The following is a 65,980-nucleotide window of genomic DNA, read 5'->3' as shown; positions in this document are numbered from 1 at the left end:
GCAGCTTCTAGAGTACGCCAAATCTACATGAATAACTTCATTACTTTATTATCACCTTTTCTTATTTTTCCTGTGACAATTCTTTCACTCCCAAGAACAGATGAATAGAAACACATTACACACAATATTAAACTTCATGATGAAACATATGTACCAACATCTTTTCTTATAAATCTGAGATATTTCCATATTTTGATGTAGATCTGAGTTTACAGTTTTTCTCAGTCGCTTTGGTGCATTTCTCAAATCATCCTTAATATTTGCAAAGAAGTATGTGCATTCTCAAAACAATTCAGCACCACACACTGGATTACCTGCAAAAGCCTGTAACTTACTCAAAATCTTTAGTTCATCGCTCAAAAGTAAGTATTTATATCAATGAACATATCAGTGCCATCAGAATGAGTCCTTGTGTCATTGTTCACAAAAAAGATAGTCAAAATGCTTAGTTATGTTGTCAATAAAACACTGCACTCTTTTAGTATTACCTGATGTAAACTACGGCAACAGTTTATGACAGTTACTGTATTGAAATGTACAAAGCTGCGCTTCTTCTGTATGCTATATATCCATTTCAAAAGTAGTAATTTACACATTACTGTACTGTATGTGAGTTATTGATTGAAAGAGACTGGATAGGATTCACCATATTCACCAATAGATTATCCATTAAGAATAAATGGGGCGGGACTTGGTTATGTGCATCAGTCGTTGATTGGATGTTGAAATGTGGGCGTGAGCTTGCAGGGGCGGGGCTTAAGAGCACTAACGGATTAGTGAAGTCCTGCATACATACAGTTTTGATTACATTTAGTTTAAACATTATGAAGTCAAACCATTTTTTATAAATAATAAACATATGCACAGATTAATCGTTCACACTAATGGCTCGTTTCCACTGAGCGGTACGGTACGGTACAGTTCGGTACTGTACGCAATTATTTGCGTTTCCACTGTCAAAAGTTGTGAATGGTACCAAAAAGCCGAACCGTACGTACCGTACCACTTTTTGGGTACCCATCCGTTGGGGTACCTAGCACAGTGGTACGGTACTAAAGGGTGGAGCTAGACTCACTGCAGAACGCTGATTGGTTGACAGAGTATCGTCACTTGCGCGAGCTACAAGGGGACTGGCAACATAAGAAGCGCTATTTTTTAATATACAGTTGGAATATAATACTACGGTTATTCTTTCACGAAATGTAGTTTTAAGAGTTTTTGAGGCGAGAATGTAGTTGTTTAAAGCTCAAATCTGCGGTTTATTTATAATGATTTATGATAATTTGATCCATTCTTGGCGATCACCGGGCGCTCGGCGCTCATGTTCCACACCTGGAACAGCCTTTCCTCGGCTAGTCGTTCTGACGTTTGCCGCTGACTCTGTAGTGGTAATTCGTCTTGTGTATATCTAACGGGCGATCTTTGGTCTCGTGAATCGATAATTCGTTCCCTGGCCAATCGTTTTGGCTGAGGGCTAAGTGAAGTTTCATATATTTAGGCTATAACTTTTCCGTTGTAAAGTTAACGTTAGACTAGCGCTGAATTTGTATATTTGACTGAATTGTTTGCTTTATTTCTTATTGTATAGCTTCTTGTAACGTTACCTTTTACTTATACTTTTATAATGGCTATTATTGATAGAACTGAAATTTAACAAAAAGAGATAGGGTTGAGTTTTGTCATTTTTTATTACAAGATTATCACTGTAATGTTGTTTATTGCAACAATTGTACAAATGCACATATTGCCTGGAATATGTTTAATATTTTTTTAAATTTAAACGAAAAGATGCAGGGTTGTGTTTTATATTTCGTTTTGTTATAAATAGGCTAACGTTAAACATGTATAATCAGGTACATTGCCTGAACCACATTTGTGTGCCTATAATGTTTAAAATTTATTTAAATGAAAACGAAAAGAGGCAAAGTGGTGTTTTATAACATATTTCGTTTTATTGTTGCCTAAAATGTACATGCAGAGCGAGCTGAGTGACGATTTCACGAATGCGCTGTTCCATTTGGAGAATTACCGGACTCGCGTCCTCGGGAGTCCTTCTGCTGAGAAGTTTACATACTTGGTATTGAGAAATGGCTAATGTCGGCGCTTGTCTTCTTGTGACAAACATGCAGAGAAGCAAGGACAAGATCTGCTGTATGCCATCCATTGGTGTTTACTCTGTCGCTTTCTACTTCGCGCGAAAATGACGTTGATCGCTTCTTTCCGGCAAACACCACGCCAATCAAGTAGAGTACTGTTGGCGGTGGAAACGCTAGCTGGATCATGGTTTACTGACCCGACCCGAACCGCACTGTACCGTACCGTACCGTACTGCTCAGTGGAAACGAGCCATAAGATAACATGCATTTGAAAAGAGATGAATTTTCATTTCTGTCCACCTGAGTAATGAGATTTGTGTTTGTGGAGCTGCTCCACACATTCAGAGGCTCTTTGTTGCGATCTCACATTGGTGGTTTTAGTTTGGGTTATTTGTATGGGTGATGTGTATGTTTGACCTGTAAGTGTGTTTAGAACAACATTAAGAGCTCTTCTCTGTGAGTACTGCTTCTGTTTGTAGTGCTTTTGCTTGAAGAGTGTCATGAGGGCTTCATCTGTGATGTTTTCAGAAGGTAAGAGCTCTCCTCTGAACATAAATTATCTGCCTAATTCAGAAGATTCATTCACACTATTGCTTGAACACACATACTGATCAAATGTGTACCTTGAGTGCATTATAAGGTGGATAAAGTGCACTATTGCTCATATACTTGAAATCCAACAAGTAGATTGTTTTAAAAAGTTGAATTTAAACAACAAAAATTTAAACATACTTTAAAATACTCTTATTTTTAATCTGAGTTTAAGAAAATATTTATTTAATATACTTAAAGGTGCCATGTGTCAGAATTGAGTTAAAAATATACAAAAAATGAGTTACTAGGATCAAAAGAATGAGAAGAAATAAGGGCGATGATGTCATTAAAAAAATGAAAAGTTATAGTGTTGCAGAGATATCAACCTGAATTAGCATGCTAAATTACTAGCCCCGGCCCGACAGATGTCATAATACCAGTTTCGGCCATGGGAGGCGGTATGCGGGCAACACCAGCCAAACTGCAATACACGAATAAGTCGCCCGGCTTGTGGGCGTACTTGAACCTGGTGTCAATCGTGTCTTCGTGTGGAAAGCACAGCCCACTACTACAGTTCAGTTCAGGGAAGAGAGCGGAAGAATGGCTGAAGCCCTTGGCAAGAGACCCTTACCACAACCACCCGCTGCAGGGGAAAAAACGCGCTCGGAATCGCAAATAATATCGGATAAAAAAAGGAGCAGAACCAGAGTTAACATTGGCACTGCTTTCCATCGTTGGAGACAACTAATGGAAATGAAAGAAAGGAGGTTCGACTCCGAACTTGCAACATTTCTTTTGGATTGGTAAGTAAGATGCTGTTAGTATTTCGTTTAGTTTTTTGGGGGAAGTTATAACATAGAAATGTATCGAAGGCTGTTCGATATAAGTTCTAAAGTTAGCGATGGCTACATTGAAAGGTGTAATGAGAACTACGTGAGCTATATTATGTTCACTAAATTGCTTTCCTGAGGTAAATCTGACATATTTCTTCTCCAGCTATGTTATTGACCTCTGCACGCTGATTAAAAGAATGATTGGTCGGTATTATGTATGAAGAATACATTTTGGTGAGTTGTAGCATACTGTATCTTTCAACAGTGTTCGTGTGTTTTTACTATTAGCTAGTAGAGATGATTGGTTCACGTGCGCTAGGGATCTGTCGTGTAACATTAACATTTACAAGCGCCGAAACGGTATTTTTTGTTTGAATTGCGTAATAACATTCACAGAATCGGTGACGGTGAATTCGTGAGAGTTGGCAGCTCTGAACGGCGCGAGCTTGGTCAACAGCAGCGAATGCTGTCTGTCAAATTAATGTAATTAAAAGTAACAATAAAAATGTAATATGAACAAAACGAATATGAACATTCACTGGTGAAGGGGAGTAGCTTGAAGATTTCATTTAAAAATCTCTTGACATCAACCAACGTTCCTCTGGAGTCAAAACGTCCTCTATTAGGAGTTGGCTGAGCTTCGGCTATGGCTCTAGGGTCGTGGTGAAGGTAGGGGCGGAGCATTGAGACTATGCTGTTTCTCGTTTGTTACTCTAGAGTAGATCAATTCACTTTCTGGAGGTAGACTGCCCCTATCTGGTATGGAATGTGGAGTATGCATTGATTTTTTTGCGGATTTTACACAAGGCACCTTTAAAAAAAAATAATTTTGAAGTTTTAAAAGCTTGAAGTTTTCACTTCATAGTAGTTTTATAGACAGACAGACAGACAGACATACAGACAGGTAGATAGATAGATAGATAGATAGATAGATAGATAGATAGATAGATAGATAGATAGATAGATAGATAGATAGATAGATAGATCTAGATAGATAGATAGACAGACAGATAGATAGATAGATAGATAGATAGATAGATAGATAGATCTAGATAGATAGATAGACAGACAGATAGATAGATAGATAGATAGATAGATAGATAGATAGATAGATAGATAGATAGATCTAGATAGATAGACAGACAGATAGATAGATAGATAGATAGATAGATAGATAGAAAGGTAGATCTAGATAGATAGATAGATAGATAGATAGATAGATAGAAAGGTAGATCTAGATAGATAGACAGACAGATAGATAGATAGATAGATAGATAGATAGATCTAGATAGATAGATAGACAGACAGATAGATAGATAGATAGATAGATAGATAGATAGATCGATAGTAGATAGATAGATAGATAGATCGATAGTAGATAGATAGATAGATAGATCTAGATAGATAGATAGATAGAGAGATGGATAGATATATAGATAGATATATAGATAGATAGATAGATAGATAGATAGATAGATCTAGATAGATAGATAGATCTAGATAGATAGATAGATAGAGAGATGGATAGATAGATAGATAGATAGATAGATAGATAGATAGATAGATAGATAGATAGATAGAAGGACAGACAGATGTATTTGCAACTTTAAAATGTTAATAGAAATGACATTTAAAGTCAATACAATGTAAAATAAGAAAATAAATCTTCATTTTTTGTATTCAAATTTTTTTGGGGGAAATTTAGCAAAAACATCATGAATAGTATTTGTTGTGTTGCCTTTGATTTAAATGTAAAAAAAAAATCAATACTGTTTTATGTAATACAGTAAAATGATTGTAGTGCATTAATGAGACTCATAAGATAAGAAATTCTAGAGGAAAAAGCATTATGAAAATAAGAATGAAATAATTTCTTTGTTTTAGGAGTAAAATATGAGCTGGACATCTGTTGACACCTTTTGAGATTTGTTCCCAGATTTGTTTAAAGTAGATATTGTGAAATTTATACTGCTAATTTAAAGTGTTCATACCGTATATAACTATAGCATACAATAACAATATACTATAGATTTTACTCTTCAATAAAATAGACTTTCTTTATATCCATCTAGACACCACAAACACACACGCACGCACGCACACACACGCACGCACGCACGCACGCACACACACACACACACACACACGCACGCACGCACGCACGCACACACACACAGCCGTTTTAGGATGAATCGCTTTACATGGTGAAGTTTCAGTCAGAGACAGGCAGGGTCACTCTTCCTCTTTCTCTCTCTTTCCTTTTCTTTCTGTTTCTTTAATTTCATGATCCATCCACGGCTCTATTTCTCCTCCTCACACAAGCACACAGACCCGGCCTTTTGTAAAAATCACTCGACAGCTTGTTATTTTGCAATGACTTGTAAATGGTTGATGAATGCTCCACAAATATGGGAAACGTCAGAGATGGGAAAGGTTAATAGACAGTTGAAGTTTTCATGTTTTTTGATAATGAAATTCAATTCACTTCCAATGTATTTGTATAGTGCTTTACAAATCGCTTTACAGAGAACAGAATAGTGTCGCAGACCCCCAGTGAGCAAATAACCCCAATGACAAGGGAAAACTCCTGTTTCATGCTGAAGAAAACAACATCCATTATAACATCTACAAATGTGATGTGAGTAAATGGCACTCAGTGATTATTACAGTATTCAAGTAGCAATAAATATGTGTGTTATGTATGTACTGCTCAGTGGTATAGTTGAGGCCAAGCTGATCTTTTGCTGTGAAAAGACGCCCAGAACGGTAACTAACGTTCTCTCAGAGTTACAGTATGTAGAAACGTTCTTCCAGTAACATTAATAGAATGTTCGTTCAAAGTTATCTGCTCTTTAATAATGTTCTCAAAACGTTATTCATATGGATGTTCCACTAACGTTCAGAGAAAATTCTAAAGTAACATTCCCATAATGTTTGCAGAATGATAAAATGAAATGTTCCCCTAACATTCACATAACCAAGAAAAAAAGTTTTAAAAAAATAAAATGTTTTGAACCTTAATGGAACGTTCTAAAATAAAGTATTCATATGTTAAAGGTACAATATGTAGGTTTTCGCCGCCAGAGGTCGCATTTTCAAAACAATAACAAAGACGAAGCTTGATGACGACATGAAGGAGAGTGGAACGATGGGAGATGTTGTTTTCACTATCCCGAAATGTATGGAATTCACAAATCACGTTCATGGATACGGTAATAAATTAGATTTTACAGAGATTACCTGTAAATTTGATCACACTATTTAATGTCATTTTATGAATTAGCTGCAAAGAACGTGAAATTATACTGTTACTGATATGTGACTATTTGTCAAATGATTTAGTGGGTTAATTCTGCACAGTTCCCTTTCAGTCGCTCACGGTCAACGTAGTCGACGTGTCAACTGATTGGGATCACGCTTAGGGAGCCTGTCATCTTCAAGTATTGTAAAAATGAGCAAATGCACATTTGCGTGCGAGAATTGCATCACACGCTCCGCCCCGCAGCGCAGGAATAAACAAGTGGATGCACGCACCAGTTGTCTTTCGCTTCGGAGCCGATCGGTGTCTCTGAAGAGTGTTGTTCTATACAACGAGCGAGTGTGTCAGTGTTCTTCAGGAAGACTCTCCCGTGCTGGTGTTTCTACAGTGTGAGTGCAGCGGTGATCGCGAGCTTCTGAGGTCTCAACTGCTGTTTTAACAGCATCAAATTTCTGTGTTTATGTTTGTTGATGGTGATTCGAGGCCGAAGAAGTGAGTGCTTCACTGTTTCAGTTCACTGTTACTGTGTTGCCGCGGTCCTTCCCCTGAGTGCTCCGGCACTGGTGACAGGTCCCAATTCCTGAAAGAGCAACACGGGTGCGTTTGCGTCTTTCTCAAGATGCCATACCATCCGTGTGTTTCTGGATGCGGTAGGGCTCTGCCCCCTCTGACGGTCACATGTTTGGGCTTACAGCACGCGCAAACAGCTCTTGTGGATGACTCATGTTCTCACTGCGGGAATATGACCATCTCGGTGTTGAGATCGAGACTCGCCTTCGTTAGCGAATGTGGAGTCCCCACTCCCATGCCCCGCTCTAGTGCTTCTTCTGGACCAACTTCCCAGAAGAAGGCTAAAGTGCCGTCTGGGTTGGGTGATCTGAGTGAGGTGTAATCTGCCCGGCAAAGCCCCGTGGATCCCTCACTCCTCTTCTGAACGCGCTGGCCCCTCTGTAGTAGCCTTTGCCCAAGCCGGATGCAGAGATGACAGCTATTCTGAAAAGGGCCGGCAAGGCGGTCGGGCTCGAGTGGAGCCCTTCACCGTGTCCCGAACCGTCTTGGATGGATAATTGGTTTCTCAAGCAGCCCGGGCTGGTTCTCATACCCCGCCCCAGTACCATTCTTCCTTGAAGTGCATGAGGAGCTTATGAGGGCATGGACGGCACCTTTCTCTTCCAGAAACCGCCTAGGTAGCTCCTCCCTCGAAGGGTTATGAGGCTATCCCTCCAGTGGAGCGGTCTGTCATGATGCAATTGTGTCTGGCGACCGCTACCTCGTGGAAGGGGGATCCTCGTCTCCCCTCTAAGGCCTGTAAGTTCTCGTTCGGGCAAGGCTTACAAAGCCTGTGGAAGCTGCTTGCTCTCTGCATGCCATGGCATTGCTTCAGGTCCACCAGGCCCAGTCACTCATGAACATGCACAAGGGTAGCCCTGTGCGCTCATGGGTGAGCTCCGCACTGCAACCCATCTTGGTTCCGACCCATCTTGCAGGAAAGAAAGCATGGAAGAGATTGAACGTCTTCGGGGCCTATGTGTCGCCACTGTTGCTGGACCACCGCTGACTCCGAGCTCCGCTCATCTACTCGTCTGCTAGTAAACAACTAGTGCTTGCATCCACTTCAGTGTTTATTCCTGCGCAGCGGGTGAAGCGTGCGATGCAATTCTTGCGCGCCAATGTGCATTGGCTCATTTTTACAATACACAAAGACGACAGGCTACCTAAGCGTGATCCCAATCAGTCGACACGTCGACTACATCTCCATTCCCTCCTTCCGGGAACAAGGTTTACATACGTAACTTATACGTTTTACATGTTTAAAACAATCGTACTAAAAGTACATTTGAACTCAACCACAGTATTTGCAAGTAATGGCTTAATATTTTTGTGCAACACATGTATTTAATTTCACTGCCATAGACTTGGTCACCAGACTTGATAAAAAGCATTACTGAAGTATGCTACAAATAAAGTGGAATATAGGCTAATATGTGTACAATAAATAATATATATGTTTGGAACTGTCTATTAAAACACATGCGATAGCTGCGTCTCTGTCAAGTCCAAGTTTTTCGCGAAGCTCTCCATCTCGAAAACTCCACGCCAATATTGATCCTTGTTTTATTTCTATGTTTTTCCCAAAGCCTGCATGCCTCAGTTGATCGATGTTTACGTTTTTTTTAAACTTTTTTTGGGGGGGGGATTTCTGTACTCACAATCGTGATCCATGATGACTGATAGACACCACAACAGCATCTGCAATATTACAAGCGGAAACCAAAGATAGCGCGGATATTACGTCATTGATAGGCAACAATGACAAGGGACGAGCCATTATTTAAAACTGGAATTTCTCTGGATTTACAAATCCTTTGGAACTTTTGGAATAACAACTGCATGAAATATATCACACTCTGCAAGTGGTTTTTGAATATTTTATTACAAAAATCTTACATATTGTACCTATAATGGGACCTGCCACCTGTTCATGAACTGTCATGTACACACACACACACACAAGCACACACACGCACGCACATCATTCAAAAACAACAGCTCGTCTATCATGAATGCATATGATTTTGTGAAAGTGCAATGATTGGTTCATTGTTACTTTTGGTCAACATCGATCCAGTGTCTTTCCTTCAGAAAGAAAGAGTGTCTTCAGTGCGTACGCGTCAGCAAAGACAGGCTCAGTTGTGTGACAGATGGCTGCACATCTGTGTGTGTGTATGTTTCTGAATAGATGCTTTACATTAGAGCTCAAGGGTTTTGTCACTGTATTGAGCTTCACTGAAGGTAAGCTGATTTAACTGTAACGCAGCTCAAGCACGGAAGCTTTAATGGCAGGATGAAAGGAATCTGAGAGAACTGAAAGCTTTTGTTGAACATTCCCCCACCCACAGACTCCAAGAAAGAAAGTCAAACAAACACACTTACTTTCATCTTCATTTATGTGCTCGTCAAATGAGAGAAACAACTAGATTTGCTTGAATCTCTGCATGTTAAAAACTCAATGCTGGTTATGTGAATGTTGAGGGAAATTCAATGTTGTATCATTCTTCAAACATTATGGAATGTTACTTGAAACAATGTAACATTTAAAAATGTTAGGTGAATGTCCAACTAAAACATTTCATAAAATAAAACGCTCAATGAATAGGGTTGAGAATTCTTATTGATTCCAATAAGTTAAAAAAAATCTTATATATTATTCACATTTATTCAAAGTCTTTTTGCAAAGCATTTCATCGCAGCTGAATACCATGAACAAAAATCTACAGGCTAAAGAACACTTACAAGTAAACACTCAATAAGACTTAATACATAAATAACAAAAACAAAAAGATACAACTGAACAAAGATACGATTGAAATAAACAGTTTTTTAGGATTTTCAGGTGTTCATGTACAGAAACTGAAATCCAATGTAAATAACACTACACCTTATAAATAAAATATACATTACAAATACAAAAGTTATTCAGTCAAGAACAACTTGAACAGTGTAAAATCACACTAAAATGCAAAGAAAGGAAATGATAATATAATTTAAATTTTATAACAAGTATCCGATTCCTGATCTTATGGATCCGATTCTAGAATTGGAATTGATTTTCGATTCCCAATCCTATTCATGAATAATGTATAAATAATGTTTTTTTTAAAAAAACAGATAACTTTAAAGAAACATTTTATTAATGTTACAGGAAGAATGTAACTTTTTATTCTCTTTTATTCTCCATGCTTTTTGTCAAATTCGGTTTAAGTGAGAGGGTAAGCCTGACATTTCAGAGTCAGATATGAATCATACTTAAAACCAATCAGTCTGAGTCTGAGTTCAAGTCTAAATTGGTGAAAAATATGTGGAATCACGATGATTCAATCAGGTGCGATTGATTTATCACACAGAAGACTCAATCCAGCATGAATGAGGTTTCAGTGAGAGATGTGAAGTGGAGGCATGCTGATATAGTTAAAGGTTAGAGGCTTCTAATGTTATTTCTGTGTCTCTGGCATCCTTCAACCCTTCATTTAGATGAGATTTAGTCTGGCTCTAGATCTGAGACATCTAAAACAGCTTTGGATTTGTGTTCATTTTTGGATAAAGGGATATTTTTTTGATGATTAAAAGTTTAAAAGAGTGAATGAAAGTCACTATTATGTTTTCACACAAAATTGCAAATGTGTTTTTATTTTTGTTTTGTTTTTAAGATTAACCAAAATCTTATGGGTTAGGGTGACCTATACCTTTAAGACTTCATGTCTTATGTTCTTAATGGTTGATTATTATTCATATTCATCCAAACGTCGCTCTCATCAGTGTGGACGGCGTCAGATGTTCACTAACAGTATATATGACTACACAGTTGTTCAAACTTTTAAAGTAAAAGAAATGAAAGTGGTATCACATTATGAAAAAAATGTTTTTCTCCAAAACACGTTGGCCACAAATATTGGCACCCTTTTATTAAATACTTTTTGCAATCTCCTTTAGACAAGATGACAGCTCTGAGTTTTCTCCTATAATGCCTGATGAGTTTGGAGAACACCTAACAAGATCAGAGATCATCATTCCTTCATACAGAATCTCTCCAGATCCTTCAGATTCCCAGATCCATGTTGGTGCTTCTTCTCTTTAGTTCACTCCACTCATCAGGTCAGGGACTGGGACGGTCATGGCAGAAGCTTCATTTTGTGCTCCGTAACACATTTTTGTGTTGATTTTGACGTTTGTTTTGGATCGTTGTCCAGATGGAAGATCCAACCACGGCCCATTATAAGATTTCTAGCAGAAGCCGTCAGGTTTTGATTTTTTATCTGTTGATATTTGATAGAATCCACGATGCCATGTATCTGAAAAAGAAGTCCAGGACCTCCAGCAGAAAAATATGCCCACAACATTAAAGATCCAGCGGTATATTAAATTGTACACATGGGGTACTCTTTATCCTTGTGTGCACCAAACCCATCTAGCGTGTTTGCTGCCAAAAAGCTATTTTTTTAGTTTCATCTGACCACAGAACCCTGTGCCGTTTAAAGTTCCAGTCGTGTCTGACAACTGAATTGGTTTTTTTTTTTATTGTTTTTGGATGAGCGAGGAAGATTTTTCTTGAAACCCTCCCAAACAACATGAGGTGATGTAGGTTTTTTGTAGTTTTTTTGGGGGGGGCTTTCTGACCCCCAGGACTATTCCTGGCAGATTCAGAACATCTTTAGTTGATTGGAATTTCTTAATTATTGCCCTGATTGTCAAAATGGGGATTTTCTTACAGCCACATTCTATTTTGTGATGCTCAACAATCTTTTAATGCACATCAGAACTATATTCTTTGGTTTTACTCATTGCGATGAATGATTACGGGGATTTGGCATTTGTGTTTCCTCATATTTAAACTCTTGTGAAACAAGAAGTCATGGCTGGACAATGTCATGTTCCTCGTCACCCTGGTGTGCTAAAAAATGTAAATATTAATGGGAATTTACTTCAGACATATTTTACTCGTAAAAAAATTATAGGGGTGCCAATAATTAGACAACGTGTTTTGGAGAAAAACTTTATTTAATAACGTGATTTCTCCCCCACTTTCAATTCTTTTACTTCAATGAAAGGTTAGAATTTTGCTAATTTTTTGAATGAAAGATCAAAAGGATAAACGATGCAGATTAATTTTTTACAGCCAGTTTTGATCATATTTACCAGGGGTGCCATTCATTCTGACCATGACTGTATATCAGGGCTTTAGAAAAAAATGTATGACAGTGTTGGGGGAACCATTGACAAATACAAATTCACATTTGACCACAGTTAAGTATTTAACCCTTTGCCATCAGAGTGAATGTCTGTTGGTTCACACACTTGCACACTGAAGAGGAATAAGATCAAATCCAGTTCTGCAGCTTTAACCATTACAGTATTGATCTCATATACCCATACCCACTGACTCAAGAGTCTGCTCTCCTGAGAATATACTCTTTGGCTTTAATATCCCTCAGGGTAAGTGAAACACAAGGCAATCTATGAACCATTTTGAACCAAAGGGACCCTGATGTATACAGTGCCATCTGTGTTGTTTCTCTGAATATTGGCTGATCAGTCTCAAACGCAAGGGTCAACAAACGCGAAACCAAATTTAGGGTCCTTGTGGACATATTCAGTGGTATTCATGACAATACTGCTTTAAACATAAAAAAAGCCATACACTGGCATCAGCATTACACTTGCATATCACACTTTATTTACTTTGAACATTGTTCAGTGTGAAGCATTAAGAAGCAGATAACATGGCCACAACCCAGAGGAAAAAAGTGGTTGCTTTTCCTAAGCTCAGGAGATGTAGATGTGATCTCTCATTTTTGTATCAATAGCATTTCAGATGTCTTAGGAGAAATAAAAATAAACACAAACGAGGCGAGAAATTTTTGAGAGCAAGACTCAAAACTGAGAATGTGGTGGAAGAAACATAGACCATCCATTATAGACTCCATCATAGGATTATTTTATTGCTCAGAGGTTGCTCTTTTTTAAGTTCATGAGACTTAGTTGAGATTCTCAAATATCTCTCACTTTAGTATCAACAGTGTCTCAGATGTTTCTCATAAAATTTCTTAGACGAAATAAAAGCAGACACAACTGGGACTGGAACTCAAGCTGTCTGGTGCAGTTGTGTCTCGATGTCGAAGTGCGGCTCACAAGGCTATGAATCTCACAGAGGTTTCTTTAAACTCAGGATTCATGGAGATTCTCTTATACGTCTCATTTACGCATCAGCTGAGCTTGTCTTCAAATATCTTCAATTTTATTTTAGGAGAAACATGTTCAAATTTTTTTTTAAATTATATTCTTAATATTGTAAATACTGAAATTATCATATATCAAATACTTTCGTTTTTTCCAAAGTAAAATTAGTGTACCAGTACTTCATTGTTGTTCATTTTTTCAATTAGCATTGAAAATTTTGTCTTGTACAAACCATTTTGCTTGCATGTAAATATAGGTCATGATTTTCTATATTAAATCATTGTGCAACAAAACACTGCCTACACAAAACTACTTCAAATATGACAATGCATGTATTGTGTTTGATTGAAATGGTGTGGATAAATGAGATTGAAGTTACCCAGTGTGAAGAAAAAGTGACCTCTCTCACATCTCAAAGGTTTCTGCTAGACATAAATAAGGTTGCATTAACATCAAATGGAGAATTTATCTTGAGCCGCCTCTAACACTTTTCTGCTGAGACAAAACATTCAAACTCCTTTAAAGTTTTAGAAGAGATCACATCATCATCACACACTATGCCCAGATCTTTCTCCTTACCTAGAGAGACACTGGATCGCTCACATTTGTCTCTAAAGTTTAGAAGAGATTATAGTGTGTGTGTGTGTGTGTGTGTGTGTGTGTGTGTGTGTGTGTGTGTGTGTGTGTGTGTGTGTGTGTGTGTGTTTGTTTGTATGTGTGTGTGTGTGTGTGTGTCCTTAAGACGTTCGTGGGTTAATCAGAAACGCAGCAGTGCACTTCACAGTTCTGACTGTAGATAATGGCGCAGGCAAAATCAGGATACCAAAAAAGAAAAGAAAAGCACGAAAAATAGGAGAGAGCAAGTCGGGAAGATAGCTAGTAACCCAGTAAAAAAAAATTAAAAAAAATAATAATAATTGTGCTATTATTCTGAAGTTAGCCCACATTAAGCTGTTTTAATGATCATACAATATAAATTCTATCAATTATTTACCCCGATATTTATCCACTGGAAGTTTAACAATATTTCCAAGTATGTTTTTCCATGCAATCGAGCAATAGTAGACTAATGGAGCACTGAGCTTCAAAAAAGACGGAAAATCACCAAGCGACAATAAAACTAGTCTAGTGATGTAAATTCAGGCTTTCGAAGCCTTGGAACTACTTTCTGTGAGGAATCTATCGAAAATGTACGATGCAGAACTAGTCATATACATCTGCTTAAATTGTCCCGGTAGAGTTTATGAAATAGGCATTGTAATGATGTTCGATAGGTGAATGAATCATTTAAGTCAGTTAATTTAAATGAGAAACTCATTGATAAAACCTGAATGATTCATTCATGATTAGAACTGATTTGGTTCTTGAGTTCATATCACTGATCCTCTGGCTATTTTAGCTGATTTATTTCTGGAGCTGCTGTTGTGTTAAACTTATTATTCACTCCCTTTCTCCAAGGTTAGGGTTAGGTTCTCCAATTCTCCGATTCTCCAATGCTTTTGTACTGCATGCAGAATTTTATTATATGTATCTTATAAATGGATAATTTAATCAAATTTAGTTATCTTATTGAATATGCAATAAGTGTTATGCTTATAAATAATGATTGTTGTTACATGTGGCAAAAAGATTTGATCTGGCCCGGGTTACTAATTAGCCAGTGCGCCCAGAAACCCTAGCGGCGGCCTTGGTTCTGTACAATTTTTTTGTTTTTATCATTGCTTAATGTTCGAAAATGTATTGCATTTAAATATGTAGAAATAAAAGCCTCCCAGGTTCATAAAAAGAGAAGTAGAGTGAGTGCTAAGAATGTCCACCATGGGGCATTGATTGAAGTGGTTGAATTGACCCTTATACTGACCTCTATCACAGTATATGAGAGAGAGAGAGAGAGAGAGCCTGGAAGAAGAGACAAAGAAAATCTCCTAAACAGTGAAGGCGTAGACATCTTCAGTACTAAAGAAGGATGACTCAAAGAATAGTTACGACCAGTTTGGGTGATGAGGTGCACTGATGGAAAAAGCATCCTAAAATCATCAATAAAATAAGTGCATAAGTGTGCACACCTTTTCATAACTCAGTATGTTCAATTTAATTCAATTCACATTTACCGGTAGTTTTATAGCGCTTTTCAGAATACACATACAGTAGTTTCAAAGCAGCTTTACAGAAAATGCACAAAGACTGCAAAATGCTAAAGAATACACATTACAATTTAGATTGATCTGTAATCAGAGGTAACAGTTTAAGTTATGCATTTCAGAAATGTACATATACAAAATCACAGTTAGCTAAAAATTAAGTAATTTAAACAATGTAATAATTTAAGGCAGAAACAATGAGCTTATTGAAGTAATGAATACTTGAATACTTGAAAGTAATGAATAAATCTCTAGTTACCACAGGATGGATATCCCAAGATAAAACGGAGAAGCAAATAGAAAATAATTCGCGTAGCTGCCGTTCATAACATTAATAAAGGATAATCATGTCCATTTGATCTGATACAACTATTTAAGGGTAGGAGATGCATTATATGAATGCTAGGCTAAAAGGATGCATCTTTAATCTTGATTTAAACTTGGAGACTGAGTCTGAGCCCCGAACATTATCAGGAACATTATCAGGAAGGCTAATCAAGAGTTTAGGAGCCAAATGTGAAAACGCTCTCCCTCCTTTAGTGGACTTAGCGTGATGGATTGTATGGCGATAGAAGATCAGTTAAATACACAGGAGCTAAATCATTTAGGGCCTTATAGGTCAGTAGCAATACTTTGTAATTGTAGAGATTTAGAGAACTAATGTAGAGATGATCAAATTGGTGTTACGGTATATAATCATATTTTCTTGTCCTAGTAAGAACTTTAGCAGCTGGATTTTGGACTAACCGTAGCTTGTTTATTGAGGATGCAAGACAAGTAATGATTTACAGTAATCTAGTCTAGAGGTCTTTTCTACATCAGAAACAGATAGCATGTTCCGGAGCTTAGCGATGTTTCTTAGGTGGAAAAAGGCTGTTTTTTTCACTCATGAAATATGATTTTCAAAAGACAAGTTGTTGCCTAATATAACTGCCAGGTCTTTAACTATAGAAGATTAAAAGTTTGAGTACTGCGTTCAGAAGTTATAGGCAAAAATAGACATTTTTAATATCTCCTGACAACTAGGTAGCATGGTGCCGAAACAGTGCAAGGTACCCTCACGTCATGTCTCTCATAACACACACCAATTTTGGTCAGAATATGCTAGTGTTGTAGAGATATAGCCTTGCGTTCATTTTGGCGGGCATTTTTTAAATTTGTTTGCGAGTTATTTGAGAATGGTTTGACGAATCGACTTGAATTCCATATATTTTTGTCGGCATAGTCTGACGATTTTGCATTTTCCTGAAAATCTGAGTAACGGCCCAGGAGGATTTCGAAAAAATAGTTTTATCGGAAAATTCTAAACGGCAGAAATATTTTAATGACGGAAAATGACAATTGAATTGACTTGAGCCAAGGAATCAATCAGGAAAATAGTTTTGTTTCTAGCTCTTACCTTTCAAAAAAGTTATTAGCATAAAGGTGAGTGCGACTTTGAACAGTTGGTGGCGCTAGAGAGATTGAGTTAGAGACTCCAAATTTGCTCTGTTGACAGCTCAGACTGTCCTCTATCTGTGTGCCAAATTACATAATTTTCCTACAAGCGGTTTTATGGGCTGCCATAGACTTCCAGAGCAGAAGAAGAAGAAACAGAAGAATAACACGAACGACCAACGGATACATTCGGTGCTTGGCTCCTATTTACTCAAGATTTAGGTTATACCGCAAACTTTCAACCAACCCATGTTATATATATTTATTCTGTTAGGTAGCAAGACTACATAAACTGTATGCATTCATATGACCAAAAGTAAAAACACTCAAAGTGCAATATAAAAGCTTTCTATTTTATTTAATGCAGTTTGTCTTTGATGTCTTACTACAATAGTATAATCCACTAATTAATTCAGGAATGTTTTAGTGTGGAGACAGGTAATCCATTCATCATTTCATTCGTCGACAGAAATATAGATCGGCCCACAGCTCGCTATGTTTATAGATTAGTGTTGTTAAGTGCAACTCAAGATGAAGAGTGTTTTAATTGGCTGAGGCTGATTGAGGACTTGCCTAAATGACTGAGAGATGATTGGAATTAGACTGGGGATTCAGCAAATGTTGCAGTGCCGTCAGTGCTGAAGGTCAGCTTCTTTCATTCTCCCTATTAGTGCATCTCACGCCTCACCGTTGATTACAACAAAACAGTCAATTAACTTACTATTGCAGTCCCTTCAGCCTGGGGAACAGATTTCATTAAAACTTTACCACAGTACTAACAAAGCCATCATACAGCCATTTAAGTCTCTTTGGAGCAATTCATGAGTGACATTCTAGCATTTTTATTTTGAGAAAAAAAGTTACAATAGATGATGGTTAACCAGAAGGTTGCGTCAATTAAAAAAAAGTTACACGGTCCATAGTGGACAAAAATGTCTGCCATACAAATTTGGAGCTTGGAAAGCACGGACTTTATCACGATTCCTGTCTTATGTTTTCCTTGTCTTGTGTTGACTTTTGTTATTTCCTGTCCTGTGCCATGTTTTGTAGTCCTTTGTAGTTTTTCTTGTTTATTAGTCTCTCCAGGTGTTTCTAATTAGCCCCGCCCCCTTGTTATCTTGTTTGCCTGTGCATTTAAACCCCTGTGCTTCAGTTGTGTTTTGTCGGTCGTTGTTTTGATGTTGCTGGTAGCTGTTCCGTGTTCCCGTCCTGAGTCCATTGGATTACCTGTTTGTTTTATTAAAGTGCTTGCATTTGGATTCTCTCTCCGCTTCATTTCTACCACATCGTAACAGACTTAAGTTTGGTCTCACTTTAAAGAAGACCCACAGCAGACTATTGTTGAAGTAAAAATTTCTTAGTTTGGGCGCAGATTTCCTCCATTAGATGCAGCAAAGCTCCACTGGTACACACAGTTCTTGGGTTTGTGAATTACAGTTGAGTTTTTCTCTCAAATATTACAAGCACACACACACATTTTTTTAATTACACACATACAAACCACACTCAGACATTCATAATAACACAGTCACACAATTATAGCTGAATAATTTATCCAGTTGACTCTATAATATGCAGAAGCAGAAAACAGGAATAAAGCGAGTATTTGCTTTATAGGCCAAACCTTAGAAAACGGCTCCATCTTGTAAAAAATGTACAATTTTTAATTTTGAAGCCTTGCCAAAAGAATGAAAGTCTATTAACAAAGATTGCATAATTGTATAGTTAAACGGCCCTAGGATTAAATCTTGCAATGGGGACATTTTTGTCCAAAAGGTCCTGAGAGGAACTATTGTATGTACCTAGGTCCTAGTGCAAAACAGAGCACTACCCATCCTCTGTGATGAGTAGCCTATCAATGCGTCAGTGTTAAATGTATTATAAAGGTACCATGTAAAGCGACCTTGAGCTTTGGAAAGGCGCTATATAAATAAAACTTCTTCTTCTTCTTCTTCTTCTTCTTCTTCAATGAAACAAAGATAGTTGTGATTATAGAGTTGCTTGACAAATATTGTGCATAGAAGAAAAATGTATGCAGTTAATTAGCTTGTGTGAGATTAGCAGACCATAACTAAGAAGAGTTTAAACCATTCAAGTGTCATTTTAGTGTCACTGACAGTATAAACCTCCTTGAGGAATTGTTTATTTAGGACAATCTTTTAGAGACCAGTAAATTTAGTGACAGAAATGTTGACAAGGTCAGTTACGCCTTTCAATATACACTATGTAGGAAATTAAAAACTGTTCAACAAACCTCTTACATTTCAAAGATTAATATGACAAATGTCATATGAGCTTAGTTTTTTCCTAATTAGATCAGGCACTATGAGATGCCAAATGACGGTGTCACTCCAGACAGATCTTACTTTCTCTTTGTCTGCCTCTGAGATAGATTATGAATCTGAAATTTGAGATCTGATAACTTTCTCATTTTCAGAAGAAAAGTACACTAAAAAATTCTGGGTTGTTTTAACCCAACTTTGGGTCAAATATGGATAAACCCAAACGTTGGTTTAAAAATGTAACCCAACGGTTAGGTTAGTCCATATTTGACCCAAAGTTGGGTTGAAACAACCCAGCATTTTTTAGTGTGAGTCCAAGTGTGTTTGCTAGTGTCATTGCTAACAAAAATATGTTCTAAGAATGTTTGCTAGCATTCCCATTAAGTTATGGAAACATTATTTCTGAATGTTCTCCAGTCTTTCAAAAACCAGTCTTTCAAATGTTTCAAAAATGTGTTTTCTTGGTCATGTGAGACACAGATAACTTTGAAAGAACGTTCTATAAATGTTACTAGAACAATGTTTTTTTCATAACTTGAAGAGAACCTTGCCAGAACGTTAGCGCTCTTCTATGATACACGTGTTAATATCCCACCAATCCCAAGTGTTCTAGATGCAAGTCTACACAGACAGCAACATAGTGTCGGCCCAGATCTGGGCCACATGTGGATTCTACGAATACTAGATGTGGGCCGACACTATGTTGCTCTCTGGGAATTAAATTGATTTTCTGTTAGATTAAATGTTTGAGCACTTAGAAGCACAAGAAGATTTGAGTTATTCAGTGTAGGATGAGTGACATGCTGAAGTACCCCAAGTACTTCACATTACTTACCCCAAGTATGAGCACTAGATGTTTTTACCTTTGCAAAGACCAATAATTCAGAATCTGACCTTCATATTTTAGTGACATCTACTTGAACAAATTGTTTTTTTTTGCAATAAATACCATTGATCATTCCCATGCCCTAACATGAATGCCCTAACTATAAACTAGCCTACTTCATCCCATAAGAAGTTACTGTAAATCATTATGTATTCATCAGCGCACCTGAGAATCAAAGATAGCAACCAGTCAAAATTTACAGTTAGTTGAGCGAATTAAGAGACGATGACGCCCTTTTAAGATCACTATAAGGATACGTTATATATCCCCATTCACACGGATCAGGTAAACGACTAAACACTGTATTCTGCTGCCAGGCCTTTAGATGGTGATGAAACACTATAGACTGAACTTGTAATGTGCATGAAGTTATCTTCAGGGATTCACATTTTGTTTACATGGAGACCGTTTTCAAAAGTTTGCGTTCAGGCATCCAAAACATCGTTGTCTTGTAAATGAATGGGCAAAATGCAAAGGTTATTGTGTAAACAGCCCCTTAGTTCACACTTTTGAGTAATTGACATATATTGAAGTTTAATATTCAACATTATCATCTGCCTGCATTGACACCATTGTATGAAGATGGAACGATGACAGCTTCCACCAGAGCGGCTATTATATATATATATATATATATATATATATATATATATATATATAAAAAGACGATCTAAAGCTTGGCTTTATTTTACTAAATGAGACAGATTATGCTGTTTCCTGTTTGCATAAACAGGGTTTTTCCTGCATTAAATTGCGAGCGAGCGAGAAGACCCGGTCGCGCGCGCGCACTCTCTCACTTCGGAGCCAGGCGAAAATAAGTTACCCTATCTTCTCTGAAAAGCGTTCCACACATTCAGCTGGAAGTCTCAAGTACCACCTAAACGCAAAGCATCCCTTAGCTAATGCGGTAGATGCCGGGCCAAGCACTGTAGTCATGTTTGAGTGCAACCGAGGCAAGCCCGTCAGCACAGCTCTATCAGTTAGATGTAAAGATGTATCCAATAGAAAACAAGTACATCTGATTGAACTTGATTTATTTTAATCACCAATAATCATAGTAGAACAGCTTTCTCAAGCAGTTTGTGATGCATTTTGGAAACAGGAGATGAGCCCCAGGTCTAATGGGCCACCTGGCTTGAGAAACCCGTTCTCAAAGGCAGGCCTACTTTTAGTCATTATTTGGGTAGCACACATATTCTGAATGCCTTCCACAGAATTCAAATGAGCCATTTTAATCTAGATTAAATACCAAGATTACAGTGAGATTAATCTAGATTAAAAAAAATGTATCTATGCCCACCACTTATATATATATATATATATATATATATATATATATATATATATATATATATATATATATATATCTGAGCTTAAGCTGGATTTACGCTATTTTTCTAGAAATAATTTGTAATGAACATTGATGACTGCTGGCTTCAGATTTTTGACTGCAAGAACCCGTTTTAGCCGTAGTGTGTAAGTTATGGGGAAGCTTTTGAGAACCTGCAAAACAGAAGAGATGAACAGCACAGATGCACATACACGAAGGTGACAGCTAGTAATGTACCAGTGTAGTCTCACCGCTTTCAGATACACTAGCACATGATCATCTTCAGCATCAACCCGCTCCACTAGCGGAGCAAACGATTTGGGTGGAGAACCAAGCTGAGAATAAAATACCATCATTTACAGATAATTACATCTGAAGGAGCTTCAAGCATCTTACAAGTCATCTTAAACCCATACAAACCGGTGACGTATCTGCCGTGAAGCCCGACAGGAGCTTAATGTCCACGATAACCAGTTAGTACTTGCTTGTGCACCATTGTATCTGAATGAAGGGGAATAAAGATGTTTAGACATGGGAACAAGCAGCTTTCAGGGCATTAAAACTATAAACATGAGCATTTTAAGAAGTCAAAGATGTTCTTACTTCACTGTGAAGTTCAACATAAGATTAGCCCCAAGTGGTCTGCAGTCTCCAGTCACCTTCACTTCAACACTCAGCGTCCTGGAGACTTTAATATGTGTCGGGATGTTGTAGAAACACGCAATCTATGAGAAGTAAAACACAGAATTAGTATGTGCACAAAAGAAACAGAAATGGAGAGGGTGAAGATACAGACCTGCACAGACACACAAGGGGATCCTGACGCTTTAATACTATATTTGCCTGGAACATTCTTCAGCGGCTTCTCCTGATACAGGAGCCTGTTATCCCGATTCACACTGAAGCTATAAGAGTCTCCTGCTACTACTGAGGACTGTACGGTAACTGTGCTGGAGCCATCCAGACTGAACACTTTAGCAGCGTACACAGACAGGGCATGAAGAGCCACCACAGTGTCCTATAACAAGCAAATTATTAGAAACGCCACTCAGATAAGGTTGATTGTGCTCATGTTTGGTAGTCGGAGGCACCTGGGTGGAGGAAAAGCCTCCATAGGGATTCTGCTGGGTCACCAGCCAGTTGACAATGCGGTTAGCATAGCTCAGAGAAGCCGTTGTGAGGGGCTTAGCTGTGAGAACCGCTAGCAGCACGTAAGAGCTAATCTCAACCGCCACAGTATCTCCAGATGTAGTCTGAGACCAATGGAGTTTAATGCCTTAGGATGAGATGGAGGGGATAAAGTTGATGCCAAAGAACTGATGAAAATCTCAAACAAGAGGCTGGTAAATTTCACCTTCAGAAATGCTGCGATTTCTCAAGGTGGTTAGAAGCTGTGATCGAGTGGTGGTCTCGTCAGCCAGACTGAAGGTGTAGGCCAGCAGAGCCGTGGTGTAAGTGTTCCCCAGGTTCCCAACAACAGGCCTCAAGCAAGACAGAGCGTTGGTAATGACGGAATTTGAAAATCAAAGCAAGTGTCAGACTAAAGCCAGAACAGGAAGGTCATCTTTAAGAAGCTCACCAAACTACTGAAGTTTACCGTGGAGGGGGCGCCTAGCTCAAGCAGTGATGCGGTGATGTAGGCGGTCATGGTAATGTTATCATGAACTCCACCCTAAAACACCAGTATATGATTAAGTAGTGTCTCACCACCTGAATACATCATTATGGAGCATTTGAGGAAACATGTGACCACCTTCAGTTCATAACCTGGCCGTGGAGGAAGTTTCATGACAAGCTAAAAATACAAACGGCTTCATCCTTCTGGTGACAAGACTAAAGTCTAGAACCAGCATGAAACTCACCATGTATTCGATTCATCATAACCAAATGTGCTGTATGATCCATCACTGTGCCTGTAGTTTAGTTGTCCTTTGTATCCTGTTCAGGTCAAAATATACAATAAATTAGACAACCTGACATGCTCCAACGGGAAGAGAACTGAACGTCTTTTGGAACTAGACTAAGTAAAAAATAAAAAATAAAAAGTCCTCCACACCTCTTTGGAGGTAGCCTGTGGCAGTCTCTCGGATGGCTGCAGTGAGTTGCTTCGTGCCTTCCAGGTACTGTTCTGTTCTCCACAGCCATATGGCATCCGTAACAACCCATCTAGATTTTTCAGTGAACAACCCATTATGTCTCCTATGAGAGGAATAGAAACAAGGGGTTAAGCCATATGTTATTCTGCTGAATGTCACCGCTGGTTTCTCCAAAAATGAATTGCTTTACCTAGTACTGAAACTGAGCATTTGGCTTATCCCTGGATAATGTTTGTATGAAACGTCCGAGTCGAATCTTCAGAAAGGAGATTTCCTGCGGTCCAAACAGAACAGATCAGCTCAGAACGTGTTTTGCATGTTTCAAAACAAACCCTTTGGACACAGTAACCAACTCTGGGTGTTTGTCCTTTCAACTCCTTCAGGCTATAAAAGCAGTAAAACACCGCATCAGTAAAGCAGCATGAGCTCCATGATCAAACTCCAGAAGGCTGGCTAACACTTACCAGGACAAGTAGACTTCGAGTGACTACGTCAATGCGTCCTCTGGTTGGCACAGTCACGGCCTCAGTGCCACATCGATTCTGGGATGGTTCAGCTGAAGCATTGATGGCTCCTGCATTTATGGCTCCTGCAGTGACGGAGAAGTGGTGATGAATCGTTGTTTTAATTGCAATCGTGATTCCCTTATCTATTACGCATAAACCCACCAGCCGTTAATCCTAATAGCAATTTTCTACGACACTTGCAGATTCTTGAATTGCTAAGCCTTCACAAGCTTTCATGTTACCAGGCATCAAGTGATAATGACCCATCTGAGCTTTTCACTTAAATGGATACAATTTCTGCCCAATGTTCATCTTACCAATCTGCCACTTGTTCTGAGACTACATCTGCGATCAAACCTTCTCAGGAATAAACTTGACTATCGTTTACAATTTTTAACTAGATGCAACCTGTGTCAGCCTTTAAGTTAATGGAAAAAACATTTAACAATTCCAGATTGTTAGTTTCATATTAGCAAATCCACAATTTTAGCTTTTTAGTAGCTGCTTGTTTGATTTGTTTTCATAGTGTGGAGTAATATTTATATGACCCATAATTTAATGACTAAATATAAACCAGGAAACTAGATTAAATAAACCATGTTTATGAATTGATGTTCCCTTTCGAGGGAACTCCAACTGCGTCGAATGACACTTTGGGGGAACGCCCCTCAGCGTAGCGCCTCTGAAGTATGAATGAAACTGAGCCGATCTCTGATTGGTGCAACGTCATGACGTAATGGGTGACGGCAGATAGGCGGAAGCTATAAAAGGAGCCGGCACACATAAGATGTCAGCTTTCTGTTCTTCAGCAAGCGCTATCTGTGACTGTTTGTCTTATTTATTGTTGTCTGTTACTGAATGAGTGAAATGGCGAGTGTGAGCTTCAGGAAGTGTGTGCATCCTTGCCCTCGCTACATCACGGGCGGGGACACACACCAACTGTCCACACATTGTTTGGGAATGCAGCACGCGCAGGCAGCTCTCGAGGGGGCTGCTTGCGAGGATTGTGAAAAGTTGACAATCCGTGTGCTGCGTTCCCGGCTGGCTATCTTTGATGAAGATGGTCAGCCTCGCGAGCCCCGTGGTGCGGGACCCGCGTCCGCTGAGGCGGCGCGGCGACGCTCTTCATGGGGCTCGCAAAGAGATCTGTCCGGGGATCTCGAGGCTGCTGAGGCACCTTCTCGGGATTCATCGGGCAGTTCTGATGTCCTCGCGCAGAAGCCCGCCCCGCGGCTTCTTCTGCGCGAGTCGAGGATCCGATGTTTGAGCTGTTTGCCTCTGAGGAGGTTGACGTGCTCAGCATCGAGGGCGGGGATTTCGGGGACGACTCGCCGCCCCGTGTCCCCGCGTATGAGGAGCTGATTGAGGTTGTTTCCCGTGCGGTGGCTCATTTAAATATCAGCTGGCCACAAGAGAGGCAGGAAGCGCAGACTAAAAGTAAACTGGATGAGCGCTTCCTGCAGCACAGGGAACAACCTCATCACTGGGGCTTGCCGTTCTTTCCCGATCTGCACAACGAGTTGTGTAGATCGTGGAAAAAACCACACTCTTCTCGTGTCTCCAATCCCCCTATTATAAATTATAGTAACATCATGGGGGCACGAGAGAACGGTTATGGGATGATGCCGCGCGTTGAACAGCCTTTGGCGAATTATTTATCGCCTGAGTCGGCATCATCCCTTAAAGCCCAGGTGCTGCCCACTAAGCCGTGTAGAGACACATCAGCGCTAGTGGGCAGGGCTTATATGGCTGCGGGTCGGGCTGGTGCGAGTCTTCACACCATGGCTATGCTCCAGGCGTACCAGGCCGACCTTCTTAAGGACATTGATGAGGGCGAGGGTCCAACTCCGGAAGATATTGCGGAGTTGAGGAAGGTCGCTGATTTGTCTCTCCGAGTCACCAAGGAGACGGCCCGCGCTGTCGGTCGCTCCATGGCAGCTATGGTGGTCTCGGAGAGGCATTTATGGTTAAATCTTACGGGCATCAGGGAGAAAGACAGGGCTTTCCTCCTTGATGCCCCGATTTCGCCTTCTGGCCTGTTCGGCGACGCCGTTAATACCGTCGTCGACAGGTTTCAGGAGGCGAAAAGACAATCAGCGGCCTTCAAACAATATCTCCCTCGCCGCTCAGTGTCCAAGAAGTCTGCCCCCAGTGGGCAGCCGCAGCCACAGCCATCAGCCAGCTCCTCCGCCTATAGACAGGCTCAAAAACAGAGCGTCGCGTCTAGAGCCCCCCCTCAAGGAGCTTGGGGGCATAGACAGCGCTCTCAGGCGAAGCCTCAGCCTAAGCAGGGCGACCTGAGGGCCGTCCTGCAGGCTAAAAAGGCTTCGTCAAAGAGATCCTAGCTACTCTAGGATCTCTGCGGAAGGCCCCACACGTGGTGGAACGACCGAGGTCGTCTCCTTCACGGAGCCCGCAGGAAATCGATGTTGCTCTCCCGCCGTTAAACGCGCTTCGGGACACATCGGTATCCAGCGAACGCAGGCTGCACTGTCCGCCCCACAGGCTTGCGGTCAGGCAGCATTCGCGTCCGCCCATCGAGAATCGTTTTCGGTTCAGCCCTGCCGGGAATCCGCTTCAGGGGGCCGAGAACGAATCCCGATTAATACCCGAAGCCAGGCTCGAGAGCCTGGTTCCCTTGGTAAAATATTTGGATGCATGGAAAAATCTGGCGAATATTTCTCCTTGGGCCCTGCGCACCATTCAAAATGGGTACAGGCTGCAGTTCAGTTCCCGCCCACCCAGATTCAACGGGGTGGTCTGGACTGTAGTCGACCCAGTGCAGGGTCGGGTATTGGAACAGGAAGTAAACTCCCTGCTGGCAAAGGAGGCTATAGATCGTATTCCTCCACCGGACAGGGAGTCCGGGTTTTATAGCCGCTACTTCATAGTTCCCAAGAAGGATGGGGGGTTGCGTCCAATAATAGATCTCAGGCACCTGAACCGTTCTCTGAGGAGATTCAGGTTCAAGATGCTCACTATTCCCATTATCGTGAGTCAAATTCAGTCCAAGGATTGGTTTGTCACGATAGATCTAAAGGACGCATACTTCCACATATCCATCCTTCCATCTCACAGGAAGTTCCTGAGGTTCGCTTTCGGGGGCGAAGCGTACCAATATCGGGTTCTTCCGTTTGGCCTAGCTCTCTCCCCTCGCACATTTACCAAATGTATGGATGCAGCTCTGGCACCGCTGAGGCTTCAGGGCATCAGGGTGCTCAATTATATCGACGACTGGTTGATTTTAGCACAGTCACAGGAGCTGGCGGTTCGGCATCGAGATGTCGTCCTCGCTCACATCCAGAGCCTGGGGTTGAGACTCAACACGAAAAAGAGCGTGTTGACACCAGCCCAGAGAACTACGTTCCTGGGAGTGGTGTGGGACTCGGTCACGATGCGGGCACAATTGTCTCCCGCGCGGATCGAGTCCATCCTGACCACAGTGTCCAGGATAAGGCTAGGCCAAGCCATCATTGTGAAGCACTTCCAGAGAGTGTTGGGGCTCATGGCAGCAGCGTCCAGTGTCATTCCATTCGGCCTGCTGCACATGAGGGCCCTTCAGTGGTGGTTAAAAACCAAGGAGTTCTCCCCGAGGGGAAACCCGTTCCGCATGATCAGGGTTACGCGCAGATGCCTTCGTTCCCTATCTATGTGGAAGAAAGCTTGGTTTCTGGAGAGCCGGAGAACCGTTTCGACAGACGCCTCCCTCACGGGCTGGGGCGCGGTCATGGACGGCCGCTTTACGACAGGCCTATGGCAGGACCATCATGCCTCCTGGCACATAAACTGCCTGGAGATGTTGGCGGTGTTCCGAGCTCTGAGGAGCTTCCTGCCGGACCTCAAAGGTCATCATGTCCTTGTGAGGTCAGACAATATGTCGGTAGTGGCCTATATAAACCATCAGGGGGGTCTGAGGTCTCGCCCTCTATGCAGACTGGCGCATCAGATCCTCCTGTGGTCCCAGGGGAAGTTGTTGTCTCTAAAAGCAACATTCATCCCGGGGAGTCAAAATCAGGGAGCAGACATCCTGTCGAGACAGGGGCTGAGGCCCGGGGAGTGGAGACTCCACCCCGAGGTGGTGGAGTCAATATCTCAGAGGTTCGGCCCAGTGGAAGTGGACTTGTTCGCGTCTCCAGAGACGACCCACTGTCCACTGTGGTTTTCCCTCACCCATCCAGCCCCGCTGGGGTTGGATGCCATGGTGCAGACGTGGCCGAGGTTACGTCTGTACGCATTTCCCCCGATCGCTCTTCTCCCGAGAGTTCTAGAGAGAGTCAGTCGCGACGGGATCAGTCTACTGTTGGTAGCCCCGTTGTGGCCGGCCCGAGTATGGTTCTCCGACATAATTTTGCTCCTGGACGGCCCTCCATTGGAGATTCCCATCAGGAGGGACCTGCTGACACAGGCAGAGGGCTCAATATTTCACCCTCTGCCCGAGTTATGGAAACTGTGGGTCTGGCCCCTGAGGGGGCACAGTACCTAGAGGCCGGCCTATCAGCTGGAGTAGTGGAGACCATACTCAGCTCTAGAGCTCCATCCACGAGGAAATTGTACGGCCTAAAGTGGAACGTCTTCACCGTTTGGTGTAGGGAGCGTGAGGTGGACCCAGTTAACTGCCCAGTGGCTTCAGTGCTGGAGTTCCTCCAAGATCGCTTTTCCACTGGTCTTACCCCGTCCACACTCAAGGTGTACGTGGCTGCCATTGCGGCTTTCCACGCTCCTCTGAGTGATGGGCCTCTGGGGAGACACCAATTGGTCGTACGTTTCCTCCGTGGGGCTTGGAGGATGAGACCTGCGGCTCGTACCAGGGTTCCCACTTGGGACCTGGCAGGGGTTCTCGAAGGACTGGCCGAGGCCCCCTTCGAGCCGCTGGAGTCGGCTGAGGCCAAGAACCTTTCGTTGAAGGTGGTCTTTTTGTTGGCCATTACTTCTCTGAGGAGGGTAGGAGATCTCCAGGCGCTCTCCATATCTAACGAGTGCCTGGAGTTTGCTCCAGGCAACATTAAGGCCATTCTTCACCCTAGGCCCGGCTATTTGCCTAAGGTGCCGTCCAGTGCGGCACGGCCTACGGTTCTGCAGGCTTTTCATCCTCCACCTCACGTGACGGCGAATGAAGAGAGACTTCACATGCTCTGCCCTCTCAGAGCCCTGAGTATTTACATTCAGAGGTCCTCTTCATGGCGGAAGTCGGACCAGTTGCTGGTGTGTTTCGGGTCGCCCAGAAAGGGGCTTCCCGCCTCAAAGCAGACCATCAGCAACTGGATTGTCCAAACGATTTCCACGGCCTATCAGGTGCGCGGTATGCCTTCACCTTTGGCCGTGAGGGCTCATTCTACCAGAGGCATGGCGTCCTCTAGAGCCCTTCTCGCGGGGGCCCCCATCCAGGAGGTCTGCGATGCAGCAGGATGGGCTACCCCTCATACCTTTATTAGGTTTTATAGTTTGGACATTCCGTCTACACCCGGCTCTCTTGTGCTCGCGTCCTAAGTGTGCCTGTGAGCAGCTTCACACTAGGGCAGGCAGGGCGCGTTGTGGCGTAGTGGGTACTCGTTCCCCCAAAGTGTCATTCGAAGCAGTTGGAGTTCCCTCGAAAGGGAACGTCCTCGGGTTACGACTGTAACCCTTGTTCCCTGAGAGGGGAACGAGAACTGCGTCCCTTGGCCATGCCTTCCCCTGCCTGGGAGCGCTTGCTTCATCACAGAAGCTGACATCTTATGTGTGCCGGCTCCTTTTATAGCTTCCGCCTATCTGCCGTCACCCATTACGTCATGACGTTGCACCAATCAGAGATCGGCTCAGTTTCATTCATACTTCAGAGGCGCTACGCTGAGGGGCGTTCCCCCAAAGTGTCATTCGACGCAGTTCTCGTTCCCCTCTCAGGGAACAAGGGTTACAGTCGTAACCCGAGGACGTTCTCTTGATTTGTGCTCAAATTAAAGTGCTATAATAAATAATTTGCTAAAAGAAAAAAAGAGTGCATCCCTATGGCGAGTAACACCTCAAATGCTTCAATTGAGAAAGAAAGAGATGGTCCAAAACTGACCAAGCTGTGAAACCCCATTTAAAGGTGATTCTCCCTTTGGCACATAGACAGGCTGAATACAGATCATTCAATGGTTTCAGAGTGAAGGCCGAGGATTGAGTTGGAGTTACTCGAACCTGCCAATGAGAGAGAGCACATGGAGCAAAAACAGCACCTTCTCTATATGGATCCATTATATAAAGAAACCATGACAGATCATGATGCACTCGGACAGATAGCTGAAGACCGTGGCCTTCACCTCAAAAGACTCCTCCCGGACGATCGAGTACGGCAGCGAGAGCTCCAGGTAGAAGGGCTGGAAGACCGTCAGCAGAGCAGGAGCAGCGAGACCAAAACCTTTGGAAGACAGGCAGAACGCCTCCGTCTCCAATGTGGTGATTGTGTCAGGAACCTTGAGGGGAACTTGTGTGGATCCAGTGTCTCTGAAGGGATAGCAGAAAGTAGAAGCGAGAGGGACAGCAGTAAAAACTAGGCAAGTAGCTTTAGCAACAAAAGATGTTTTACTAACCCCACTTGAGCAAGCTGCCAGATCCAGGTTTCTGGAAAGTAAACCCTGACGGTCACATCATTGGTGGAGCTGCTGCCACTTCCACCTCGTGCTGATACAGCAGAGGATTCCATTGCAGGTAACGCAAAGGCCTGCATTCCAAAGAATGATGAAATAAGACAACATTAAGACTAGAAGTGTGACATATCAGAACGACACCGGATGCAATTGCAAATAACGCTTTATTACAGAAGAATTAGACAGACAGGTCAGATAAGACACACTGGGGTCGAGACGGCACAACAAAGATGGAACAGTGGCGCAGGGACCCAGGTGAGCCGGTGGTGCTAGTGCTGGTGATGATCCTCTGTGAAGGTGCTCGGTGATCCCGTGGTGAGTATCCGTGGCAGCGTGAGGAATTCCCGTGAAGACAATCCAGAGACACGTAACGATACAAATCCACCCAGGGAACGACAGCACGACGAACAGGAATCCACTCAGCGACGACGACACGAAGAACAGGAACACACCAGAGACGAACAATGATCTGACAACATGATACACCAGTTACTGAACATATAAAGCCACATACAAAGTGAAACCAGCTGGCGCTGCTGATCAGAAGTGATCAGTGACCACGCCCACACTAAACACACACACACACAGCACACAAGACGAGAGAGAGAAAGTAAATTCATCAAACGTGACAGTACCCCCTCCCCTAGGGACGCCTCCTGGCGTCCCCAGGACTCCTTACCTTTCGATTGTAATCATCGATCAGAGAGTGATCCAGGATGTCTCTAGCAGGTACCCAACTTCTCTCATCCGGACCGTAACCTTCCCAGTCCACCAGGTATTGAAATCCGCGTCCCCTCCTTCTCGAGTCCAGAATACGATTTACCAAATACGTTGGTTCCCCCTCTACGAGACGCGGCGGTGGGGGAACCGGGACTGGCGGATTAATACGTGCGTAAAACACGTTTTATTTTGGAAACATGGAAGGCGGGATGAATTGTCCTGTATGCCGGAGGAAGTTTGAGGCGGACTGTCACCGGACTAATGATCTTGGTGACAGGGAACGGACCAATGAATTTGGGGGCAAGTTTATTAGATACGGATCGGAGAGGAATATTCTTAGTAGAAAGCCACACTTTTTGACCTACGACGTATACACGAGGCTTTGACCTGTGGCGATCGGCCTTGGCCTTAGTGCGCTTCCCCGCCTGGAGGAGAGTCTCACGGGGTCTATTCCAGGTGTGGTGGCACCTCTGGAGATACGCATGAGCGGAGGGGACCGCGACTTCGGACTCCATACTAGAAAAAACTGGTGGCAGGTAACCTAAACTACATTCAAACGGCGAGAGGCCCGTGGATGACACTGGCAACGAATTGTGGGCGTACTCCACCATCGAGAGTTGTTGGCGCCAGGAGGAAGGATTCTTGGACACCAAACATCGCAACACTCTCTCCAAGTCTTGGTTGGCTCTCTCGGTTTGTCCTTGTCAGGATCCATACGCGTTCCCTCAGACGAGACGATGTGACCTAAGAAAGGAACAGACTGTGCATGAAAAACGCATTTCTCCGCCTTGACAAAAAGCCCATTCTCTAGCAACCTCCGAAGCACTCGAAGCACATGCTGAACATGCTCCTGGAGAGAAGATGAAAAAATCAATATGTCATCCAGGTAAACATATATGAACTGGTCAACCATATCTCTCAGCACGTCATTGACGAGTGCCTGGAAGACCGCTGGGGAGTTGGACAGCCCGAACGGCATGACCAAATATTCAAAGTGCCCCCTAGGGGTATTAAATACGGTCTTCCACTCATCGCCCCTCCTTATGCGGACCAAATTATAAGCATTACGTAAATCCAGTTTTGTGAAGATGGATGCTCCCTGCAACCTCTTGAAGGCTGAAGACATCAACGGCAATGGGTAAGTGTTCTTTACCGTGATGTTGTTCAACTCCCCGTAATCAATACAAGGTCGCAAAGATCCATCCTTCTTCCCCACAAAAAAGAACCCCGCCCCCGCTGGAGATGAGGAAGGGCGAATGAACTTGGATGCTAGAGAATCAGAAATTTATTTCTCCATAGCCTCCCTCTCTGGTATCGAAAGTGAATATAACTTGCCTTTAGGCGGAGACTCACCTGGCACTAAGTCTATGGCACAGTCGTAAGGACGATGCGGAGGTAGAGAAGCAGCACGAGACTTACTGAACACTTCTCTCAGATCCTGGTACTCCTTGGGCACGTTAGACAAATTCACTTCCTCCTCCTGGAACACAGAAACAGGTACAGACGAACACGGAGATACGTGACAAGACTCATGACACTTATTACTCCACGCATATACAGAATTCTGTCCCCAATCAACTCTAGGGTTGTGCAGTGTAAGCCAGGGATGTCCGAGTACTACTGGTGCAATCGGTGAATCCATGAGGAAAAATGTTATAGTTTCTGTGTGGTTGCCAGATGTAGTGAGTGTGATGGGTTCAGAAACGTGAGAAATGTTAGGAAGTTCTTGACCATTGAGGGCGTTGACGGAGATCTTGCGATTGAGGGGAAAAAAGGGGATAAGAAGTTGTTTAGCGAGTCTAATGTCCAGAAAATTACCTTCTACCCCAGAGTCTAGTAAAGCCTTGGTGTCGTGAAAGTGAGTGGCCCACCTGAGCCTTACCGGAAGGAGAGTAGATGATGAGTTCTTCTCGGCGGAGATCCCACCCGATAGTAGCCTCACAGTTACAATCGGGCTTGCTCTTTTACCGGGCATGAATTGATGAAGTGCCCCGGTCTACCACAGTATAAACAAAGTACCTTGGATCTCCGCCTTTCTCTCTCCTCCCGGGAAAGCCGAGCTCTGCCCACCTGCATGGGCTCGTGATCGGTGATGGGGCTGACCGTGTCCTCGCTGACGGTGCGTGCCCTCTCCGTGCTGAAGAAATGACGATTCTGGACAACCCGACTCCTGCTCAGCCGAGCATCGACCCGAAGAGCCAACTCAATGAGTCCGTTAAGTCTCGCGGGTAAGTCCAACATGTAAATCTCATTCTGGACACGGTCAGCCAGCCCATTCAGGAAACGGTCCCACTGCGCCTCCTTGTTCCATTGGCACTCTGCGGCCAGGGTGCGAAATTGGATGGAATATTCCGACACCGAGCGGTCTCCCTGGCGAAGATCGCGAATAGTCTGGCCGCCTCCATACCCGCCACAGCCCAATCGAAAACTCTCTTCATTTCCTCCGAGAGTGCCAGGAACGAGGCGCAGCATGGATCTCAGTTCTCCCACACCGCCGTTCCCCAAAGTGCAGCCTTTCCAGACAATAGTGTTAGTACAAATGCCACCTTAGATTGTTCTTGGGCGAACGTCTGCGGCTGTAACGAAAAAAAGTGCATAGAGCATCTGGTTAAAAATGCTCTGCAGTACTCGGGCTCACCTGCATATCCCTCAGGTGTGGGTAAGCGTGGCTCACGAAGAGTTCGTCCTTCCGGAGGTGTGGGTTGAACGGGCGGTGTGGGCGGCGCAGTGGGAGCTCTAAGAAGTTGTAGTTGTTGGGTGAGCTCGGACACCTGCGCCACAAGTGCTTGAACCGCTCGACCCATATTCGTGATGCCCTCTTCTTGTTGGTCCATCCTTGCGATGCTGTCGGCAGCGAAGTTGTCCCAGCCTAATGCGCTTGCTGCATCCATCGAGGTCAGATCATTCTGTGACATATCAGAACGACACCGGATGCAATTGCAAATAACGCTTTATTACAGAAGAATTAGACAGACAGGTCAGATAAGACACATTGGGGTCGAGACGGCACAACAAAGATGGAACAGTGGCGCAGGGACCCAGGTGAGCCGGTGGTGCTAGTGCTGGTGATGATCCTCTGTGAAGGTGCTCGGTGATCCCGTGGTGAGTATCCGTGGCAGCGTGAGGAAGTCCCGTGAAGACAATCCAGAGACACGTAACGATACAAATCCACCCAGGGAACGACAGCACGACAAACAGGAATCCACTCAGCGACGACGACACGAAGAACAGGAACACACCGGAGACGAACAATGATCTGACAACATGAGACACCAGTTACTGAACATATAAAGCCACATACAAAGTGAAACCAGCTGGCGCTGCTGATTAGAAGTGATCAGTGACCACGCCCACACTAAACACACACACACACAGCACACAAGACGAGTGAGAAAGTAAATTGATCAAACGTGACAAGAAGTGCCTGCTTTTTGAATGCATTCAAGTTCTAAGGGTACAAGAGATCCAAACAGCCCCTCTTATTGCATTAAAGGTGCAGTGCGTTTAGTGGCATCTAGTGGTGAGGATGCGAATTTCAACCAACAGAAGTTACGGTGGCCAACAGGAGATGTCGTCTTGACACTAGGGCTGGGGCGGTATGGATTTTTCTAACCGCGGTTGAAAAGTAAGATTTCCCGCGGTATGGCGGTAAACCGCTTTAAATAGCCATCCCCCAAACTCCACAACCCCCCCCCCCCGACATATACATATAAAATTTCGCCATAAAAAAAATTATGGCTTTAAATATAACAGCCACATCATAATAGTATGGATTTGTCCAATTGATCCATAAGGACACTCAAATCCTAAAGTTGAACTTGGAAGTCAAATAAAGTCCAAAAGGAAAACTGAACATGGGTACCATTTCAGGACTCAGACGTCGTGTCCCTGGCTTCAAGATCTGCACGCTCTGATCTACAGCACTGAGGCCACACAGGGATCCTGCTTGAGCAGAGACGGTCAGAACACTTTCCTTACCAGGAACCGCCTTAGCAGGAGAGAACTGTAGAGACACCTGGAACAAGGACCAACACACACTGTAAGACACACCATCGTTCTCCACTTAAAGCCAAAAGATGCTAGTGCACATCATACCTTGTTTTGGAAACACATTTCAGTTTCATACAACGCTGTACCAACAACTACACTGTCACTGGGCAGAACACAGTAGACCAGAATCTGCACTACCGGAGCCATATCATATCAACAGACAGTTGGAATGACACGGAGCCACTCGTGACGGCATTAGAAGCTCTCGCTGTGACAGTCTGAAGTCCATGGAGGACGATCACTCCTCTGGACAAGACCTGACAAAAGAGACCAGTGCATAAAATGTGCCAGACATGCAGATCAGTGCAATCAAAACAAATCTAATATTTATAGTCACCATATAGATGATGTCAGTGTTGTAGTTGCCAGTTTCTCCAACAAAAGAATACTTGATGGTCACTGGAAACACATCACCACATTTGAGCGGCTGCTCAAGCTTTACTATAGTCAGTTCACTGAACTTTTGGCCGTCAGGAGATGAAGGTTGGAGAAACTGAACAACCCTCCAATCTGTGCTGAAGTACGGGGATCTATAACCATAATAACTTGCTGGAGTTGCACTTGCCTAGAGAACAAGTACAATTGTAGTCTTGCGAGAGAAGTCATCATTTAAAAGAGGAAGAAAAAAATAATCATACCACCAGATTTAAAACAGCCTTGGGAAGTTTAGGAGTGTTGAGGGAGAACGTGGCCAGTCCGTTCTGGTTTGTGGTTAGATTCAGCAGCAGCTCATCAGTCCCACCGTTACCATTCAGGAGGTACACTACTTTGTTCGCAATTGGAGTCCCATTTAAAAAAGATGCCAAGACCTGTTGGGAAAGACAAGGTTAGGAAAGGGAACCAATGTGAAGGCTTCTGTAACGTCATGAACTTTTACTTGCCTTTCCAACAATCATCGATCCAAATCTAAAAGACTCTGGGAGCTCCACAAATGTGATATTCCCGACTTCAAATGTAATGGACACAGTTGTGGATTTTGATATAACTACGTCTGGGAAGAAGCAGAAACATGAAGACACCAAATACATTTTTTTCCATTCATCTGGTTTAAAAAATAAAGAGATAGTCAGTAAAAAGTCAAGCACAAGAAAATCCTCTGTATGTGTATGCATAATGCACTTAAACACGTATGAAGTCCATTACACTACAAGTTCTGGTCACTTATAATATTCAACCAAGGGTCATTCACAGCTCACCCGTTTGTCCTGGATTGTAGATGGGTTTGTCTGTTTGGATGAAGGTCAAAGGTAGGAAAGATCTGAACATGACTTTCCTCTCTTCCGTCATTTTGAAGACCCTCCCTTGAACTTCCACCTTAAGCGTCTGCACAGAGTCCAGATCTCCTAGAGGAGCCTGTGGAGAAATGTTATTCAAGAAAAAAAAGACAAATATTTTGCATGTGCTGCACAATGACAGACCTTGAAACTAAAGCAACGGTGAAACTCTGTCACAGAACTCTGCTGCACAAGTTGAGTTGCCTTATTTTTATCATTAAGCAGAGAAAGTGTCATTTTGAGACTCTCATTGGGCTTTAATAGACTCTCACACAGTTTGGCATCAGAACCGAACTCAATCACAGCAGGGAACGACACCAAGAAGGCTCTGTGGAAACATCAGTCAGACATTAGTGTAGGAAATCATATCAGAACATAATCATGCAAATGAAGAAGTCACAGAAGTAACGTTAGCTGCCATAATGTTGTTCTAGAAAGACTACAAACACAAGTCATTTTGCTGAGAAATGCCAACGCTATAGTTCGTACGAGTGATTAAAGGTGACTTTGTACGATTCGTCTAAACCCACATGATGGGTAGGTTTAGGGGCCGGTAAAGCGACGAATACAAATTTGGCAACTCGTAAAATATGTACGATTTACCAAAAATCATACAAATTAGTACGAGTGAGGTCGTATGAATTGGTACGAATTGCTGCGAGATCAGATTGGAAATGCATGAACTGAGCTCGGGTTAAAACAGATAGAATGACACTTTCACTTCAAAGCACATTTACTTACGGTCCTGATCTCTGTCCCTCGACAGCAAAGAGGAAAAGGGCTAAAATGAGCCATTTCCAAACACAAATCTCCCTCACAGCCATGAAGAGCGATCATCCAACACTAAACGTGAAACAAAGAACTTCTGTTCAGATCTAGCGCTGTTTACTTCTCAACAGCTTCTGTCAATCTGCGCTGATTGCAGTGATATTTAAACGCTATTAATTGTCGTGAGGAATTCATTAAGCTCGTTAATTTCAATGATTAACCTAACCTGGAATTCATTTTGTCTGTTTGTTACTCCATTATTTATTTTAAAACATAACACATTATCTTGCCTTTCTACTGCCTATAAAAAGTTACACGTGGGTCCATAGAGGACAACAATGTTCATGTAGCAGGGATATTTTGTTATACCATATTATAAACCATTTTGTTGTTTTAATTTGTTTTTATTATTTGTTTTGGGGCATTTTATTTTGAAAGACGATTATGTGCTCTTACTAAAGGTAATCGTCACAGAATGCACGTCGGCTGACGTCATACGTAGAAGGGAGATTCAAACAGCAGTGCAACTGGAGGTTTGTCCTCTGAGCTCAGGGTGGAACCTGGAGGATCTGAACGCCAGCTGAAGCTTGGGCTTTGATCCTATAGACCTTATGCGCCAGAGAAACTAGGGCGCCGCCATCTTTAGAATATTGTCTTTGAACTTCCGTTTTTGCGGTCGCTCTGTATATTTCTATAGCAGGTGTGCCCAACCCTGCTCCTGCCGATCAACTGTCCTGCACAGTTCATCTCCAACCCTAATCAAACACACCTGAAGCAACCAATTAAGGTCTTCAGGATCACTTGAAAATTAAAGGCAGGTGTGTTTAATTAGGGTTGGAGATAAACTGTGCAGGACAGTCGATCGGCAGGAGCAGGGTTGGGCACACCTGTTCTATGGCATCACTGTCCAGGAGTAATTAGCTGGTGAAGTTGATTTACTTATTGTATAGTTAACGAAAGTTATCATGAGCATTGTAATGTTTATCATGAGCATTGTAATGTTTATCATAAGCATTGTAAAGCATATGTCTTAACATATAGACCTTGGATATTTTTTAAACTAGCCGTTCATTCATAACTATGCAAGATCGCCGTGAAAATACAGACCTGAAGTCCAAAGACAACGAGCTCAGCGCTGAAAAGGGGCGTGGCTACATAAGGTCTATAGCAGGGATGGGCAACTTCGGTCCTGGAGGGCCACTGTCCTACAGAGTTTAGCTCCAACCCTGAAAAAAATCACCTGCCTTTAACTTTGAAGTGATCCTGAAGACCTTGATTAGCTTGTTCAGGTGTGTTTGATTAGGGTTGAAGCTAAACTCTGTAGGACAGTGGCCCTCCAGGACCGAAGTTGCCCATCCCTGGTCTATAGGATGGTAAAGGTATTTTATGACGTCCCAATGTGATCACACCTCAGTCCAGTAGATGGTGGTAATGCACAATGATTCCAAGCTGCCAAATAAAATCTACTGAAGAAGAAGAAGGTTCGCCCTCTTTCCTGCAATGTCACTTGAGGAGAGGTACGATTTAATGAGCTCCGTCCACTCGATGTTAAATTGAGTTATAAGTGTTCATGTCAGGTTTAAATAATCAATTGTGAAAGAGTATTTATGGAATGTAATATTTGACTATTAGTTCGAGTCATTAACTTGTTAAATCAAGTTTATTTGTGTGCTGTGAAAGGGGCATTCGGCAACCCTAGCTATTTCTTCGCTGATTTTCACTTTTGTTGTTGCATGTTTTCTCAACAAGCTACCCCTACAACTGTGAGGCGTATATTTCACAACAATGTCGTAAAAAATACTCACTTGCGGCACCCTTCTCCCCCTTTCTACCGCTGCTCATGTGCATTTGTTATTATCGGAGCCGGCCAACTTTATCGTGTGGAGCTATGCCTACCGAGGCGAATAATACATCATACACATTGAGGGCGGCGTGTTTACGTCGAATTGCCATAAAGCAGTTTGTGTTTCTCGCTCGTTCTCGCTTCTCACGAGACTTCCTATATCCAACTTACCGGGACGTTAATCTTCATGTTGCAAGGTTGGTTTTCCGCCTGGGAACGTTGGGGGGAGCGGGGAAAGTCACCATTCTCAGCAGAACAGGTTATTAAACCATCCAAATGATTTCTAAACGGTTTTTATTAAGCTGAAATAGTTGCCGATAGTGCAATAGTGCATTGCGTGAAATGGCGGAGCGGTGTGTGCGTCACGAGTGAGAGATGTGTTTGTGGCTAAGCGGTTAACGCCTCGATTAAATTATTTTAGATATATTTTTTTTTTCTAAGGACAATTGAATTTTATTTCTGAGTTAAAACTTGTTCATTACTTGTTCATTGATTTGTTTGGTTAATATTTTTGCGTTTTGAGAGTGTATTCTGACACCCAGAAGGGAATGGCTGCTAGACAAAGCGATTTGGGATGTGACAATACATTTACGGCTGGTAGAGGGCGGAGCAGTCTTTTGGATACGCCTGACAAAACTAGGCTGTTTGAGGATCCTGTGTACTGTAGCACAGGCCGGGGTAGAACAGTCGGTGGTTCTGCCTATGAAAGAATCGATATGCGGGGTAGTCCAATCACTGCAGCCAGTAACTATGAGTTCGCTCCGCAGGAGTCAGAAATGTCTGGTCAGATGAGTAACCTCATAAAACAAATTGGCAGTGAGATTGGGCAATCAATTAGAGATAGTATGATGAAGCCTGAATTTCCTAATTATCTATCTGCTAAGAGGTTCCAAGAAGGTTCCAGTGGCCATGTGACTGACCAGTTGAATAGTACTGTCATTGATGCTTCAAAAATGAATTTGATCCTGAAAGCTGAGGTGGCAGCACCACCACATTTTAGAGGAGATGGTTCGAACAAATACTCAATCATGGAATGGGAAGATATGATGACGGTAAGGGTGCTCCGATTGATCGGTCGCCGATCATAATCGTCCGATAATTGCTTTGGAATGTGTGATCGACGGTCTCTATAAAGGCCGATCCAGAAAATGCGATCAGATGACGCAAAACTCGCGAGACAATTTTTTACGCACTGGTAAAAATGGTTTTGCCGGTCTGGTGTGTGAAAAAGACAATTCATTTGCAATCTGCAATGTGTGTACCATGCTGCTGCCTGACAGGATGTCTTCTAATAGCACTTCATCGAGTTTTCCTTCGGGTGAACAGGTTTGTTATTTCAAACAAACCGCAACTTGACACGACGAACACACGAATGTTACAGTATGAATAATAACAGTGCAATGCAACCTTTTAAACTTGCCGGGGCCGTGAAGCGCCTCTCACTGCTCTGCTCCTCCGTTTCTGCTGCTTTCAGTCACGTGACGCTGGCTCTGAACGAAAACGCCTTGTGGAAACGCGTTCGGCTAGTACTTTTTGACCCTCTCTGCTATTATAGTTTTTCAAGATGGCGGAACGATATGGAAGCCTCCGTGGACCTACCCGTCACATGTATATAAAGATAATAAATTCTTCGTTTACGAGGATAAGTCAGATCATTGGCAGAGGTATTTGTACACCATTGAGGACATATTTATGAATAAAAATATTGATTTTAGATAATAAAATACCTAAAAAACTACACATAGTCCCTTTAAGTTAATTATGAGAAAATGTGCACGAACCTTGCATTCCTTTCAGTCTGTCTGTTTAAATGTACTGTTATATTGAACAGTTTATATTGCTCATGTGACTCACTGTGGTAGTTGTAAGAATATGTGCATTTGAGTATTTATAGGCATTATCAGTTCATTAAGTACGGGGCAGAGGGAATTTATGTATTGACGTTGTTTTTAGGCTACCTAGCTAATTTCCTGCATTCTAAGTTCATGTACAAATGTTTGATTGTCATTCAAATGGATTGTGGCCTTGTATTTTGGGATCATGTAGCTAATTGTATCCCATATTCTTTCCCTCCTAGAAACCACAGACACAGACAAAGACACAGACATATACCTAATAAAGAAAGACACTGTCTAATTAAAGTGACTGGACAGGATTGTTCTTACCGACACCTCCACTGGTCTCAAGCCAGCCACCTACACATCCCTCTCAAACCTCCTTTTCAATCATCATTTGACTGAGCTTTGTTGTAGTTAAGTTATAGTAGTAAACTTCTATAAATAAAATTCCAAACAACAAACAAACGGAATGTTTACACGACAGTATTTCCAACTAAAAAAGAAAAAAAGAAGAAGTGTGTTTTGGCCACTCATATGGCAATGTGTTATTTTGTTTGTGTTTTGGGGGCCTGAAAATACATACTTTTGAAAACGTCCCGGGTTACGTATGTAACCTTAATTCCCCGAAGGGACGGACGCTGCGTGAAATCGCAGTGGGAACGCCCTCAGCGTGACGCGTCTGAAGCATGAATGAAATCAGTCAATGGAGAGAATGAGCGTACGGCGAGTGACGTCATCGACCAGGAAGCTATAAATATCCCCTGAGTACACAACACGCCAGCTTAAAAGTTACTGAAGCAGCGACCCAAGGGGATGCCGAGAGTATGGCAGGACACGCAGCGTCCGTCCCTTCGGGGAACTAGGGTTACATACGTAACCCGGGACGTTCCCCTTCAGGGACTACCGCTGCGTGAAATCGCAGTGGGAACACAATACCCACATCCCCATACGACCAAATCCCCGTCGTGTGTCATTAGGAGACACAAACCGACGAGAGAACCTGAGCCCCGGGAGTGGAGCTAAGATCGAGGGAATAAAATCTAACGAAAGTGTGCGGTGAGGACCAGCCTGCCGCATCACAAACGTCCTGAAGAGAAGCTCCTGAAAGAAGAGCTGTAGAAGCAGCCATACTCCGGGTGGAATGAGCCCTTACAGCCAAAGTGAAGGCTGATGGGCCGAACCATAAGCAAGTGGGATGGCCTCGACCACCCACTTGCTCATCCTTTTTCTAGATGCAGGACACCCTTTCTTAGGTGACCCAAACAGACGAACATTTGTTCCGATCTCCTCCACAGGGCAGCTCTGTGGACGTAAGCATCAAAACCCAAACTGGGCACAGCAAATTAATTTTCTCCTGGTCTGACGTCAGAAAAGGCGGAGGACAGAAAACCTGCAGAACTATAGGTCTAACTGAAACAGTTGGAACCTTAGGAACATAACCTGGTCTCGGAAAGAGAAAGGCCTTAACCAACCAGGAGCAAATTCCAGGCACGAGGGAGCCACCGAAAGTGCTTGAATATCTCCAATTCTTTTTAGAGATGAGATAGCGAGAAGAAGGATAGTCTTTAGAGTAAGAAACTTTTCCGAAACTTCCTCGATGGGCTCGAAAGGAGCAAGGGAGAGACCTTCTAAGATGACGGCCAGATCCCAAGCTGGTACCCTTGTGCGAACTGCAGGCCTCAGCCTCAAGGTGACACGAAGGAAGCGAGACATAAGCGGGTGTTTCCCGAGGGAACCTCCACTTGAAGGGGTGTGGTAAGCAGTTAAGGCCGCCACATACACCTTCAGTGTGGAGTGGGATAACCCTGTGGAGAGACGGTCCTGCAGGAAATCCAGGACTGTACCAACCGGGCAGTTAACTGGGTCCTGCTGGCGCTCTCCACACCAAGAGGTGAAAAGTTTCCACCTCGCGGCATATAACTTCCTCGTGGAGGGAGCTCTGGATCGGAGGATGGTCTCAACGACCTCAGCCGAGAGACCAGAATCTATGAGCTGGGCCCCCTCAGAGGCCAAGCCCACAGCCTCCATAGCTCTAGACGGGGGTGAAGGATCGACCCACTCGCCTGAGAGAGCAGATCTCTCCTGATCGGTATCTCTAGGGGAGAGCCGTTGAGGAGAGACACTAGGTCCGCAAACCATACCCGGGCCGACCAGAACGGGGCTATTAGCAGGAGACTGAGCCCGTCCCGGCGAACCCTCTCCAGAACTCCTGGGAGCAGAGCGATCGGGGGAAAAGCGTACAGACGTGACCTCGGCCACGGATGTACCATCGCATCCAACCCCAGCGGGGCTGGATGGCTGAGAGAGAACCACAGCGGGCAGTGTGATGTTTCTCGAGAAGCAAATAGGTCTACCTCGGCAAGACCGAAATGTTTCCATAGGAGTTCCACCACCTCGGGGTGAAGACTCCATTCCCCGGGCCTCGGCCCCTGTCTTAACAGGATGTCTGCCCCCTGATTTAAATACCCCGGGAGATAAAAGCTCTCAGAGAAAGAATTTTCCCCTGGGACCATAGAAGGATCTGACGTGCCAGTTTGTAAAGCGGGCGAGAACGCAAACCCCCCTGATGGTTGATATAAGAAACCACCGATGTGTTGTCTGTCTGGACAAGAACATGGTGGCCCCTTAGGTCTGGGAGGAAGTGTTTCAGAGCCTGAAACACCGCCAACATCACTAGGCAGTTTAAGTGCCACAGACGATGATGGTCCTCCCCCAGACCCTGAGCCCACCCGTGAGAGAGGCATCTGTCATTAGCATAACGCGACGACAAGGAGCTCCTAACACAGGGCCTTGGGACAGAAACCAAGGATCTTTCCACATGATCAGGGCGTGATGACACCGTCGCAAACTCACGATCATGCGAAGCGGATTTCCCCTCGGGGAGAATCCCTTGGTCCTGAGCCACCACTGTAACAGTCTCATGTGCAAGAGGCCAAGAGGTATCACGTTGGACGCAGCTGCCATGAGACCTAGCAGTCTCTGGAACTGTTTTACAGTGGATGACTGGCCTAGCTTGACCTGATCTACTGCAGCGAGAATCAAAGCAATACGAGCAGGTGACAATCGTGCCTGCATCGTCGTTGAATCCCACACTACACCTAGAAAAGTGGTTCTCTGTAATGGAGAAAGAACACTCTTTTTGGCGTTGAGCCTCAGCCCCAGTCACTTGATATGAGCAAGAACGACATCTCGGTGCCGAACCGCCTGTTGTTCCGATTGAGCTAGAATCAAGCAATCGTCTATTTAGTACAGAAAGCGGATGCCCTGTAACCTCAGCGGGGCTATAGCAGCATCCGTACACTTCGTGAATGTTCGGGGTGACAGTGCTAGGCCGAACGGAAGAACCCGATATTGGTACGCTTCGCCCCCGAAAGCGAACCTCAGGAACTTCCTGTGTTGAGGGAGGATAGATACATGGAAGTAAACGTCCTTTAGATCTATCATGACAAACCAGTCCTCGGATCTGATTTGAACATCCCCAGTGACAGACACAGCGCCCTGTAACGTACTGGCAGGGAACAGCTGGTCTGGGCACTCCGCAACCCTCCTCGGAGGGGGCGAGCGTCCCTCGGGAAATCGCTCGCCGAGTCTCTCTACGCCCTGTGAAGGCAGGGTTAGTAGAGCAGACCACTGAGGGCATCGGAAAAGACAGGGCACCGTGTTCTTGTGCAGTGAACTCAGGTCTTTCACGATAGGGACCACCCTCAGAACCCTGACGTTCAGCACGTCAGGATTTTTTTTTTTTCGATGAAGTAGTATCCTAACTCCCTGCTGGGTGGGGGACCCATTCCGCCAGGAACTCTACTAAGGGAACCAGCCTCTCGAGGCTGGCCTCCGGATGAACATCCCGAGTGACAGACACAGCGCCCTGTAACATACTGGCAGGAAACAGCTGGTCTGAGCACTCCACAACCCTCCTTGGAGGGGGCGAGCGTCCCTCGGGAAATCGCTCGCCGAGTCTCTCTACGCCCTGTATAGGCAGGGTTAGCCTGAGGGCATCGAGAAAGACAGGGCACCGTGTTTTTGTGCGGTGAACTCAAGTTTTTCCCGATGGGGACCACCCTCAGAGTCCTGACGTTCAGCCCGTCAGGACTTTTTCGACGCGGCCTTTCTGGCGACAATGACTGTCCTCAGATCAGTCCTGCCCCGAGAAGGCCGCGCCGGAGAGCACCCCGCCTCGTCCCTCCAGTTTCTCTGCAGGGGGGCACGAGACGTGACACTCCGCTTCTGCTGTGCTCTTTTTGAAGACGAACTCGACGAAAGACTTTGCTCTGGTTGAACATTCTGCGTGACAGACACAGTGCCCTGTAACAGCGCACCGGCAGGGAACGACTGGTCTGAACACACTAGAACCCTCCTTAGAGGTGGCGAGCGTCCCTCGGGAAAGCACTCGCCAGACCCTTCTACGCCCTGTTTCGGCAGGGTTAGTAGGACGGGCCCCTGAGGGCGCCGGGAGAGACAGGGCACCCTTAAGGGAGGTGAACGCAAGCCTCTCTCGGCGGGGACCCCCCTCAGATTTCCTTTGAGCAGGTCGGCCTGAAAAGCCTGCATAAAAGTCATCGTATGCAAACATGCAGCCGCCTGCCGAGCCACCGAGTAAGCCTTCCCCACCAGCACAGAGGTATATATATTTATTTATTTATTTATTTTTTGGTGGAAGAGCCGGTGCTTTAAGTGAAGACGATGAAGCAGGAGAGAGATAGCTCGCAAGCGTCTCCTCCGCCTACAGTATCGTCACATAACCAGCAGATTTACCACCAACAATGTTACCATAAGCATTGGACTGATTTGTGTAAATTCTGCTTGAAACCGGTCTAACCCAGGTCTTTGAAACCTCAGCATGAAGATCTGGGAAGAACGGTAAGCACCGGCTAGAAGGTTGAGGTCGTGCAGACAGAAATCTATCATCTAGATTGCTTTTAATTCTAGAAACCTGTCTATCAGCTGGCCACTCGATACTGTTATATATATATATATATTTTTTTAGCTTTTCAACAGCCCGAGATAATACATCCATCAAACCTTCTTCATTTGCAGTATAATGTGATAAACTAGTTTTCTCTGATAATAAACTTAATTTCGACATCCAGCTCCTCAGAACTGGAAAATCTCAATTCAACATCATCATGTGCCTCCACCCGGGCAGAAGTAACCGCCGCAGCGCGTGCTTCCAGAGCCGGGTGAGAGGCACTAGATCTCGTCGGAGATAGCTGAGATAGGGCGGAGCCCGTCTCAACGTCGCCAGCGAGATCCATCTGCGAGCCCCAAGACAAGCGCCGCCGCTCTGCCTCAACAGAAGCGGGACCCGAGCCTCGGGGAGCTCGCAGCAAATCACTCTCCTCGAAGAGCGATCGCCGCGAGCGCAGAGTTCTCAAGGGAAAACGCTCGCAATGCTGACAATCGACTCCCTCGAGAGCCGACTGGGCATGCTGAACTCCCAAACAAGCTACACATAACTCGTGAGAATCCCCACCCGTGATGTGCCGAGTACAGGGGGGAACACACTTCTTATACTGCTCGCTCATATTGGTTTTTTTATATAAAATATATATAGTGAAAACTCCTGACAAAACAGACAAACACAATCGACAGATTCAGACACACACAGAGCTGCTGAAGTAACTAAAAGCTGGCGTGTTGTGTACTCAGGGGATATTTATAGCTTCCTGGTCGATGACGTCACTCGCCGTACGCTCATTCTCTCCATTGACTGATTTCATTCATGCTTCAGACGCGTCACGCTGAGGGCGTTCCCACTGCGATTTCACGCAGCGGTAGTCCCTGAAGGGGAACTGGTTTCAAAGTGCAAGATTTTGAACACTACACCGTTATCGTCTCTGTGTAAACAACAAAAACATGAATTTGGGAAAAAAGTGACATGCTTATTATGTGATGTGGTGCTAGAAAGGTGTACCTAATAAAGTGGCCGGTAAGTATACATAATATTTATGTAAAAAACAAAGTGTTGAATCTAAAGATTAATGGTAAACCAGTCAGGATCACCTATGGCAGCTCACAGTCCGTTCATGAACTGTCTGATGTATTTTACAAACAAACGTGAAAATCAGTTCTAATCAGATTGACTGGTTAACGGTTTAACTGTTTAATTTCCTACAGTCAGTGTGCAGGGGTTTAGTAACGTGTTTATAAGGTAAAAGGCTGTTAATGTTAGTTTTGGACAGAAAAAAGGTCATACATATTTTCTGCCACACACCAGTTTATTATTGTGGTATCATCAATTTCATATCTTCCTTAAACTGTATGAAAAGAACCATAAACCGCGTTTCCACTGAACTTACCCGGAACAATCTGTCGCAGAAACTTTTTTCCCAGGAACTTTTTTCCCCCAGACCTGTTGCTGTCTGCGTTTCCACCGGTTAAAGTAACGTGAAGATTAGGCAAATTAGTTCGGTGATGTAGAACTGCGAGCTTCTATGGGTTCCCGCTGGATTTTATCCTCTGGATTTAAAGATTTCATCCTTCAGAATCCTCTGAAGCCTGAACTTCGTCGTCGGTCCATCTGTAGTATTTTTTAAACTCCATTGTTGATTCGAATAGCAAACAACTGTTACTGCAAGACTCGCAACAGAATAAAAAAATAGTGGTTGAAATAAAATGCTGCTGGAGTCAACCAATCAAAATACGGCATGAATTCAACCAACGCATCCCACCCCGGAAAGTTCCTGAACTTTGAGAAAGTGCTACCTCTCAAGCAGTGGAAATAATTACCCGAATCTTCATTTAGTCCCTGATTCCTGAGTAACAACACAAAGTCCCGTTCCTGGGGAAAGTTCCTGCGGTGGAAACGCGGCTATAGTTGGATATCTACAGACAATCTCTTGCTGAGTTGGCAGTTCTTGGCCAAAGTACACTACAAAAAGTACAGTAGGCCTACACATATTTGCCAGAAGAAGACAAACTCTTTATTTCAAAACATTAGAAACAGAAATAAAACAGGCAGAAAAATAAAATGTTTGTCTAATATGTTTAAAATGTTACTACTTGATTCAAAATGTTCTTAGAACATTCAAAAGTAACATTCCCGTAGTGTTTGAAGAAGGATAAAATGGAATGTTCATGTTCCTTTAACGTTCGTGGAACCAAGAAATGTTTGAATGTTCAGAGAACATTCAGAAATAGTTTTCATAACTTAATTGGAACGTTAGCAAAACGTTCTGAGAACCGATGTTTGTTAGCGGGGAGTGATGTAAACTTCCCGCTCATATGATCAGTCCAGATGAGGAGGTTTGCACATGTTCATCTTCCTCCAAACTCCCGCGTCTCTGCAAATGCCCATTAAGGAACTATCTCTGGAAAGCTATAAGTGCTACGATTCTCTACATTCCCATAATGAATCTAGGCTACGACACCAAAGTTATGTGATCTGTTTGGAAACGTTCTGTTCAAAGCTGTTCAAAGTTAACAGCTAACGTTCTGTTAACATATGCTATGTAAATGAGGGCACAGCAGACATCTCGTCTCTCTTTGTTGCTGGCGTCAAGTATGCTAATAAGAAGACACACACACACACACACACACACACACACACACACACAGCAATTAGCCTCATTGGCATGCAGCTCGTCACGGTGATGTCACGACTAGCAAATGCGAGGAGGTCGTGACCTTTTCAGCGCTCCGTGGCTCTGAGCATGAACTGAATACTGACGGAAAACTGGGAGAACTCTTGAGGAAAATGCAAAATGAACCGGTGTGGAAAGAAAGAGCACAATGGAATTAAAGGAAAAGACTGAGCAACAGAAAAGGAAAAGCGCTAACACTTTATAATAATGTTTCATCATTGATGAATAACTTCACAGGAACAAATGAGTAACGCACTATTAACATTCTATAACTATTAACTAACAAGAAACTCTGATTAATGAATTAGTAATAGCGCTCACTCGAATGTGGTAGTTCTCTATTACCTAATCAGTATTTTTCATACAGTATCTCAAGACTATGAACTACTATGTACAGGTTAATAATTAATATTAATAATGCACTATGTATATTATAAGGTAATGGTAACCCATTTGAATAATTCAAGTATTACTAGTCAAGTCAAGTCATCCTCATTTATATAGCGCTTTTAACAATGTAGATTGTTTCAAAGCAGCTTTACAGAGATAAACATATAATTTAAGGTAACAGAGATTAGTTTAGTTTTATAGTGGTTCTTGAAAAATGTTTTTTCCAGCTAAAGTTAGTTTTGATTGATTCACTTCCGTCTAAATGATCATTTGTTATTAAATTAGGGGTCGCTAAGACGACACTGTTCTCTCTAAACAGACTTTAAACGTGAACCTGTGATAGACGCTGATGGCGTTCACATGCGCATTAAGAATTGATTCTATAGTTATGTGCGTTTGAATATATGTGCGCAGGTTTGTAATTCCTTACAAACCATGCCTAAACAAACTACTTGTCTTGTCTATAAATTTTGATGCAGAATTTTATTTTATCTTATCACTTCGGGTAGGTACGCGAACCAAAAAATTCCACAACGCTTTATTTGTTGAGTGGTATAGGGATCCTCCATACTACATCCTTCTAAAGAAACTACTAATTATTTGGAACAGTATTCTCAAGTGAAGATCAAGATCATGGGAACACACTAGTAATGACTAAAGTGTTACTAAATCCATCGGAAGGAATTACTATCCAAAATCTTACAAAAATCTCAAAAGCTTACAATGACTTCAGTCAATATTTTACTTATCATGTTTTTCACATTAGAATACTGATCCAAATAATTAGTAGTTTCTGTTGAAAGATGTTATAACACTTGAGTCATTACTAGTGGGTTACCATTACCTTATATTATAAATGATGCATTATTTATGTTAATTATGAACCTGTACATAGTAGTTCTCTGGGAGGTATGAAAAATAGTAGTTACTGATTAGCTAATAGTGAACTAGCACATTCAACTGAGCGCTATTACTCATTAATTCATTAATCAGAGTTTCTGGTTAGCTAATAGTAGTTACTAGAATATTAATAGTGTGTTACTCATTTTTAGTTATTCATTAATGAAGGAACAGAATTATGAAGTGTTACTGGAAAAGCACATGTTGATATCAGTTGCCTGAGTCATATCATATGTAACTTTGATGATTCACTAATGCATGTGCAGTTTCAGTGTATATTTAAAAGAGTGGTTGTGTCTCTGTGTGGGACGGATCTTATTCCGGTAAGACCAAGCTTATTAGCATGTCTAAATAATTACTAGTCTTTCTTACCTTAATGAGCCACTACATGCTGGAATAACTGTTTGTCAGAGAAAACGGTATGACAACCTATTGTTAAGCGAGTGAAGCTTGTAACACCGTCAGTTTAAACACTTTAAAGGATGAACTCGCCATCATTCATTTTGATGAAGAAAAAACATTTCTTGGTTGTAATTTGATTTCAAGTGAACAATCTCTTAAAATAGGATCGTGTGTAAGCCAACATTTGACACACACTGTCTGATGGGTTTTCTTTCAGTTTTAGCTCATGTTTTAATTTGTTTAATAAATTCTTTTTTTCATTTACTGCTGTATTATGATTTCAGAGTGAAACATTGATCATGGAAAACATTTGCTTTTGCTATCAAAATAATTTAGCAGATTTTTAATATTTGATATTGCCAGAAAATCACAAACCTAACACAATACATGTCACATTATTTTTAACAGGATTACAAAAAGACTAAACCGCATATAATTAATATATATGAACATATAACTAATATATGAAATGAACCAGCTAATAATATTTATTTTAAGGTAGACGAACAACATTTTCTGAAGCTTATTGAGAGTTTGTTGATGACTTTTATTTTACATGAATCTCTTTCATAACCTTACTGAAGAAAGTGCGTTGGCCTTCATCGTTTCCTTTTGAAAACGAACAACACTTGTTTTATGTGTTTTTCTTCCTCTGTCCATTATTGTTCTGCTCTACCCTTCAAAGATCAAAAGTCATGCAATGCTTTACTTTCCATAATGAGTGTTTCCTAGTACAAGCCTCAAACATATAATTCTATAATATAACACACTTTCTCATTGCTTAACCAAAGCTTTAAAGTAGCAGCTAAGAAAGAGATGAGTGCAGACAATCCCACAAAACCCTGGGAAATACAGACTACCACGCCGGAGACCCGGGTTTGAGGCCCGCACAGAGCAGGGTGAGTAGGAACTGGGTGAAGGGTTACACAGAGGTAAAGGTGTGTGTGTGTGTGTGTGTGTGTGTGTTCATCCTGGTAAACCCTATGTTATGGGGACCAAATGACCCCACAAATGGCAATATCTGAAATCCTGTCCTATGTGGGGTCATTTTCTGATCCCCATGAGGAAATCAGCTTATAAATCATAGGTTTAGTCACAGCAGTCTCATGGAGAAAGACGACCCAAATGCAGAATGAAGGGATGGAATTTTATTGACAAGACACAATAGGGATGGTAATAAGTGAGGATAATACAAACAGCAGGACAGGGCAGTCGACAGGTGAAAGGGAAGACAGATGAGATCCGACCCAGGCAAGGCGATGCTGGAGAATCGAGGAGGTGGAGAAGCACCAGATAAATGACTGGAGATCAGGCAGTAGCTTGAGGAACCAGAGGCTGGAAACTTTGAGCTGCAAACAAAGCTGTATCGGTCACACTGCCAGGTCTTGAAAGCAGCAGCCAGGATGGATCAGGATGGAGGACAGGAACAGACAACAAAACAAGAGAGAACAAGAAAAAGCAAAATAGAAATAAAAATGGACTCAGCACAGAAAATAACTACAGAAAAGAAATAAACTAATGTAACTGAAAATAGAAAATAATAAAAGTATAACCAAAAGAAATACTAGGAATAAATAACTGAAGCTACAAAAAGAGAAAAGCCTAATCAAAAATTTAAACCAAAAATAAGGCTTGAAACCTTGAGCAAAAGACAGGAACTAGACTAAAGCAAATTCAATAGAATGAAATGCAAAAACTACAACTGGCAGGAAACACGGTCTAAAGGAACAGCAGACAAGCAAGAATCTGTTACACATGCAACGAACCAGCAGAGACATGAGGGAAAGGAGCACAATATAAAGGGACCAGAGCACATGAGGATCAGGTGAGCACAATTAGAGAAACAAGGACTAAACAAGGTGACGTGGTAAAGGGAAACAAGGAGGTGGTACAAGAGGAGCAAATGGCCAACACAAACAAAGACAAAGCCATGTGCACAAGACAAACAAAGAAACATTGAACAGAAACAAGACTGTCAGTGCAGAACCCTGACACATACAGAATGAGTTTTTTTGAAAATGTAAAAATACAGAAAGTTTTCTGTGATGAGTAGGTTTAGGGTTAGGGTTAGTGTAAGGAGAGAGAATATACAGTTTGTACAGTATAAAAATCATTATGTCTAAGAAGAGTTCCCATAAAACATTGGACAAATTATATGTGTAATTGTGTTTACTTAACCATATTTTGGGGAAAACCCATAATAAACCTAATAAACTTTGTGAGTTAAACTTGACAAAACCTCCTAAAACCTAATTTTGGAGATGTCATCATTTGCAATGAATGTTATAAAAATTAAGCATGGTAACATTTTGAAAGTCCACTTCACACATTCTACTAACTAAGTAAATGTGCAACTACATATCAACTATAGCAGTTATTAGAGTATTAGTAGACTGTCTGCTTAATATCTGCCAACACTTTATCTTCATGCTCCTCAGTAGACATTCTACTGACTATAAGCAACTTTGCAAGTACATGTCAACTTACTCTACTAACCTTAACCTAACAGTCTACTAATACTCTAATGGGAGTTTAATTTAATGATTTAGCAGATGCTCAAACCAACAATAGGGATGATGGCACCACAAGATGCCGTTCACTTGCAGAACTCAAGCTTCTGGAGGGCAAAGAGGTCTGAAGTTTAGATCCATACTTTGAGAAGTTCAAGCCAAATTTGCCCATTGGCCTCTATCCATCATGGCCTCCTAATCATCCCCATATACTGATTGGCTTCAACACTGTCTCCTCTCCACCAGTAAGCTGGTGTGTGGTGCAATGCAGGACAAAGAGTTGTGTAGCTCCAATAGGAAGGACCTCATCCTCCTAATGTTGTATATGGCAAATCTGAAGGACCGGGCCGTTCTAGCAATGTGATCTGCGAAGTTCAACTGATCATCAATCACAAGATCATCATCTCCAAGGTTACGGTCCTGGAGGGAGTTATGGTTGATGAACCCAGCTGAATGGAGAAGTTGTGATGAAGTGATCGGTTGATCAAGACCACAAGCAGTTCTTTAAGGCAGGCTGAGATGCGAGCAGCTCCAGTCGGATCTTCCGGCTGGAATGAGACGTAGAGTTGTGTGTCATCAGCATAACAGTGATAGGAAAAAACATGTTTCTTAATGACAGATCCTAGTGATAACATATAGATGAATAAGAGAAGCGATCCCAGTACTGAGCCCTGAGGCACTCCAGTAGCTAGATGATAGCAGAGATAGGATAAACCATGTTTCTGAATGACAGAACCTAGTAATGACATGTAGATGGAGAGGAGAAGTGGTCCCAGCACTGAGCCCTGAGGCACTCCAGTAGCTAGATGATAACAGTGATGGGATAAACCATGTTTCTGAAAGACAGATCCTGGTGATGACATGTAGTTGGAGAAGAGAAGTGGTCCCAGCACTGAGCCCTGGGGCAGCCCAGTAGCTAGATGATAGCAGTGATAGGATAACCATGTTTCTGAATGACAGATCCTAGTAATGACATGTAGATGGAGAAGAGAAGCTGTCCCAGCACTGAGCCCTGAGGCACTCCAGTAGCTAGATGATAAAAGTGATAGGATAAACCATGTTTCTGAATGAGAGATCCTGGTGATGACATGTAGTTGGAGAAGAGAAGTGGTCCCAGCACTGAGCCCTGGGGCACTCCAGTAGCTAGATGATAACAGTGATAGTATAAACCATGTTTCTGAATGATAGATCCTGGTGATGACATGTAGTTGGAGAAGAGAAGTGGTCCCAGAACTGAGCCCTGAGGCACTCCAGTAGCTAGATGATAGCAGTGATAGGATAAACCATGTTTCTGAATGACAGATCGTAGTGATGACATGTGGATGGAGATGAGAAGTGGTCCCAGCATTGAGCCCTGAGGCACCTCACCCTTCCATGACATCCTGAAGGACCTACTGAGAGATAAGTCTTGAACTATTGGAGTGAGACAGTGCCGATCCTGACCTCCCTGGGGCCCTAAGCAAAATTCTGCTAAGGGGCCCTCTACCTGACCCCGTGGGTGAACGTGATTTCACCAAGTACCACATGTTCCTGGATCAACATCTTTGTTGATCCTGGATCAACTTTCCAATCAACCAATCAGATTTGAGGGACAAGTTTACAGTTTATGTCAAGTTTAGGCTTAGAATCAGGGTGAAGTCCTTAAAAATCAGTGTTATTCACTGATCATTACCCTCTGATTTTAGGGAAAAGTTATGGGTAGGGTTATGTTTAAGGGTAGGGATTGGGTAAGGACTACATTTTGGGACAGGAATGTTGATCCAGGATCAACAAAATATGTTGATCCAGGACCATGTCTTACTTGGCAAAAGCTATGTAAACCGATTGCCATTTACACACAGTCACACCTGACACTTCAGTGCTCCCAATACAATCCTCCCTCCTTTAAACAAAACAGTCAAAGAATAAGTACAAAAATATAGAACAGAATGAGGTTCAAACAAACAATATTTATTGAATAGAGTATTTCTATAGAATATTGGCTGATGATCCAGCATCTCCTCTACTGACAAACTTAAGCATAGCACCTGCAAATTATAGATAACTCATTTTATTGTCACGGAGTGGGTAAATCAGGAAGCGAGGATTCATGTGCGTGAAAGGAATTTATTAAATAAACAAAACAAACTTACAAACAAAACAACCCCGTGGGGGGAAAACAGGAGAGAACTCAGGCAGGCATCAAGAAGAACACGAGGGAACATAGACAACGAACCAGCACAGGACTGCAAACACAGGGAGACTAAATAGGGAACAAACAAATGAAGGTAACGAGGCAGGCAGGTGAGGGACATTAAACAATAACGAGATAACAAGATGGGCGGGGTTTGACAATCGACAGGAGAGCACATGGCACAAGGAAATAACATTACAGCCATGTGCTCACAACAGACCAGACCAACACAAACACATTACAAACCGGGAGTGTCACAGCTCTGTCACTAAACCAAGGGAAAACCCAGACAAGGGTGACAGAACTGTGACACTACCCCCCCTCAAAGGGACGCCACCTGGCGTTCCCAAGGAGGGACACCAAAAACAAGACAGGAACATCAAACGTGCAAGACCAAACAGCAGACAAGACAAGCAGATCAGAACACATACACAGAGAGGGGAGGGAGGGAGGGGAGCCAGGGAGGGACGGGAGAGTTGAGCCAGGGGGGGAAGGGCGGGTCCGGACTCCAGGCTGAAGACCAGGGTGGCTCAGACAGTCCATCGGGTGGCTAGGGCGGATCTGGCTATGCAGGTGACCAGGGCGGAGCAGGCTGTGCAGGCGGCCATGGCGGAGATGCCCCTTCGGGTGGCCAAGGTGGAGACGACCCTTCGGGCGGCCATGGCAGAGAGTACCAGGGCGGAGCAGGGTGTGCAGGCGACCGAGACGGGGCAGACCCTTCGGGCCGCCATGGCGGTGACGACCAGGGCGGAGACAACCCTTTGGGCGGCCATAGCGCAGGAACAGACACCGGCGCAGGAACAGACACAGACACCGGCTCAGGAACAGAAACAGACACAGGCTCGGCGGCGGCCATCTTGTCCGGAGACACTGGCTCGGCGGACGTGACGTTAACGGTCTCTGGATCGGCAGACGTGACGTGAACGGTCTCTGGATCGGCAGACGTGACGTGAACGGTCTCTGGATCGGCAGACGTGACGTGAACGGTCTCTGGATCGGCAGACGTGACCTGAGCGGTCTCTGGATCGGCAGACGTGACCTGAACGGTCTCTGGATCGGCAGACGTGACCTGAACGGTCTCTGGATCGGCAGACGTGACCTGAACGGTCTCTGGATCGGCAGACGTGACCTGAACGGTCTCTGGATCGGCAGACATGACCTGAACGGTCTCTGGATCGGCAGACGTGACCTGAACGGTCTCTGGATCGGCAGACGTGACCTGAACGGTCTCTGGATTGGCAGACGTGACCTGAACGGTCTCTGGATCGGCAGACGGCATCGGCAAGGCAAGGAACCTGGGTGGCGCCGGCAGGGCAAGAAGCTTGGGCGGCGCCGGCAGGGCAAGGAACCTGGGCGGCGCCGGCAGGGCAAGAAGCTTGGGCGGTGCCGGCAGAGCAAGAAGCTTGGCCGGTGCCGGCAGAGCAAGGAACCTGGGCGGCGCCGGCAGGGCAAGGAGTTGGGGAGGTGCCGGCAGGGCGAGATGCTTGGGGATGGCTTCCAAGCCCTGTGGGCTCGTAGACACCCCTCTCCTCCTCCTCCTCCGTTTGCGAGGTCTCGACTGCGCTGCAGCCTCTCTGATCCCCACTGGCGGTGCAATAGGGCGAGTGGGCATCTCTGGGACAATCGAAGTCAGGTCCTCCGGGGCTACTGCAGGCTGCTCGGTAAGCATGCTGCTCGGGAATGGCCTCAGGGACGACAGCGGGCTGCTCAGGGACGGCCTCCGGGACGACAGCGGGCTGCTCAGGGACGGCCTCCGGGACGACAGCAGACTGCTCGGGGATGGCCTCCGGGACAAGGCAGGCTGCTCGGGAACGGCCTCCGAGACGACAGCGGCCTGCTCAGGGACGGCCTCCGGGACCACAGCGGACTGCTCAGGGACGGCCTCCGGAACAACAGCAGGCTGCTCGGGGACGGCCTCCAGGACTTGAGGGACAGTTGGCTCCTGCTTCCTCCTCCTCTGCCGTGTCTGATGGCGAGGTGGTGGCGCCAAGCTTTCCGCCTCTGGAACCGCTGCAGGTTTTCCGAGGTCCACTGGGACCACTGTAGTTTGCCTCACTGGAGGGTTCTCTCGTCGTTCCAGAAAGTCAACGAACCTCCAGAACGTCAAGCGCTCCAGCCCTGTCATTGTCCACACATCAACGGGTTCCTCAAGGGCGTAATTAAACAGGTCCTTAAGGGCCATCTCACCCAGCCCCAGCCCCTCTGCAGTGGAGCTGAATTCCAGGGCAAAGTCTCTAGCATTCGTCCCCTCTTGTCGAAGGGAACTCAAGGCGGTGAACCTAATAATGCGTTCATAACGCGGGCAGGAAATAGGAGAGACTGGTGGCTGGTGTGAATCCTTCCGCTGAATCCTCATTAGGGCTGGTTCGTTCTGTCACGGAGTGGGTAAATCAGGAAGCGAGGATTCATGTGCGTGAAAGGAATTTATTAAATAAACAAAACAAACTTACAAACAAAACAACCCCGTGGGGGGAAAACAGGAGAGAACTCAGGCAGGCATCAAGAAGAACACGAGGGAACATAGACAACGAACCAGCACAGGACTGCAAACACAGGGAGACTAAATAGGGAACAAACAAATGAAGGTAACGAGGCAGGCAGGTGAGGGACATTAAACAATAACGAGATAACAAGATGGGCGGGGTTTGACAATCGACAGGAGAGCACATGGCACAAGGAAATAACATTACAGCCATGTGCTCACAACAGACCAGACCAACACAAACACATTACAAACCAGGAGTGTCACAGCTCTGTCACTAAACCAAGGGAAAACCCAGACAAGGGTGACAGAACTGTGACATTTATAAGCTGCATCAGACCCATTCAAACTGGCTCCCAATTTCCTTTTATTCATTTTCAAATATAAAATACTATTAATACTATGACTTGGCTCTTGTAATATTTAACTAGTGAACTAGTGATGCAGATATCAATAATCCCTGTGAGTGATGACATCATTGATATAAAAAATTAACTTTTGTACAAGTGAACATGTAATTCCTGATATCAAAAATAGACATTGGTTAATAAAAATGTAACTAAGGGGCCCTATAGTAAAAATAATCAAGAATTCACATTGCAAATAGTAAAAAAAAAAAAATTATTGATATCAAAAATGCATGAACTGTAAATGAATAAAATCTAAAATGGCTTGCCATAGCATGTTAAAGGTTTTTTTTTTATTATGCATGTTGAAGCAATTTTTGATTTATGATTAGTTTTTACTGAGGGATGTCCATCCATATTGACCAGTATGTCCAGCTAGCTATTCAACATTTAAAATTCAATATAGCCAATAAATCAGTAGTCAAATTGTCAATACATTGCTTTCCATCTTGTATAATTAGTGCAGTTGTTTAGAGTTTTTAACTTCACATTGACTGAGACTAGATAATCAGTGTCTTGTTTTAAAAGTATATTTACTGTATAATGTGTACTTTGATGAGGAGTGCCATCATTCACGCCCATATATTTTACAGTATGTCTGGTCGTGGTCTCCACATATATTTCTGCTTGAAAAATGCGCGTTTCATTTCGTGCGCGCGCATATGAACGCATGATAACACACGCGACGCGGTTATCTTTTCCGAGCTGCAGTAAACAAACACCGTTGCACTTTGTCGTTCATCAAAAACAAACGTAATAAATAATTGTATTTTACTCTCACTTTTGTCAGGCACAAAGTGATGCAAGAGATGCACTGACTGCCTGCCCAGCTAGGTTAGCAAGACCGAAAAAACACAGTAGAAATGAACATAAACTTAACTTTGCTGACATCAAACTTGGAGAGGAGAGAACACAAGTTTACCTGATTGTTTTTCCCGCAATTCACTCTCATGTTTTTTCTCCCCTCTTTTCGTGACCAGAAGAATAGTTTCACTTAATTTTGTCATGGATGTTGTAAACATTAATTGACGCGCTATGGCACGAGGGGGAGGCGGGGCCTTGAGTAATTTGCGGGGCCCTACGCAGCTTGCGTAGTGAGCGTATAGGGCGGATCGGCTCTGGAGTGAGATGCCCTTTGTCTTGAGGGATGACAGGAGGATCTGGTGGTTAACTGTGTCAAACGCAGTAGACAGATCCAGCAAGATCAGTACTGAGTATTTGGAAGCTGCTTTTGTCAGCCACAGAGCTTCAATAACCAAAAGCAGTTCAGTGGGCGCTTTTGAAACCAGACTGGTTGTTGTCCAGAAGCTTGTTCTGTATAAGAAAGTTAGAGACTTGGTTGAACATGACTTGTTCAATTATCATATTTGGTAACACTTTATTTTAAGGATCAGAAATTAGACACTAATTAAAGACTAATAACTGCATTTGTAAGTAACTAGTTATGTACTTGGATGCCATTACAAGCTATTTATAAGGCGTTCGTTGGCTGTTGTCTTATTTTTGTCTTATAGCCCCTTTATACTTGTTTCTGTCCTAACAATGTTCTAATTAGCTAAAAATATAACAACCTATCAGCTTGTACTGTGCCAATTACACACTTTATAAGTTCCCAGTACACTGTGTGAATGTGTAGCTTATAAGTATGAAATAAATATAGAATGGGCATTTCAACACAGACATTTGCTGAGAAACACTGTCTTTCTAGCAGTTGTTCTATACTAACAAATGATTTATAACTAAAATATTCCCTTTATTAATAGGTAACAAGCACATTTATCACTAATAAATGCAATATTACTTCAGATTATGTTCCCTATTCTAAAGTAAACATTTGCTGTTTTCCTATAAGAAAAGAGACATATTGCAGTGAACAACACAGTGTACAAATCTACAAACATCTACATGTTAAATTGGTGTGTTGGCTAGTAACCTTTTGAGCAGTGTTGAAAAGGACCTGAAAGGGCCCTTTAACTTTAAATTTCTATTTAAGATTGTTACAATTAAAACAGTGTTTTTATTGATTTATTTTATATTATTATTATTGTTCATTCATTCATTCATTCATATGTTTTTATATACTGTGTTGATTGTGATTATTCAAGATGTGTCTCATCATTTTGTTCTCTTGAACCATAAAAACAATAAACACTGAGTTGTTCACTACAATATTACATGTCTCTTTTCTTATTGGAAAACAGCAAATGTTTACTTTAGAATAGGGAACATAATCTGAAGTAATATTGCATTTATTAGTGATAAATGTGCTTGTTACCTATTAATAAAGGGAATCTTTCAGTTATAAATCATTTGTTAGTATAGAACAACTGCTCGAAAGACAGTGTTTCTCGGCAAATGTCTGTGTTGAAATGCCCATTCTATGTTTATTTCATACTTATAAGCTACACATTCACACAGTGTACTGGGAACTTATAAAGTGTGTAATTGGCACAGTACAAGCTATTAGTTTGTTTTATTTTTAGCTAATTAGTACATTGTTGTCACGGAAACACACAGGGGACAGAAGATCCAATTGCAGTATGTTTATTAATAGGGTAATCCAAACTCGTAGTCATTCAGGCAGGGGTCCAAATCCAATAAGGCAATCCACAACACAAGACAAAAACAAGAAACGGGCAGATACTTAACTAGGAAGTGTGGTGACATCAAACAACGACTCCGTACACATACTAACACAGACAGGGAATATATACACATATCTAACAAGACTAACACAGAACAGCTGGGAACAATGATTACGGGGAACAGCTGAGTGCAATGAACTGATGAGTGACAGTGACAGACAGAATGCTGGGAATTGAAGTCAATTGTGAAGGACACCGTGAGAATGAGGACCTCTAGTGAAAGACAAGGGAACACAACCAAACACTGTGACATAACCCCCCCTCTACGGAGCGACTACCAGACGCTCCACGACAACACTAAAACACGACACAAGAGTTCAGGAGGGAGGTGGAATGGTGGAGGATCAGGGGGAGGGATGGTGGGCCAGGTCCGTGAAGGGAGACAGGAACAAGGGGTGAGGGCTTAACCGGGAACCAGGGCAAAAAAGAAAGTCCATCGGGCAGCCAGGGCGAAGCACACGACCCATCGGGCGGCCAGGGCGGTGAAGACCCCTCGGGCGGCCAGGGCGGTGAAGACCCCTCGGGCGGCCAGGGCGGTGAAGACCCCTCGGGCGGCCAGGGCGGTGAAGACCCCTCGGGCGGCCAGGGCGGTGAAGACCCCTCGGGCGGCCAGGGCGGTGAAGACCCCTCGGGCGGCCAGGGCGGTGAAGACCCCTCGGGCGGCCAGGGCGGTGAAGACCCCTCGGGCGGCCAGGGCGGTGAAGACCCCTCGGGCGGCCAGGGCGGTGAAGACCCCTGGGGCGGCCAGGGCGGTGAAGACCCCTCGGGCGGCCAGGGCGGTGAAGACCCCTCGGGCGACCATGGCGAAGACGACCACAGCACAGGAACAGAACCCGGCTCCGGCTCTGGAACAGACACTGGCTCCGGCTCTGGAACAGACACTGGCTCCGGCTCTGGAACAGACACTGGCTCCGGCTCTGGAACAGACACTGGCTCCGGCTCTGGAACAGTAGACATCAGCTCTGGAACAGACGGCACCAGCTCCGGCTCTAGAACAGCCACTGGCTCCAGCTCTGGAACAGACACTGGCACTGGCACTGGCTCGGGAACAGACACTGGCACTGGCTCGGGAACACACACCGGCTCAGGAACAGACACCGGCTCAGGAACAGACACCAAAACTGAAACAGCCACAAGAACAGACACAAACACAGAAACAAACAGTGGTTCAGGAACAGATGCTGGCTCCGGCTCAGGTACAGCAGACACTGGCTCCGGATCTGGCACAGCAGACACTGGCTCCGGCTCTGGAACAGCAGACACGGGCTCCATCTCAGGAACAGCAGACATGGGCTCCGGCTCAGGAACAGCAGACACGGGCATGTCCAGGATCCGAGCCAGACGCTCCAGATAGTCCAGATCCAAGAAGGCAGACGGCACTGGCTCTGCCTCTGGAACGGGTACTGGCTCTGCCTCCGGCTCTGGAACAGGCATTGGCTCTGCCTCCGGCTCTGGAACAGGCACTGGCTCTGCCTCCGGCTCTGGAACAGGCACTGGCTCTGCCTCCGGCTCTGGAACAGGCACTGGCTCTGCCTCCGGCTCTGGAACAGGCACTGGCTCTGCCTCCGGCTCTGGAACAGGCACTGGCTCTGCCTCCGGCTCTGGAACAGGCACTGGCTCTGCCTCCGGCTCTGGAACAGGCACTGGCTCTGCCTCCGGCTCTGGAACAGGCACTGGCTCTGCCTCCGGCTCTGGAACAGGAGACACTGGTTCCGGCTCTGGAACAGGAGACACTGGTTCCGGCTCTGGAACAGGAGACACTGGTTCCGGCTCTGGAACAGGAGACACTGGTTCCGGCTCTGGAGCAGCCGACAGCAGAAGGATCCGAGCCAGACGCTCCAGATAGTCCAGTTCCAGGAAGGCAGACGGAACGTGAACAGTCTCTGACTGGGCAGACGGGACGTGAACAGTCTCTGACTGGGCAGACGGGACGTGAACAGTCTCTGACTGGGCAGACGGGACGTGAACAGTCTCTGACTGGGCAGACGGGACGTGAACAGTCTCTGACTGGGCAGACGGGACGTGAACAGTCTCTGACTGGGCAGACGGGACGTGAACAGTCTCAGACTGGGCAGACGGGACGTGAACAGTCTCTGACTGGGCAGACGGGACGTGAACAGTCTCTGACTGGGCAGACGGGACGTGAACAGTCTCTGACTGGGCAGACGGGACGTGAACAGTCTCTGACTGGGCAGACGGGACGTGCACAGTCTCTGACTGGGCAGACGTGACGTGAACAATCTCTGACTGGGCAGACAGAACGTGAACAGTCTCTGACTGGGCAGACGGGACGTGAACAGTCTCAGACTGGGCAAACGGGCTGTGTCTCCTCCTTCTCCTTCTCCGGACCACCGGACTCAGGACCACCGGAACCGGGACCACCGGAATAGGGATCATCTCCCGACTACCTCCTCCACTGTGACCTCCACGGGACCCGCGAAACTTGACCAACCGGGTCCCCTTAAAAAACTCCCTTCTCTCCCGCTCGGTGGCTGGGGAAGAGATATTAGAAAACATACCGCTGGATCTGGGACGGACGGAGTCGTTCAGTCACGGAAACACACAGGGGACAGAAGATCCAATTGCAGTATGTTTATTAATAGGGTAATCCAAACTCGTAGTCATTCAGGCAGGGGTCCAAATCCAATAAGGCAATCCACAACACAAGACAAAAACAAGAAACGGGCAGATACTTAACTAGGAAGTGTGGTGACATCAAACAACGACTCCGTACACATACTAACACAGACAGGGAATATATACACATATCTAACAAGACTAACACAGAACAGCTGGGAACAATGATTACGGGGAACAGCTGAGTGCAATGAACTGATGAGTGACAGTGACAGACAGAATGCTGGGAATTGAAGTCAATTGTGAAGGACACCGTGAGAATGAGGACCTCTAGTGAAAGACAAGGGAACACAACCAAACACTGTGACAATTGTTAGGACAGAAAAAAGTATAAAGGGGCTATAAGACAAAAATAAGACAACAGCCAATGAAGGCCTTATAAATAGCTTGTAATGGCATACAAGTACATAACTAGTTACTTACACATGCAGTTTTTAATTAGTGTCTAATTTCCGATCCTTAAAATAAAGTGTTACCTAATATTTATATCTAGCTGTACATACGGTCTATACTATTGGTCTACTCTATTGTCTTTTTAGAGCTGCTTTAAAGCAGAATATGACTTTGTCTAATATATGATGAAGCTTGAATCATTGATTCTGTTATGAAGCTGCTTTAAAACAATCTGTATTGTATAAAGTGCTATAGAAATAAACTTTCACAGCTGTGTCAGATGTCTTATAAACTGTCCCATTGTCATATAATCACAGATTTGGATGTTGACTGTTAATTGCAGAGGAGGAGATGAAATATGATGCAGAAGTGTCTAGGGTGGCGTAGATGTACATCTTTGTGCGAGCTTCAATTAAGCTGTCAAGTGACAGACATTGTATCCGCGTCTTAGAGGCACTCAATTAGCTTTCAAAAGCATCTTGACTGGGATCTCAGCCTAGCAAGTAGACACTTCAGGGCTAAGTTACATAAACACAGAGCAAAGTATATATATATGAGGACTGATATGTGCGTGTGGAAAAGAGAGCGAGGTAGAACGCGTCATCCTCCGGTGATTTGCAGGATGGCGAAGCCCGCGGCTCCCAGGGTTCACACACACACACACACACACACACACACACACACACACACACACACACACACACACACACACACACACACACACACACACACACACACACACACACACACACCTGAGATCGATGGGGGTCTGCAGTCTCTGTGCCTCACCCTCACCAGCCTCTTCTCCATTAACGCCAGGTAGGCGGCAAGGAGACTGTAATTGGAGAGAGCCACAGGGATTGTGTGTGTGTGTGTGTGTGTAGACTCAATAAGATAGAGAGCCATCCGCTAACACTAATGTTTTCCATTATGTCTCTGCTGTTGCAGAGAAAAACAGCCTGTCTTCTAAGCCTGTGTGTTTAGATTCTTTTGGATATATGTATAACTAAATCTGACAATTTCATTAAATTCAATTAACATTTATTTGTATAGCACTTTCACTATACATATCATTTCAAAGCAGCTTCATCGAAAATGCAGATGCCTTCATTACAATTTAAAGGCTACTGAAGCGCAAAAAGAAAATAAATGTTTGTGTAACAAGGAACATTACTGTCACGTTTTCTATGTGTTTAGTTATTGTTCTGTGATCTTGTTTCCCCCTGTCTTTGTGATTTTGGTTTAATCCTGTTAATTTTTCCCGCTCCTCGTTTGTGTTCAGTTTCTTCACCTGTGTTCAGTTAATTATCCCATTAGTCCTAGTTCTTTTAAGCCCTGTGTTCTCCCTCAGTGTTTGTTGGTCGTCGTCCTTGTATGGTTGTTTTTTTCTGAAGTCCTGGAGTTTGTTATTTTGTTCCTGTATGTTCCTGAAGTTTATTTTGTAAATAAATCAACTATACTGCTATTCTCGTGTCCTCGTCTTCGGCAACCTGCACACAACCTGACAGAACGACCAACCACAAAAAAAAAAAAACCTTAAAGACTGAAAATGGGCCGAAGGAGGAAAAACAAGGACGTGAGCCCCTTTGAAACCCCAATTCTCTTACAAGAGGAGCGCTCACTCGAAGAGTATGCAGGGCTTTACGTTGGCTTCTATGAAGATGAGATATTGGAGGAAGAGAGTTTCTGGGGTGGACTGAAGGACCCACTAGCCCAGATACTACTTGTAAGTGACCTAAATATGTCCTTCCTGGAGTTTGTGGATCACACACTGTGGGCGTGAGGATCCAACTATCTTGTGGAGGATCTCACACTCCAGCCAGTTCCAAGTCCGGTTTGCCCAGAGCCTGAACCCATCGCCTGCCCGCCAGAGCCTGAACCCATCGCCTGCCCGCCAGAGCCTGATCCCATCGCCTGCCCGCCAGAGCCTGATCCCATCGCCTGCCCGCCAGAGCCAGTCTTCGAGCAAGAGCCAGCCCCAGGGTTTCCTCGCTTCCCTGGTGTTCAGCCTGAGACTCTCGTGTGGCCCCGAGCCCGCAAGCTGGTTTCTAACAGTAGGGACCTGGGGGCAAAAATGGCGGATCCGGCGCTCCAATCCGTGCGATCAGCGTTCAAATCAGTTTTCCCTCTCCGGTCTTCAGTCCCAGGTCATACTTCCACGTCCAGCCCAGAGTTTCCTTCGCCGCTGGTCCCGTCCAGTTCCGAGTCCCATGATGTGCTGG

General features: G+C 43.8%; 1 protein-coding gene and 1 pseudogene across 1 annotated transcript; both read right to left on the bottom strand.

The window, feature by feature from the left end:
* Positions 1-21,592: 21,592 nt before the first annotated feature.
* On the bottom strand, positions 21,593-36,541 carry LOC143703146 (uncharacterized; annotated as a pseudogene).
* A 157-nt stretch (positions 36,542-36,698) lies between these two features.
* Positions 36,699-37,623, bottom strand: LOC143703145 (alpha-2-macroglobulin-like protein 1). The gene is made up of 3 exons (XM_077197255.1): positions 37,529-37,623; positions 36,932-37,115; positions 36,699-36,866 (listed from the first exon to the last, which is right to left on the bottom strand). The coding sequence occupies exons 1-3, from the start codon at positions 37,609-37,611 to the stop codon at positions 36,699-36,701; spliced, it is 435 nt and encodes a 144-aa protein (XP_077053370.1). The 5' UTR covers positions 37,612-37,623.
* Between the last annotated feature and the right edge of the window lie 28,357 nt (positions 37,624-65,980).

Source organism: Siphateles boraxobius, unplaced genomic scaffold (genome assembly GCF_051911475.1).
Source record: "Siphateles boraxobius isolate OS27281-9 unplaced genomic scaffold, OSU_SipBor_1 38, whole genome shotgun sequence".
NCBI lineage: Eukaryota > Metazoa > Chordata > Actinopteri > Cypriniformes > Leuciscidae > Siphateles > Siphateles boraxobius.
This window is presented reverse-complemented; position numbering and strand designations above follow the sequence as displayed.

What these genes read in the sequence shown, in the direction of transcription:
- LOC143703145 (XM_077197255.1), bottom strand. Translation starts at nt 37,611, where the DNA reads ATGGCTGTGAGGGAGATTTGTGTTTGGAAATGGCTCATTTTAGCCCTT. An exon ending in GAGGGACAGAGATCAGGACC is followed by an intron (nt 37,116 to 37,528) that starts GTAAGTAAATGT and finishes ATGTTTCCACAG; the next exon opens with AGCCTTCTTGGTGTCGTTCC. An exon ending in ACCGTTGCTTTAGTTTCAAG is followed by an intron (nt 36,867 to 36,931) that starts GTCTGTCATTGT and finishes ATTTCTCCACAG; the next exon opens with GCTCCTCTAGGAGATCTGGA.